This window comes from Pinus tabuliformis, chromosome 5_2 (assembly GCF_031772625.1).
Source record: "Pinus tabuliformis cultivar Carrire ecotype Pingquan chromosome 5_2, CPIR1, whole genome shotgun sequence".
Classification (NCBI taxonomy): Eukaryota; Viridiplantae; Streptophyta; class Pinopsida; order Pinales; family Pinaceae; genus Pinus; species Pinus tabuliformis.
This window is the reverse complement of record NC_142306.1, coordinates 828420672-828490996: the sequence shown is the minus strand read 5'-3', so window position 1 is coordinate 828490996 and position 70325 is coordinate 828420672. Positions and strand designations below refer to the sequence as shown.

General features: G+C 39.9%; 1 protein-coding gene across 1 annotated transcript; it reads left to right on the top strand.

Moving 5' to 3' along the window:
• The first annotated feature begins 28952 nt into the window (after positions 1-28952).
• LOC149161874 (metal-nicotianamine transporter YSL2-like) lies at positions 28953-60042 on the top strand. Its single transcript, XM_089437070.1, has 8 exons — positions 28953-30034; positions 30204-30930; positions 31058-31230; positions 31333-31430; positions 32286-32420; positions 32504-32693; positions 32785-32917; positions 58734-60042. Exons 2-8 carry the CDS (start codon positions 30441-30443, stop codon positions 59675-59677), a joined length of 2163 nt encoding a protein of 720 aa, XP_089293196.1. The 5' UTR covers positions 28953-30034; positions 30204-30440; the 3' UTR covers positions 59678-60042.
• Positions 60043-70325: the final 10283 nt, after the last annotated feature.

Here is a 70325-nt window from a genome sequence, read left to right as displayed (position 1 = left end):
AACCAACTAGTGTGGTTCATCGTCAGGACAAGTTTGTGAGAGATTTTTCAGCGAAAATCACATGGAGTATCATTTGTCGACGCGTTTCGAACCAACTAGTGTGGTTCATCGTCAGGACAACAAGTTGTCCTGACGATGAACCACACTAGTTGGTTCGAAACGCGTCGACAAATGATACTCCATGTGATTTTCGCTGAAAAATCTCTCACAATCTTGATATGGATCACAGAAGCCTGAACTCTATAACATGTGTTTTATTTAAGAGGTTATATGTTCAAATTTAGAAAAGGTAACGGTCAGAAACATGTGTTTTATTGTAAAAGTAGGGTATAGGTCCAAATCCAAAGAGGGTTGTAGTATGCATGCTTCCATATACTTTATCACTCAAATCAATATGCAAAAGTAGGTCTCTTGTTCCATTAACAAGAGGTTTCATTCATTAATCTAATGTCTAGCTTAGTAGTGATTTCAAAAGTAAATTATTATTATTTATTTATAATATTTTTGTGTGTGTATATATATATATATTTCTTTCCAAATAAGTAATTCATCTAGTCTATTAAAGAAAATAGGAGTACAAATACATAAGATTCATGGCTGCTTGAATCTAGCAGACCACAAACAAAGTCTTTCACAAAAATTACAACGAATCTGCTGTTAAAATGTCCGCTAGTTGGAGATAACACTGAGCAGGAATGGACTAAGACTCACAATTAAAAAAAAGCAAAATATTAGATTAGAGTAAAAAACAGGATTGTAAATGACATAAACAGAGTCCCATACAAATGATGGATAAAAATACAGATGAAAATCTAGGGGCTATCGACCATCCGAATCAATTGCAAATCGCAATGAATTTGAAAGGACCCTCTCCTTTTCAACTGAAAGCCATTTCATTCTTCAAAAAAGACCTTGCCTTCCTTCTTTTGAAGACTTTTTTTTGGATAGTAGGTCAACTTGATTGTTCCATTCTCTTAAGATGTGGTGAAAAGGTAAAGGTTGAAAGAGGTCCTTAAGGTGCAAGATATGGTTTAACCAATAGCTTGAGGAAAGTACCCACAAGTGGCCCTTCCGCTACAACCAATCCACCACACACTTAGAGTCTCCAGAGATGTGAAGCCATGGAATTTTCAAAGAAGTTGCCACAAAAAGAATGACCCAAGTAGCTGTCAGTTCAAATTTCGTATTTGAGTCTGCACCCAAGTTTAAATAAATATTTAAAATAAAACAAAAATATTTATTTTAAAAGTAATTACAAATTGTGTTTTCAAAGATTATGTATTGGTTTAACTATTTTATAAATATTAGAGGTTAAGGATTTGTATAATACTTTATAATATCTATAATGGAGTAGTCTATTTTTAATTTTCTTAGTTGAGGTTAATATATATTAAATTTTGATTTTAGAGATTGTGTATTGGTTTAGCTAGAGGTTAAGTATTGATTTAGTTATTTTATAACTATTACAAGTTCAAATCCAAAGAGGGTCAGAGTTTGCATAACTCCATACACTTTAGCAACCAAATAATTGTAGAAGTGGGTTTCTTGTCTCGTTAACAAGAGATTTCATTCACCAATTTAGTGTCTAGCTTTGTCAAGTAACAGTAGAGTGAGTGGTTGAGGTGGGTTGTTATTTGTATTTTTTTTATTAAAGGAATTGACAATTGGACTGGTTTGGACGCTCCTCTAGCACAAGGTCAATTACATCTACCACTATAACCCTAACCCCTAGCTGCCTACATATACCCCTCCACAAACGTGGGTAATTTGGGGGGACCTGAATGGGTAACTTTTTCAGGCAACATTTTAATTTTACATCGTAAGGCATTCCCCTTTGAGAAGAACTCCCTCAATTGTCACTTTGTACTGGTCTGCAACACTTGATCCAATGTTAGACGATTGGAAAATTGTTCACCATTGGATCCCACCACCAACTCTTAATTGAATTATGAACCAACTGATTATGTTCAACCATTATCAACCAACTGCTTGTGTTCAACTGTTATCAACTAACTTCATGCTCGTCTAGCTTTTCAACTTCTTCAACAGTCGGGGTTTACATTTTTTCTTCAACAGGAGGTTCAAGCGTGCTTGGAACCGACTCCTCGGCTTTTCAATTTCGGAATTTGTCTCTTTACACATGAATATATTCTATTTTCCCATATCATCTGTGCCTGAAGAGAAGTTAACAAATGAAATGAATGATTTAAATGATGTGCACAAGGCTGAGCAGCCTAAGGGACCCACAAAATAGCAACCTTAACTCATCTTCATATTCCTTTTGATGTCAGATCTTCTGCTATGAGTCCTGACTAGAAGGCTAGAAATTTGATTGGTCTTATCTTTGTCAAATGGATGGTGCATGTTGTCAACCTTTAGATTGTTTTCATATTCAATGTGAATATCCTTATATGTTGCACACTCCATGACAAAGTGCCATTCTGTCTCCACCACACCTTTATTGCAGAAAATGCAAGTTCTCTCTTCCCAAACCTCCTTGGGGATCTTCCACATGCCAATGTCACGTCTAAGGTGATGTGACCTTGTCCTCAATTGTGCGACTAACACCCTTGCTTTTCCTTTAATCACTGCTCCTAAATATGTTTTCTCACCATGGTCACAAGTTGGATTGAACTCTTTGATGCAGTATGCTTTTTTACGTCCATTGCGATTGGTCCACATGGCAGTCTTAAATTTTTCCATCACGATTTTTTATTTTATTTTTTTCGTTGGTGCTAGGGCATTCATGTTGCTTGATATTCTACATAGTCAACCACCTTTTGTTTTGCTTCATCCAAGTTTTCTTCCTATGATCTAATCTCTCTTCCATAGCTATCTTGGGCCAATACTAGTTATCCATGTTTCTAGTCTTATTTAAATAGTTTATTAACGTGGTTATTGTTGTTGCCTCCAATGGAAAAGTACTTGCTTTAGCCAAAAGGATTTCGTACGAGATTGTGGCTTTAACTTTGAGATTACTAGTAATTAGATGTTTCTGTATTCTTTCTAATTGCCTCTAGCTGCAAGTTGACATGCTACTTCCCCATACTTCACAACCGTAGAGAACAACTAGCGTAACCAACAAACCAAAAAGGGTTTTCTTGGTTTTCCAATCCCAAAGTTCAACTTTTCTGCACCTATTTTGGAGTAAGTATGAGGCTCTCCATCCTCCTTGAATTCTTTTTGTCCTACAAGTCTCCCAACTGAGCTTCTGGTGGAACTTAATCCCAAGATATTTGTATTCTTTCACTATCTCTAGAGGACTACCTTCAAAAAGAAAAGTGTTTGGTTGTCTTTTCTACTTAAAGAGAAAATCATGATTTTGGTCTTGTTAATGTTCACTTGCATCCCAACCTCCGGGCAAAAGTGTTCTAAGGCCTTTAAGTGTTCTCTTAGTCCATGCGATATTTTTGAGATTAGGATGAGATCATTTGCGTATAAAAGTAACTTTACCACATAGCTTGCTAGATGAACCCCTTCTCCATCCTGTTTGCTTAACCAAGCTTCCAACTTATCAATATATAAATCGAACAAAGTGGGGGATAGAGGACATCCTTGTTTAACACCAATATCGCTACCAAAACATTCAAACATTCCTTCACTTGTTATGATTTTAGCTCTAACCTTCTCATAAAGTCTATGAACTACTGCTCTATACTCATTTGGGATACCCAAATCTTCCATCTTGTTCCATAGTTTGTCTCTAGGCACTATGTCAAAGGATTTCTTGAAGTCCACAAAACAACAATAGGTTGTTTCACCTTGCTTGTCCCAAACTTTCTCCATCAAATGTCTAAGGGTGACACAATGGTTAATGGTAAAGTGTCTAGGTCTAAAGACTACTTGTCCTTTTTCCCTTTGTCCATTACTTTCTGCCCAGTTGCTGATTCTCTGCTCTATCATGCTCCCAAAAGCCATGCCCATGAGGACGTTGACCATAATAGTGCAATAGTTAGAGGGGTTATTGATATCTCCACTCTTAAAGAGAGGAATGACCACACTAGTAGTCCACTCTCCTAGAAACCTATCCTGGATGATCCCATTGAAAATTCTTTTTAAATGAGGAACAAGGAGTTCAACGCCCCATTTTAGGAATTCATCTTTAAGCTTGTTTATGTCCTCTGCTTTACCGCTTGCTAATTCTTTATTCCCTGCTTGATATCATCCTTCGTGAATAGTTCCACTGATGTTTTCAGTGTGGGGTGAGTATCTTTCTCGTGCACTTGCTCATAGAAAAGCCTTAAATAATCCTGTTAGCCTTGTTGGAAAATGGCCCAAAAATGGATCCAAATATGCCCCAAAGTCTCCAAATATTGCTTAAGATCATCCAAAGGTCGAAATAAGTGCAAGAGGAGAGCCCTTGGAAGGGCGAAAATACACTATCGGGAGGCTAAAAACACTCCAAAACCATGAAAAACCATGTATTGAAGGCTTAACAATCCAAATGCATAATAGCTGTTAGATCTGGTCGATCAACGACCTAGATCTAAGCGGCAAATCGCAATCGGAGAATCTGATCGGCGGGTAGTGTTAATCGGTGCAAGACACCACCGATCAACGATCTCCGATGATCGGATCGGCGGGTCGCATCGGCAATTACAATATGGTTTTGCGATTGCGATCGGCGATTAAATGTGGACCGTCGATCGCGCGCGCAGATCGATGGCCCACATTGCATCGATGGATCGCAATCGGGGAAACCTTAAGGAGCGGCGTCGATTGCGATAAGTCCCGGACCCGACGACATTATAAGTGTTATTTTATAATATTTCAGGTCCGTGGGTAAGCCTTTTTCAATGTATTTTCGTGTATTTTCGTTATATAACGAAATACAAAGGGAAGTTCGTCAGCGCTGATTGCGATGAGTCCTGGACCTAAAAGGGTTCAGGAATGAAATCTATAATATTTGAGTCCAGAGGGAGGCCAATTTTCATGTATTTTCAGTGTTTTCAAGCGTATTTCAAAATACAAAGGAAGCAACGGACCAGGCCACTTGCGATAGGCGATAGTGACCCAAAGGGTGGACTTGATAGAGGAATAAACCATTTTTTAGGACTTTTGAAGTCCGAAAAGGACAGAGATGGACGGGATTTCTCATTGTTGCAGCATTTTCTATTTAAAACAGAACAATCATTATTTTTGGCAGAAGTCCACAATATGGCAGCGTTTCTCTGTGTTAACAAAAAGCAATCATTGTTAAGAATTTGAAAAAGCCACAGCACACGCAGCTCATCCCAAAGCGACAAATCAGTCATGGAGGAACATAGCACAACATAGCGCGATGCAGCCCGAAACAAACAATCACGGAGCAGACAACGCTCAACCAAAAACAACAGAATCGACTGTGGGGCATCTCTGGCATGAGGGAGCTCCCAAAAAGCGCAACAAACTACCCCAATACGGTTACTCTTTTGTCAGATGAAGAAACCTCCGAGCCCACTCTTGCCTAGTCAGGGCATCAGTCAGTTAACAAGACAAAGAGGATAGATTAAGACTCCGAGCCTTTGAGGGCTCAAGAGCATTGTAAAAGGCCTATAAAAGGCTGGAAACTAAATGTAACAGGGGTTCAACTTCTGGAGACTATTGAGACTTTGCTACTTAAGCTTCTCATCTTCATTCATTAGCAATACAAGCTTCTTTTGTTGTTATATGTTCAATGTCCATTTTCTCTTCTGTTCTAAGCTTGCACTTGCACAGGTTGTTCATGTTTCTTTTGTATCTAATGCCAGATAACTGTCATCTTATCTTTGTGTTGATAAATTAGATTTGCAAGCTTCTTTTACTGCCTGTAGCTAGCCATTCATATGTTTTATATATGCATCTGTCGGTACAGTCAATATTCTCATTTACTGCCTGTAGGTAGCCATTCATATGTGTTTATATATGCATCTGCCAGTATGGTCAATATTCTCCATCTATTCATTGAATGTACAAACTATTGAGCATCAGTGGTCTAAAGCCTTGTAAGCTGAGGGTGTTCATGCATGTCTTGAGTAAATACAGAGTTTAAATGGTTATCTGGCTTGATCCAAACCATCATTCATTCCAATAGTTCAGAGAACAATATTGAAGATTATATGTTACCATGCATTTCCGAGTTGCAACCTAGGAGAGTTTCCTGGAGTGATAACATAATTGGCACCTTGCCGGGGAGAGGAAACTGAAGCTCAACTTCCCTGTGAGACGACATAGATCCAGCTTTGATGATAGACAAAGTCTGGGCACATTTTTGGTTGTAATCATCTATCTAGCGACTCTACTGAAGGACGAACCTCTTGGCGAATCCACTTCATAGTTTTTGCTCAGTTTTTGAGGCATACTCGGAGAAATCCTCAGAAGTCAAAAGCGGACCCAGTAACTGACCCTGAAAAAATCATCAAAGAAAGAAAGGCATTGCAGAAAGGAGCATCAGGTTCAGGTAAACCTAAATAATGTTCTATATCTCTTCAAAAAAATCTTGCAATAGAACAAATACATGCTGAGAGTATAGCATCTAATACTAGCAGTAAAGAAAAACTCTCAGAAATTCATAAAGCTCCTTATTCTTTAGGTTCTCCTTTTGTTGTAAGTCCAAAGGAAACCTCACCTCCTATCCATCATACTCCTTTAGTCTTATCAATCACTCCTTAGCCCTCTATCATTCAGACTGCCAGTACTCTTTTAGCCACCACAACTATGGCAGGTCCACAAGCACCTACCAAAATGAAAAGAATCATAGTTGCTAGGTATGGACCCCTAATACTGCCCACTCCTTTGAATGCCATGCCTATAGGAGAATATCATAAGTATATGCCTAAGTTCACTGGGACTGAAGGTGTTACAACTGAAGAACATCTTGAGTCATTCTATAACTACGCTGATAACCTGGACATTAGTGAAGATGATGTCTGGATGAGGGTCTTTGTTCAAAGCCTAGATGGAGAGGCTAGAAAATGGTTCAGAGAACTAACCCCAAGATCTATAGCAGATATCGAGGCTTTAGATGATGCATTTCTAAAGCATTGGGGGGATAAGAAGGATCTTCTATACTACCACACTGAGTTTGGGAACTTAAAGAGGGAAAATGGTGAGCTGTTGTCTTATTTCAATAAGAGATTTAACCGCATGTACAACAAGATTCCAGCTGAAGTAAAACCCGCCACTACCTCTGCTAGACTCATCTATGCTAGTGCCTTTGATTTTGACTTCTGTTTACTGTTGAGGGAGAGGCGATGTGCTTCTTTGGCTAATATGTAGGATGCATCCTTGGAAGTAGAATCAAACATCATGGCTGCAGAGAAGCTCAAGGGAAATGCTGATAAAAGGAGACAGAAGGCGAGTCTTCATCATCTTCAGACCCCAAGATCGATAAAATGGCCAACATGATAGAGTCATTAGCCTCTGAAATTTCCAAATTAAAGGTTGAGCAACACTTTGGGAAAGGAAGAGTTCCTAACACCTTTGTTTCTAGAAATCCAAATCAATATACAAGAGCTAATGAGCAGTTGCAGATTTTGCAAAGAAGCAAAGATGCCAATGAAGACTAAAGGGTGAAGGCCCCTTTTCAAAATGCAGTCATGGAAGAAGAGCAGTTTGAAGAAGATGATGAGATCCATTGTATGGAAGACAAAGGCAATGCCCCTTTTTCGACCTTAGATGCCTATGAGAAGTCATTATTAAATGACCAGATCAACCAAGAATGGGATGGTGAAGCTGTTCTACAAACTGAAGATCAACACAAATATAATCTGAGGTCGAAGATGAATAATGTCAAGGAAACTCCTGTTCATAAAGTTGTTGTCCCTGCAAAACAACAAGATAATAAGCAAAAACAACCAGCAGTTGATCCTATCATCCTCAAAGCTCCAACCATAGAGATTGAAGAATCTTAGTTGGCCTCCACTCATCTTAAGAAACTAGTTTTCCAGATCACAGAGGAAGAAGGCCCACAGATTTGGGACATGTTCTTTTAAGGAGCTTGCTCTAAGGAAGCTGCAGGACTAGGTGTAGTCCTTGTGTCCCCCACAGAGGAATACATTGATTCATATTTTATATTAACTTTTCAAGTCACAAATGACATAGCAGAGTATGAAGCAGACCTTATCATTCAACAGGTGTACAAAACCTTCCAAGAAAAACATCCAATGTTGAAAGCATATAGAGATGAGGTGAAATATAGACCATCTCTGCCTGATAATGTCAAATGCTGGAAAGTTTTTGAAGTATATGATCAAATTAATAGGCTTTTGCAATTTTTTGATGAATTTGCTGATATGCACATTGACCAAGAAAAAGAAACCTTTAACAGAAAGGCAAAATGGGTCAATTTTCAGTTTGGTGACTGTTTTCTCAAAAGGGATGCATTAAAGGAAAGAGGAGATGTTTTTGATGGCCCAGTCAATGGGAAATTTTTGAAACTTTATTTCAATTAAGGTTTTAGAGCCTTGGTATTGTAAATATGTTTTTTCCAGTTTTTATTTCATTGCAAAATAGACTCCTTGCCCAATGGAACACTAGAAGGAAGATTTGATTTTGGTTTTACGCGAAAGGCATTGTTCTGTAGTTCTTGAAACCTCACAGGGAGGATTTTATCCCTAGAAGGAGCTAGTGTTAGCCTTGTTGGCAAATGGCTCAAAAATGGATCCAAATATGCCCCAAAGTCTCCAAATATTGCTTAAGATCATCCAAAGGTTGAAATAAGCGCAAGAGGAGATCCCTTGGAAGGGCGGAAATACACTATCGGGAGGCTAAAAACACTCCAAAACCATGAAAAACCATGTATTGAAGGTTTAACAGTCCAAACGCACAGCCGCTGTTAGATCTGGCCGATCAATGACCCAAATCTAAGCGGCAAATTGCAATCGGCGGATCTGATCGGCGAGTAGTGGCAATCAGTGCAAGACACTGCCGATCAACGATCTCCGATGATTGGATCAGCGGGTTGCATTAGCGGAAGTATCGACGATTACAGTATGGTTTTGCGATTGCGATCGGTGATTAAACGTGGACCATTGATCGCACGCGCAGATCGACAACCCATATCGCATCAGCGGATCGCAATCGGGGAAACCTTAATGAACGACGTTGATTGTGATAAGTCCCATACCCGACGACATTATAAGTGTTATTTTATAATATTTCAGGTCCGCGGGTAAGCCTTTTTCAATGTATTTTTGTGTACTTTCGTTATATAACGAAATACAAAGGGAAGCTTGTCAGTGCCGATTGCGATGAGTCCCGGACTCAAAAGGGTTCGGGAATGAAATCTATAATATTTGAAGTCCGGAGGGAGGCCAATTTTCATGTATTTTCGGTGTTTTCAAGCGTATTTCAAAATACAAAGGAAGTAAGGGACCAGGGCACTTGCGATAGGCGACAACGACCCAAAGGGTAGACCCGATAGAGGAATAAACCATTTTTGAGGACTTTTGAAGTCCAAAAAGGACATAGATGGGCATGATTTCTCATTGTTGCAGCATTTTTTGTTTAAAACAGAAACAATCATTATTTTTGGCAGAAGTCCACAATATGGCAGCGTTGCTCTGTGTTAACAAAAAGCAATCATTGTTAAGCATTTGAAAGGGCCACAGCACGCGCAGCTCATCCCAAACCAATAAAGTAGTCATGGAGCAGCACAACACGATGCAACCTGTTGGTATCATCCCAAGACCTCTTTTTCCTCCTAAAAACTTATCATTTACCCATTCATTTTCATCATATATCCCTTAGAATCCTTGAAAATTAATTATTAATAGTCTTATAGTTATTAAAATGCATTGAAATTGATTTAGGAATTTTATGTTGAAGAATTAGAAGTTTTTGGTGAAATGGTTACAGGAAGTTCCAACATCCTGTAATTAGCTCATTGTTTGACATGTGGCACAACAACTGGGCTAGAACGAAAGGCATGGATGAAAAGTAGAATGTCCAAGCATGGACAAACACCTATCCTACAGCCGGATCGACCCTCCTACATGCGCGGTCAACTTAGGTCAAAGCATGGCACACTGGAGACAAAGGCAGAAACAACAACTCATTCTATTTTGATTTAGTTTTTGTTCTTTTTGAAATCAGTTAGGATAGAAACATTTTGAAAAGCTCGATGTAATAAAAGCGGCAATAGCCAAATTCCGAATGTACATTCATTATCGAAATGACATGGTTGTGCTAGACATATGTAAATACAGTCCGAGTAATGGATGTAATGGTTAATCGTTGTATCATTCTGAAACAGAGTTTTTAAACTTAATACTAAGAACCCAGTTGCAGTTACGACTTGTGTCTAGTGCATTGATTTGATATTCGGTCGAATATAGTCCAGTGTACCTCTGGAACGCGGACGGGCCCTGCGTTCAACCGGTATACTGTTCTTTTCATTTTATTTGCACTTAGGTTATCGTATGGTTTGCACAGTAGTTACGATTGATTGGATTTCGATTTCAATAGGTATTATATGGTTTGCACAGCAGTTACAATTAATTGGGTTTCGATTTCCATAGCTCTTGATTTCCATCGAATGTATATGGTTTGCGTTTATGGTAATGCTGAACAACCATCACTGAGATTTGGAAGTGCGTCCTGTAAGGGATTCGATCCCTGTGTTGTCTTTTAAAAGCACTGTCATAAACTTTGTTTTCATTTCACAATCCATTTATGATCTCTGTATATTTTGATATTGTATAAATATTAGTGAATGCTGGGTGTTTACTGAACAAGGGTTTTATGTGTAATGTCTTTGTAAGGAGATTGAGATCATTGTTGCAATGATACACAGTGTTTAGTTTCAGTGTGTAATTTGGTAAATGCATTTAATGATAGCATTGTAATCAGGTATATTAGCAGAGTGACCTGAGTGTTTGGATGATAGGTGACATACCCCAGTCTTCCGTAAAGAAGCCCTGTGACCTACATCATAACCACTTAGCCAACAATCCTTTATGTCTATATACTTTAGACGCATGCCTCTAAGCTTACGCATCTTGGTCGATAATTAATATAGTCTAGTCTAGTACCCTAGCTAGAACACTACATTTTGGCGCCGTTGCCGGGGAGGCGTACTTAAAGGATTCAGACAAAAAGAAAAAAATTTCAACACACAAAAATAAACAAAAACACAGTTAGAAATCATGTTCATTTATGCCTAGATTTAGAGACAGTCAAGGGAGATTTGTAAAAACCCCCCACCATCTAAAAACTAACCCATCATCATCAGGAGCAGACTCTCTAGGGAATACAACACCAGCTCAGGAAGTTATCCAAACATTGGCAGAAAAATTCTATTCAGGACAGAAACTTACTCTTATTGAGAGGGAAACTTTATTCACACATAAATCACAGAAGAAGCACTTTCCTAGACCTTCTACACAAGGAGAAAGTAGTACAGTTACCGAACAATCTTCCTTCCTCATTTTTCCACCAAGTGACACTGACACAGAGAGACCAATTAGAATGGCTGAGGAAGGATCTGGATCAGTACCACGCCAAGGAGATGAAGAGGAGTCAACTTTTAAGTTCCCTATACATGAACCACAGGAGGATGAGGAGATCAAAATGAAAAACATACCCCCATCCGTGCTACCAAATTTCTATGGTATGGCTTCGGAGGATCCGGACTCATTCTTGTTCGAGTTTGACATTGTATGTCGAACTTATGGCTATACAGATGATGCCCATAGGCTTAGATTGTTCCCAGCCACATTAAAGGCATCAGTCTTAAAATGGTTCATGGGGCTTGGTGAGCATGCCATAGTTGATTGGGATGGTATGAGGAGAATATTTCTTAGAAAATATCAGCCTTATTGCAGATCCAAAGACTCTAAAGATGACATCTTTAGAATGAGTCAGCAAGAGGATGAAACCTTAGAGGAATATTTAGAGCGGTTTGTCTACAACTTACAAAAATCTAAACACCGAACTATGCCTCCTGATTTGGTCCGCACAATATTCTTGAAAGGTATCCGAGAGGAATACATGGATGATCTCAACTTGATGGGCAAAGGTGACATTTCTGCCTTACCCTTTGAAGAAATCGCTGAGTTGTGCGAAAAGTATTCAAGGAGTAAAGCTAAAATGGGAAAGAGAAGCCTGTTATCAAGGGTCACAAAATCTGCCTTTGCAAGTGTTACAAGGGCCGAAATAGGGAATCTTTTAGAAGAGTTTAAAACAGATCTGTTAAGCACTCTAGGGAACCAAATTGACACCTTAAAAGCCAAGAAGAAACAAGAAGATGAAGATCATATCATGGCTATCTTCTGCCCAAAATGCCGAAAGAAACATGCATTAAAAGATCGCCCTCTAGAGAATATCCAAGTTTATGCTTTCTGTACTGAACATCATGATATGTTTAACTGTCTTAAAGTTAAAGTTTTGCAGAACTGTAATATGGCAGCCAATACAGAGATGGAAAACGTGTATTACATGGGCACAAAGTGACCATGGCAGCCAAGGCCAACAACCCAAGGTATGTTTCCAAATCAAAATCTGCAATTTCCTATGAATGATCAAATGTATGCACAAAACTCATGGAATGTACCCATGCCATGGCAGCACCAAAACCAACCACAACACCAATGGAGACCGTCTCAACAGTACTCCCAATCTTATCATACATATCCTCAATCATACCCACCTTACTCACAACCATATCAACAATACCAACAGCCGTATCCATCACATTCTCAACCATATCAGCAGTATCCTCAGCAAGTTGTCTATCAGCCCCAACCTCCTCAACAAGCTCTGCCTGCTCCTCCACCAATAAATGCACCACAACTCCAATTTCCAGCTAACTCACAGCCTCCCAGACCCACTCAAATTCCTGCTCAAACTGTCCCAAATCCGAATAATAGAGCAGAGAGGCCAGCCTACAATGTAGAAGAAGGAACCTCATATTCCACACTGCCTTTGCAAAACATTAATTTGAGGTCTGGTAGGGTGCTCCACAAGGATTCTCCAATAACAGATAAGCAAGAAGAAAACACCGAAAAGGAAAATGAAATGACAAATCAAACAAAACCAAACAATGATACCAAAGACAAACAGATGCAACCACTGCATCCACCTTTTCCAGACCGATTGGTCCAAGTAAAACCACCACTGTCTACACCACAATTTGATGTCTTAGATGAACTTAAAAATGTCTACATAAAAATCCCACTGCTGCAAGCTATAAAAGACATTCCTATCTATACCAAAGCCATCAAAGACATGTGCCTCAAGAAACCTGCTAGGAAAAGGATTGATCCTCAAACCATTCATGTTTTAGGAAATTTAGCAGGCCTTATGACCAATACCATCTCCATGGAGAAGTATGTTGATCCTGGCATTCCCAAAGTGACCACCATCATTAACAACATACAGATTCCAAACACTTTGATAGATCTTGGAGCCGCAATCAATGTCATGACTCTTGAAACCATGAGAACACTCCAGCTCATGAATTTGCAACATACCACGATTGTTCTTGAACTAGCTGATAGGTCCAAAGTCATTCCTGAAGGGATTTTGGAAGACATCATTGTCTCACTGGACTCTTGGGAGTATCCAGTGAATTTCCTAGTCCTTCAACCCAAATCCAATTTAGGAGGACACCCTATCATCCTAGGTAGACCATGGTTAGCGACTGCTGATGCATTTATAGGATGTCGATCAGGCAACATGATCATTTCAAGGGGGACCGAAAGAAAACAACTCACCCTTTATCCATCGGCACAATCACCAGCAGTAACACATAATTTGTGGCTTGATGATAAATTTAATGATAAAGAAGAAGTACAATCTGTTTTTAGCATTGACCAAATCTATGATTTCCAGGACCAAGACAATAATGATTTGGTAGAATTATTCCTTTCTCAACCTGATATGTCTGAAAATTTGAGAAGTGAACAATATCATGCTGCAGATGTACTTCTGGCCCAAAGCTTTCAGGAAACATGCACCATCCAATCTTTGCAAACTACATTTCACGACATTTTTCCAGTTCAATCCATCACCAATACACAGAGTCAGATCATAGAGATTAGTCCAGGGAAAACTCTGAACATAGGCAATCACCTAGACTCATCTCAACAAGAGAAATTGATTAAACTCTTGGGAAAATACCAAAAAGTCTTTGCTTGGGACTACACCGATATGCATGGGATTCACCCCGACACATGCACTCACCATATCTATATAGATAGCACCATTAAACCAGTGAGGCAACCACAGAGAAGAATGAACCCCATGCTCCAAGATATTGTCAGAGAGGAATTGCAAAAACTTTTGAGAGTTAATTTTATATATCCTATTTCTGACAGTCAGTGGGTATCCCCATTGGTTATAGTGCCCAAGAAAAATGGTAAGGGGCGCATTTGTGTTGATTACACACAACTGAACAAAGCAACGCTCAAAGACTACTTTCCACTGCCATTTATTGACCAAGTGTTAGACACCCTAACTAGCAAATCATCATTTTCTTTTCTTGATGGTTTCAGTGGCTACAACCAGATCAGGATAGCCTCTGAAGACCAGGACAAAACCACATTCACCTGTCCTTGGGGCACCTATGACTACAATGTTTTGCCATTTGGACTTTGTAACGCTCCAGCTACATTTCAGAGAGCTGTCTTAGCTATTTTCGCTGATTTAATTCATGATTGTGTTGAAGTCTACATGGATGATTTTTCAGTATATGGCAATTCATTTGAACATGCATTAGAAAATCTTGAGAGAGTTTTGAAAAGATGTATTGAAGCTAACCTGTCCCTCAGCAATGAAAAGTGCTTTATGATGTTAAACGAAGGGATAGTGTTAGGCCACTATATTTCTTTTCAAGGCATCCAGGTTGACCCAGCCAAGATCCAGATCATAGCTGATTTGCCAATTCCACAGAATCAAAGAGAGGTAAGAAGTTTCCTTGGGTATGCAAGCTATTACCGCAGATTTATTGAAAATTTTAGTAAGATAGCTTTACCTTTGTTTAAACTTCTAACCAAAGATGTACTTTTCAACTGGAATGAGAACTGCCAACAAGCATTCGAACAGCTCAAAAAGAAACTATCTACCGCACCAGTCTTGAGAGGGCCTAATTGGAGCCTACCATTTCATATCTTTACAGATGCATCCGACACTGCAGTAGGTGCATCCTTAGGCCAAAAAGAGGAATCTTGTACTTATGCCATTTATTTCATTAGTAAAAATCTAACCCCTGCAGAGTTAAACTACACAGTTACAGAAAAGGAAACACTTGCCATCATTTATGCTGTGAATAAATTCCGACATTACATAACTGGTTATGAGGTCTTTGTACATACTGATCATTCAGCGATTAGACATTTAATGAATAAACCAATAACTAGTGGCAGAGTTACCAGATGGTTACTATTGTTACAGGAATTTAACATCACAGTGTTAGATAGACCAGGCAAAGAGAACCAGGTGGCAGATTTTCTCTCTAGACTGCAAAATCCAGGTGAGGTTGTTCCAGTTGAAGATTCTTTTCCAGATGAAAACTTATTTGCAATTTCCATAGTAACTCCTTGGTATGCTGATTTGGCCAATTATTTGTCTACAGGAAGGACACCTCCACACTTTACTGCAAAGGAACAGAAGAGACTAGTCAAACAAAGTGCTAGATATTCATGGCTTAATGGCAATTTATTTTACACTGGTTATGATATGATTATTAGGAGATGTGTAAGAAATGATGAGGTAATTGATATTTTAAAATCTTGCCATGATGAACCGTGTGGTGGGCATTTTGCAGCGAAGCGGACAACATTCAAAGTTCTTACTCTTGGATACTACTGGCCATCCATTTTCAAGGATGCCAAGAAGTATGTAAAGAGTTGTGACAGCTGCCAAAGAATGGGCAGGCCCACAGCTACCGATGAGATGCCCCTTCAGCCCCAAGTTCACTTAGAGCCATTTGATAAGTGGGCTCTAGACTTTATAGGACCCATTAACCCAACCTCCAATGGTAAGAAGTACATCTTAGTATGTACTGATTACGTCACAAAGTGGGCTGAAGCAAAAGCACTGGTTAGAGCAACCGAACACACAGTAGTCAATTTCCTTTTTGAGGAGATTTTTGTGAGGTATGGAGTACCAAGGGAAATTGTGACTGATCAAGGTACTCAATTCACCTCAAAGTTAGTGAAGGAAATCACAAACAAATACCAAATCAAGCATAGGAAAAGTACCCCTTACCATCCACAGGCCAATGGGCAGGTGGAATCCACAAACAAAACCTTGGAAGGCATCATTACTAAAACTGTTGCAATGAACAGGAAAAACTGGGAAGGGAAGCTCAAAGATGCACTCTGGGCTTACAGGATTACCTGGAAAGATACTACAGGATTTACACCATATCAGTTGGTGTACGGCAAAGAGGTAATGCTTCCTATTCAGTTCCAAATACATACTTTTAAACTCGCTGCAGATTTACAAATTGATTTGGACCAAGCACAAAAAGAAAGAATTCAGCAGTTGAACCAGCTGGATGAGATGAGGCAGCAAGCAGAGGAAACCACAATCCTCATGCAAAAACAAATGAAGCAGTGGCATGATGCACATATTAAGAAGAAGCAGTTCAAGGAAGGTGACTGGGCGTTACTTTTTTACTCAAAATTCAGAGATCATAAAGCCAAGTTCACCACCCATTGGATGGGCCCCTATGAAATTGTTCAGGCTTATGACAATGGTTCAGTCAAGCTCAAAACTATTGATGGAGAAGGTCACTACTTCACAGTCAATGGTCATCGCCTGAAACTATACACCAAGCCCATCAGCAAGCAAGATTTTCTCCATACACTATCTCAGCAAAGAGAGGTTGAGGTACTGCAGCCCTCAGCTGCAGTATCACTGCCTTAGTTTCATTTCCTTTCAATTTCAGAGTAAAAAAGAAATAAAAAAAAAATATAAAAAAAATTAATATAAAACAAAAACTAAAAAAATAAATATATATAAAAAAAAAATATAAAAAAAATAATGGGTTAGATGTGAAAACCAGTCTCTGGCACACTCTAACCTCGAATTCCTACTTGAAAACCAATTCGTTGGCGGGTATGAATTCTCTTTCTTTTGTTTACTGTTTGATTTATCAGCTGAATCATGACTTGAGGACAAGTCAAAATTTTAGTCGGGGAGAGAGGCATCAACACTTTGTTCTTTTATCTCTCCATTGTAAATTCTTAAAGATTTCTTATCCTATATCTTCACTGTAAATTTCCAAAGCAGCTTGTTCCAGCATTCCAGACTTCAATAAATACGCTGTTTTGTCATTGTTTTATCTTAGAGGGACCTGGTTATAAACATTATGCAGGGGGACCTGTTTTTTCCAGACAACTATGCTACCAACACCAGCAGTAATGGGACCTGTTTAAGACATTCAGAAGGGACCTGTTAAAGAAATTGACACCAAGGGCTACTTCAACAAAGTTTCATCAATTTTTTACAAGGATTTGGGCACCGAGACTCCATCAAATGCCCAAGCTCAGTGAACCTGTATCAATATAAGGAGCTGCATGAACATTTTCAAATTTTTCTCAAGGGACTTGTTACATTCAATCTTTCTCAAGGGACCTGTTACATCTTCAAATTTTTCTCAAAGGACCTGTGCATTCAATCTTCCTTAGAGGACCTGTTACAACAAGCAAAAGAACAGTCAAAAAGGGACTAGCTACTCAGCATGTCAATACAATAACGACCAACAAAAGAGTAATATGTTTCTTGTTCTTAAACATTTAATTTCTTAGATTGATTTTTAATGTAACTTTGATGACTGTAAACTGTTATGATTGATTTCAAGGACACCTACATTTCCTATCATCCCTTATTCCACCGATTCTCATCATTCTCATACATCAACCTCTTCATACTTCTAAACCCATTACCAATACATCAACCTTGTCATACATCCTACAGTCATACCAACATCCTTCATCTGACCAAATACCAACTGAAATAGGACACGTGGCAGATTGTGTTTTTAAATACAAGGGAAAGAGACAAATGTAAAGTGACCTATCTATTTCATTCCACACAGCCAAATCATGACTCCACCACCCAACGTACCCAATGATTCAAGGGACTCCCCGAAACCATACCCAGCATTATATATACATGCTCCCAGCGCTCTTATGGTGACATATATCTAAGCGTACATCACTCCTCTGTTTTAAAATGAATGGATACGTTGTGAAGTGAGTACAGCCGGTTATCCCACCATCATTTCCGCATTCGATTCCCATAACTTTCAAAGTAGAATCAAAAGCAGTGAGCGCCGAAGGAAGTATTATCATTTGGGTTCGATTTACACAGTGAAGATTGGATTCAAGCAGTGAGCGCCGAAAGAGGAAAGTATAACCACTCTGTTTCGATTCCCACCACAGTCATAAGACAATCGACCGACCGAGCATCATATTGAAGATTAAGGGAAGCGATACACCAGGTAACAAATTTGAAATTTCTTTGTTAAAATTGTAAGAACATAAACAGAGAAGGGTTAGAAGAACGACCCTCTGCCACTATGACTAATAGGGTCGAACCGAGTGTGTTCAACAGTTCACAATATCATGAGGATTGCATTGAAATTCTCAGAGAAATACAGTGGTTACCATTTCTAAAGAAATTTCATGGAAGCAATGAGGAGGTTACCAAACAATTTTCTTTCACCTTCAATGGAGGAAAAAGCCCTGATAGGTAACTTCTCATTCAGGGTTTCAGATGATACTATAGCTCAGGCAATAGGGATTAGTCCAGAAGGGGAGAAGTATTTTAAAACCAAGCAATTTAAAGAGAAATCGTGGACACAATTTATGTCTAGATCTAGAGTCTCATCAATGAACTGGAAGAAGGGTGTTCCAAGAAGTTGGTTGATGCATCCCTGGGATGAGATGGTCTACATCCTTCAAAAATTCATAACCTGTGAAGGCCGTTACAGTATTGTCTATCTATACCACATTAAACTACTCCTCCACTTGAAGAAACAATGTGTTATCAATATACCATATTTTCTGTTACAAAGCTTAACCAAGATGTCCAAGACTATCCAGAAGCAGAAGGGGAATGAAGACAAGAGCCTGTATCACTTTGGCTTAATTAAAACTCTTATTGAGCGTGAATTGCAGAGAAGAGGGAAACCATGGAAAGAATTCCTCGCCGTTAATCAAATTAGAGATGAGGAAGATAAAGAAGAAGTGCAAGAGGACTTAGGGTTCATGAAGGACATTGATGAAGAAATCCCAGTATCCAAGGCCAGCAAGGCACCTCTACCTGTGGGCAGCATAAGGACCAGGAACATGAGAAAGGAAGATGCTAAGAGGGCCGAAAAAGATAAAATTTTCACCACTTACTCACGAAGAACAAGGAGGACACCACAAGCCCAGTTACAAGAAGACCAGCTTGAATCCAATGCACCTGCACAAATGGATGTTGAGAGTGGTGACCACTCACTACCAGGACCAGAAGTTGATATAGAGGTAGAAAGCAATAACAAGCAGGAAAAATGTTCACCACCTCCCATTAAGAGACAGAATAAACTGGAAAAACAAATTGAAGAATTAAAGGAAGAACTCATGGAGGCTAATATGCTAAAAAAAGTTATCAAGAGAGAAAATGAAATGCTCCGGGCGCAGAGTAAAGAAACTCAGAAGAAGAATGAAAAGTTAAGGGAAAGAATCAGTGAACTGGAGGCTGAGCAAACTGAGATTTCTAACTGGGCCACTAAGTGGTACAATCAGAAGAAGACCCTCAAAGAAAAATACAAAAGGTTAAAACAGGAGCTCAAGGGTCAGAAAGATAACCAGGTGAAAAAGAATGTGGACACATTGCTCAAGGCAGCAGAGATCCAGGCAGGGACAGAGTTCAAGGGAAGCACTTCGGGGATAGCATGAGGACATGCTAATTCCTTAAGTCGGGGAGAGATGTTGGTATCATCCCAAGACCTCTTTTTCCTCCTAAAAACATATCATTTACCCATTCCTTTTCATCATATATCCCTTAGAATCCTTGAAAATTAATTATTAATAGTCTTATAGTTATTAAAATGCATTGAAATTGATTTAGGAATTTTATGTTGAAGAATTAGAAGTTTTTGGTGAAATGGTTACAGGAAGTTCCAACATCCTGTAATTAGCTCATTGTTTGACATGTGGCACAACAACTGGGCTAGAACGAAAGGCATGGATGAAAAGTAGAATGTCCAAGCATGGACAAACACCTATCCTACAGCCGGATCGACCCTCCTACATGCGCGGTCAACTCAGGTCAAAGCATGGCACACTGGCGACAAAGGCAGAAACAACAGCTCATTCTATTTTGATTTAGTTTTTGTTCTTTTTGAAATCAGTTAGGATAGAAACATTTTGAAAAGCTCGATGTAATAAAAGCGGCAACAGCCAAATTCTGAATGTACATTCATTATCGAAATGACATGGTTGTGCTAGACATATGTAAATACAGTCCGAGTAATGGATGTAATGGTTAATCGTTGTATCATTCTGAAACAGAGTTTTTAAACTTAATACTAAGAACCCAGTTGCAGTTACGACTTGTGTCTAGTGCATTGATTTGATATTCGGTCGAATATAGTCCAGTGTACCTCTGGAACGCGGACGGGCCCTGCGTTCAACCGGTATACTGTTCTTTTCATTTTATTTGCACTTAGGTTATCGTATGGTTTGCACAGTAGTTACGATTGATTGGATTTCGATTTCAATAGGTATTATATGGTTTGCACAGCAGTTACAATTAATTGGGTTTCGATTTCCATAGCTCTTGATTTCCATCGAATGTATATGGTTTGCGTTTATGGTAATGCTGAACAGTCATCACTGAGATCTGGAAGTGCGTCCTGTAAGGGATTCGATCCCTGTGTTGTCTTTTAAAAGCACTGTCATAAACTTTGTTTTCATTTCACAATCCATTTATGATCTCTGTATATTTTGATATTGTATAAATATTAGTGAATGCTGGGTGTTTACTGAACAAGGGTTTTATGTGTAATGTCTTTGTAAGGAGATTGAGATCATTGTTGCAGTGATACACAGTGTTTAGTTTCAGTGTGTAATTTGGTAAATGCATTTAATGATAGCATTGTAATCAGGTATATTAGCAGAGTGACCTGAGTGTTTGGATGATAGGTGACATACCCCAGTCTTCCGTAAAGAAGCCCTGTGACCTACATCATAACCACTTAGCCAACAATCCTTTATGTCTACGCATGCCTCTAAGCTTACGCATCTTGGTCGATAATTAATATAGTCTAGTCTAGTACCCTAGCTAGAACACTACACAACCCGAAACAAAAAATCATGGAGCAGACAACGCTCAACCAAAAACAACAGAACCGATTGTGGGGCATCTCTGGCACGAGGGAGATCCCAGACAACGCAACAAACTACCTAAACCATGTTACTCTTCTGTCAGAAGAAGAAACCTCCGAGCCCACTCTTGCCTAGTTAGGGCATCAGTCAGTTAAAAAAACAGAGAGGATAGATTAAGACTCCGAGCCTTTGAGAGCTCAGGAGCATTGTAAAAGGCCTATAAAAGGCTGGAAACTAAATGTAACAGGGGTTCAACTTCTGGAGACTATTGAGACTTTGCTACTCAAGATTCTCATCTTCATTCATTAGCAATACAAACTTCTTTTGCTGTTATATGTTCAATGTCCATTTGCCCTTCTGTTCTAAGCTTGCACTTGAATAGGTTGTTCATGTTTCTTCTGTATCTAATGCCAGATAACTGTCATCTTATCTATGCGTTTGATAAATTAGATTTGCAAGCTTCTTTTACTGCCTGTGGCTAGCCATTCATATGTTTTATATATGCATCTGCCGGTACAGTCAGTATTCTCATTTATTGCTTGTAGGTAGCCATTCATATGTGTTTATATATGCATTTGTCGGTACGGTCAGTATTCTCCATCTATTCATTGAATCTACAAACTATTGAGCATTAGTGGTCTAAAGCCTTGTAAGTTGAGGGTGTTCATGCATGTCTTGAGTAAATACAGAGTTTAAATAATTATCTGGCTTGATCCAAACCAGCATTCATTCCAATAGTTCAAAGAACAATATTAAAGATTATATGTTACCAGGCATCTCCGAGCTACAACCTAGGAGAGTTTCCTGGAGTGATAACAACTCCAACCATTGGCCACCTATAATATTTTTTTCAGTCTACTTTCTCCTTTGTTATAGCTCTTTCCAAAATCCCTTGGGGTTGTGCTTTCCAAGAGAGATTAACTCCTTTCTTCTTCCATTTACATATATTTTTTTATTGTACTAATTTTTCATATTTCTTCTTGTTTTCTTTGCTCCACTTCATCTCTTTTAGAGATTTCCTGATTGCCTTGCATTCTTCATAATACCATGGATTCTCCATAAAAGTACTTGCAGTTCCCTTCTTGGGGCGGGACCTTTTGAATGCAGTTAAGGCCCTATGAATTGTTGGGATCAACCAACTGTAATGAACGTGGCAACCCGCCTCATTGGTTTTCTTATCTGCCACGCCATGATCTATAGTCCGAAATAGTTGCTTAAGAGAAACGCTGAACCTTTCCCTGTTTTCTTGATTTATGAGGATTTTTCCTTTGTAGAGAGATTTCTTTTGCATTTCACGAGTTTTCCTATTGTGTGGACTACTATGGGAAAAATAAAACTTAACAAATAGAGGGGCATGCTCATATTTCATTTCGATAGGGAAGTCCTTGATATCGAACTTCAACAATGTAGAGATGAAAATTTGAGAGCAAATTACATAATCTACCACACTTTGACCATTACAAGTTTTGCATGTGATACCTCTTGAAGCTGGCCACCTTCTCATTTGGTTATAAATAACCATGCCAAAAAAACTACAAAGCCCTATTAATTCTGCCCCAAAGTGCGTCACACCCCCATTTTCATCTTGCGAATTGTAGAAATTCCTTGTAGATTCAAACTGCTAATTGTAATAATGCTAAAACAATAGACTTAAATCTACTCTACTCATCAGCGAAAATAATTAAGCGATCGCGAAATCACGAAGCATACAAGAGAAAGAATTCAATCAACTTGCATTTTGTTTCTCCTCAGCTTGATGCTTCAGTCTAGAGTTGCTTTCACCTCGTCTAATTCAGTTCACCTCACTCCCTTGCTTGTCCGCCTTCCTTGAACTCGCCTTTGGATGACTTGAACTTTGAATGAATGATTGATCACTTCTCCTCTCCACCACGTCCACTACTTGTGCACTTCGTCAAGGATTCATCATGGGTTGGCCTGGGCAGTCCGACCTCCCAATTCAACCAACCACACCACCACTTCACGTTGGCTCGCCCATGTCGCCGCCCCGCCGGGTCCACATGCCCATCTTTGCACAGTATAAGCTTACCTTCGCAAGTTCGCACACTTAGCCAAATTTACATCCTTTCGGTTTTTCGACTCTTCATTGGCTCCTCGCACTCGTGCCTCGGGTGCCTTTAACCGACTGCCCCAGCTCGTCGCAACACCAACTCGTCCCATCGTCGCAACAAACGTCATAACCAACTCGCTCGCTGACCGACTCATCGCACCCGCTGACTCGTTGCTTGCCCGGTTCGTCACGTTTAACCGAGAGTGCGCCCACCCAACTCGTCGCACGCCGACTATCGACTTGTGGGCTTGACAGGCAAGATGCCACCACCTCACTTGGCTAATATGCAAGGGAAGTGGTAACATGTTTTTTTGATAGATGTTATGCTTGTATTTTGGAGTAATTCTTAGTTTTGAGAATGATGATGAGGAGGAAACCATAAATGCATTGGGCTCAAAAGGATGTGAGTCAGGTAGCTCGTTCATAGTGGAAGCATGCAAGGTGGTGCTTGATTGATATGGAGGATAACATATCTGTCCTAGGTATTGAACTCCAACAAAGTTGTAATTTAGTGCTGACAAACATCTTCATTGGAGGTAGTGTTGAATGTGGGGATCGACAATTGGGATAGTGGATGTGGGTGGGCATTAATGCATAATGTTGGCAACTATGTGTTTAGTATATGTAGTAGCTTGGAGTGAGTTAGTGGGAAGAAAGGAAATCAAGCTTAGCCAGGCAGAGTTCAACAACCTTAAACAGCTGGTATGGCAGAGAATTACAACCTACAAGGGCCTTTATCCTCTGTGAAGGTTGAGAACTTTAATGCGAGTCTTAGAGAGGGTTGGGAGAATGTCAAGCTACCCAACCTCTCATCCTAAGAAGGGACTATTGTCATGGGTCACTGGGTGAAGATATGGGAGCTTTCCAGGAGCAAATCTTTGTAGGAGAGGCAAACTAATAAAGGGATGAGGATGGGGAGGCCTAGAATCGTAGCCTGTAACAATTTTACACTCTTTCTAGGTATTCCTCACGTGAATTTTTGGCTCGTTGTTGTGAACGTTCATGTTACTGATCTCTATAGAATAGCTCGACAAATTTTGGTATCATTTGTTGTTGGGTTGTTTGTATTTGAAAATTCCTTTTTAGAGTGCATTGTTTTATCTTTCTAGGTGGAAACCAGAGTTGTGATGGGGCTCTTATTGGTAACTGGAGAAGTACAAGAGTATGGAGAATGAAGGCGAAGGCTAGTTTTGTCGTGGTTAAACTATTGTCTAGCTCTAAAATCGAGTTAGTGAAATTTGTTGGAAACCATTTCTCTGTGTTGGGAAGAAGTAGGCTCAGGGAGGTGGAGCATATAGGAGGTTGGAAAAATGAAACAATGAGGACCTATTTTGGGTGAGTGAAGAAACATAATCCTACTATGTGTGGCTAGTATTGGAAAAACAAGGTTTCCTGGTGGTTTTTGCTTGCATGGACGGGCGGGTATTCTCCATATTCACAGTGCGACAACAATTACAACACTCCAAACATTGGATATTGGTCTTTCCCAAGGGCTGAAGGACTCCTCACCATGCCACGATAGAGAGGTTGACCTAGGAGAGGTGAAATATACTATGAAGAAAGAGCCCGTCGAGGAACTCACAACTTCATAGCATAGCTTCTAGTTTTGTAGCCAAGTACAATGAACAAATTCCTGTGAATGTACAAGAGGAGCTGTTGAGATCGAAAAGGGAGGCCTCCTCACAAAGAACCTCCCTTTCTAATGCAAAAGTGAGAGCCCAATGGGAAAGTTGGATTCTAAATATAAGGCAAACAAGGAGTAAAGGGAATGAATACATGCAGACAATCAACCTCAGCTGGAAAATGAAATTTCTCCTGGGACGGGCACTCCTGGACAATCATGAAGTGAGGAGGTAGTTATTACAAACGTTGGATCACATGCATGACCACCTCAGACACTATGATTACAAATTGGAAGCAATGGACCAACGACCAATGCAAATTGAAAAACACCTTGGGATTTCACTAGTAATCCTTAAGCCCTTAACAACTCAAGCAGATCCTATCCTTGTAGATGGTTCAGACTCTAATCTAGTTACCTAAGTTGACGATGGTTGTTTATGATGAGTATGTAGTGCCTCCTTTTTATGTTCATGGTGTGGACAGGCCAAAACAATTTCTTTGTGTTTTTAAGTTTAATTTAAGTTATGTTAGATATTGTCGGTCACTTATGGCCCTTCAAAGGGCCTAATTTTGGCTATTGTCCTGTCTCCCTGGCCAGAGACCAAAATGACTAATGAAAATTTTTGATGTAACTTATTGATTTTGTCGTAATGCAATTCACCTTACACATAAAAATATTTGTAAATAAGTCCACTGGACATAGATAAAATGGTGATAAGGCACTTCATGGTATAAGGTCATCGATTTGAAACTACATGGACGAAAAACCAATGATGCTAAGGATTGGTGTGGCCTAGGTTAGGTGGCAGGTGTGATCCCAGTGTGACTTTGATGGCTTAGATAACCTTAGGTTGTGACTACTCAAGCCACACGTGATGTTCCAATCATCTCAGGACTCAAATACCCTAACAAACAAATATATTATTATTCATAGTCAAGCGAGACACCAAATTGGTGTATGAGACCCCCTTTTTTGTGGGACAAGGGACCCACCATCGTGCAATGATTTAACTGCTAAGTCTACGAAGGCATACATACTCTAACCCCTTTGGTTTTGAAGCTGTGATCTCTTAGGAGGAAACATATGCTCTTGACCATTAGGCCCACTCAAGCTATATATATATATATATATATATATATATATATATATATAGTTAACTTATAGACAAAAAAACCTTTTTTACCGGAATACACCAAAATTCAACATACAATTTCAAGAATTTATGTTGTTTAAAATGCATTTTTGAATGCATAAATAGATTTAACACCATGAAATACCCTTGGGGCACTAGAATTACTCTGATTAAACAATTTAAACTCAAGTTTTAAAAAATCTTTCTCAAATTTTGATTAAAATTAACCAGGAAAAATGTAGTGAATATATATTTTAAATAAAAATTAATTATTATAAAGTAATAAATTTATAATGTTAATAATTAGATAATAACTGGATCTGGGCAGCTGGCAAATAGAAGAAGACGAACAAGGCCAAATCAGAAGATCAGATCAGCCCCCATACATTAATCCGTCCTGATATATCTGGCAGGGACTTTTTGTTTGTTTTCTCGGATTATCAAAATATTGTGTATATAAAATCTCAAAACAAACAGAAACGACAATGCGGTTTTTCTAAAACTTTTCAGCTATGGGTTGTTTTCCTCAATCATGAGGAGACCCGGTTTTGACAGTTTTCTTAAAAGCAGGTTAGATTCATAGTCTTTCTGTGCACAAAAGAAACACAGGACAGCTCAATCAGGGATAGCTACAGCTCCCAAAGGGAACTCTTTCAGGCTTAAGGCAAAATATTTTTGTAAACCATACTTGACAGAACTCAGAATGAACAGTGATGCTCAGCATATGCAATGTAAACTTTTTATATCCTTAATAAAAAGTTTGGTTTTTTTCCTTTGGAAAAAAAATAATTAGATAATAACTACTACACAACTCAAAATATTAAATAACATATGGAGTCGTGCTAAATAAGTTTGAATATTGAATATAAATGTATGCTAACTTTGACATAGAGTAATAACAAATGTGTTATGAAAACTAAAATGACAATTTACCTATCTTAAAATATAAGATGATGCAGGAAGAAAATAGTGATGAAATAATTTCAAATAATCTCAATTTCTAAATCTAATTAAATCTCCCGTTATAATCATATAGTTCCAAAGTAAAGAGATTTTAATGCCATTTCATTAAAAAAGAGGTTCCAACTAATGTTTTTTTTACAAATTTTAATGGGATTTCATTAAAAAATAGTAATGAATTAATTCATAGTCTAACTAATAGATGTGCTGCTTTTTATTGAGGCATTTTTTTTAAGTGAATTTTCCCTGAAATCTCATAGAAATCTTTAAGATTCACAAGTTTAAGTTGTTTAATTTGTCAGGTTGCTCAATCCAGTTATGCATTCAAAAGTGCATTTTAAACGACAAGAAATCACAATCTTACTAAAAAATGTATTGCCTCGTCAAAAAAACCATTTCGTCTATTAATTAGACTATTCTATTAACTAATAACAACTATTAACAAACAATACAATCATAATAATTATCATAAATAATAATATTAATTGTTAATTAACAACCAAAAATATCTAATAACAACTATTCAATGACCATAAAATTATAATAATTATCACAAATAATAATATTAATTATTAATTAACAACAAAAAAATTTATCTAGAAATCACAAGAGGAATATTGAAATGATATTTAGAAATCACAAATGGATATTGAAATGAAAAAGTTCTTCAGTACTTTTAATACACATGGCATGATATTTTGAGAACATTACAATAAGACTCATAATTTATTCAAATCAAATTTTAAAGATACAAATTGTTTAATATATTAAAAAATCTAAATATACTTAAACATTAAATATAATAATAATAGTAATAATAATTTAATTTTACAAATGACAGTGAGAGAGACACCAAATTGGTATATAAGACATCATTGTTTGTAGAACAAATACCTATGTCCATGAAAGTATATATACTCTATCCGACACCTTTGACCTAGAAAAACAAATTGATTGTTGTAGTCATGCTTTGACAAAGGATTAAGACATTGTAATTTAATGAGACCATTATTTTTGTTGCCTTCAACACAATTTAAATTCAATAATTAAAAATACATTTTCCCAATTTTTATCAAATTTTAATAAAATATATTCTTAAACTAATGGAGGCAGGACGACCAAAAATGGCCGGAATCTAACATTTTTTTTTTTGTTTCAAAAAATCTTTTAGCAAGAGTGTTTGAATCGTGTTTTTGATGGTGGAAATGGTTTCAACACCATCAAAAACCCTTTGGGCACCCAAAATCTTGAAGTTTGACAACCATATCTTGATTCACAAAAATTACTACCAAATTTGATCAAAATCTTACGGGAATTCCATGATTTTTCTAGCAAATTTGAAAACTAGTTAGACTACCACTTCTTAGACTCAAGAAAAATAACATTCATTTAAAATAATAGATGTAATTTCTTTCTCAAAGAAAATTAGCACGTTCGCTTACCCCTAGTTGTTGCCCTCTAATGGAGTAGTCTACGCAGGTGGAGGAATTGCCAGAGGGTAAAAAGTGGTTGGAATCCGGGCAAAAAAATTTCAATTTTTTTTATAGAGGCAGTGTTTTAATCATGTTTTTTATGGTGGAAATGGATTCAACACCGTCAAAAACTTTTAGTGGTGGAAATGGATTCAACACCGTCAAAAACTTTTAGTGGTGGAAATAGATTCAGCGACATCAAAAACCTCTAAAACACCTAAAATTTTGAAATTTAACAATTATAACTTGTATTTACAAAAATTCTGACCAGATTTTTTTCAAGATAGAGGGGGAATTTCCATAGGCAAAAAAAACAATCACTTTAAACTACGACTCTACTTAGTACTATGCCTTCTAGGGGCTTGCTGTCCCAATCTCTCTGCTGAAAAGTATGAGAATCTTACATCAAATGCAGAGTTATGTGGCATTCAGTGCACTCAATTCTTCGTCTCTGAGCCCACACCACATCGTGGCTATTGAGAAAATACAGAGTGACACATCTCATCCATACAAATTTGGGTCTGAAATAATGAGAATATTGAAACTTGAATTTGGGAAATTGCAATTTGCACAAGAGAAGACTTCCACAGGATGCGGTATGGCCAGCAGAAAACCTAGTACAACTGGGTAGTACAAGTCTTCTCTGGACAACAGTGTGTACTGCATTCATTCTTAAATCTTTTGGTGTACTGCATTCAATTCCTCTTCTTAAATTTGTACTGCCTTTCAGCATCACAGAACAAGATCGCCTTCACCAAATCCTATTTCTATGTTTAATAATTCAACAGCAACTCTCACAATTCAACCATGAAAAAGGGACCAGCCTAAATTTAGGAGGACACATTCAAATTAAATATGATGATTTATACCAACGAGGACTGCACGACATAAATTCCTGGTAAATGATTCGTTCAAGTTTCAACGCACTTTTTCTGGCTGCCTGATATCTTGTTAGGTGTGCTAACCTGACCATTGGCAATGATTACACCTGTAAATTGACAGGTCTCCATGTGGTGCAGCTCCCCCCAAATGACGCTGGGGTTTGTCGGGCCCTTTTATTTTTATTCTCAGGCTGCTTTTTTTGGTTGGGGCTGACTAATTAATTTTTGTTTTAAGTGGCCTTAAATTTGACAGTGATATAGAAATTTCAAATAAAATCAGAATCGGTCAGGTTTTATGCTGTGTGAATAGTGAAACAGTGACCCAAAATTTTTACTCCACCGAATTTGCCTGTGGAATTATCATTTAAGAAATCACTAACGATTTTATTCAACTTTAAATAATAAAAAAATGGATTACAATTTCAGAGCTACCAAAACTTTGATTTCTGTTAACCAAATTCCGACAACTGGAAGCAGAATTTGCAATGGACCCGACGATTCTCAGGTACAGCCCCTAAGCTTACAATCGAATTTGGACGAACTGTGCTAAATTTCCACTTGTCTGCAGAACAACCAACAAAGGGGTTGGCAAAGAAATACTCGAGCATCTCAGGTACATAAGACAATCTTCTTACAAAATTGTCCCAATTTTTTATTATTTCCAATAGTCATTGGAGTGCAGTTGTCGAATTTCAGAAAGGTATTTTCATACCAAGATTATAATATGTGCTTTCAGAAAGTTTTGGATACGATTGAGAGATGTTTGGTGGGCTTCTGTTCAGGAACCCCAGTGGGCCGGAGGCCTAAGGTACACAAGTTTGACTCAATAACAGGTTTGGGTAGAGACAAATCACACTTCCTCAAATGGGATATTTACACACCACCACACATCAGGAATCTAATCGTTCGGCGGAAGTCAGATCAATTCGACAGTCGCAAGGAGTCTCTGAACATGGAGATTTTGCTTGTTCAATGAGTGATTTGATCCAGGCTTTTGTGTGTATTCAGAGCATATAGAGATGGATTCTGATCATCGTGAGATAGATGAGGAGAGGGGGCTTCTCAAGCGGTATTTACACGGTGATAATAATAAATTTTCTTTGGGAAGCAGGAATCTGAAAACTGACGGGGATGCAGAAGTGGGGGAGATTAATGGGGAGAAAGATCGAACTGCGGAGGCTTTGAGGAAAGATGGGGAAGTTGGGTTAAGTATAGAAGAATTATTTGACAGCAAGAAGGTGCCTCCATGGTGGGAGCAGATTACCGTCCGAGGGATCTTCGTGAGCTTCCTGGTGGGAACCATGTTCAGTATCATAATGATGAAGCTCACTCTCACCACTGGACTGGCTACTACCATGAATATCTCTGCTGGACTGTTGGGTTTTGTTTTCATGAGAAGTTGGAGCAAAGTATTGGACAAGGCTGGGTTATTGAATGCTCCATTCACAAGGCAGGAGAACACTGTTATACAGACCTGCGTTGTGGCCTGTTATAGCACTGCCTATGGAGGTATGCCATTGGGCTCACCACACTTAAGACTATATTTTTGTTGAGTACATGTAGTTTTAAGTAATTTGAGATACTAGGGAAAGCATTTTTGAGGTTCATGATAATCTCTGTTGATTGATGCTCTCAGGTGGTTTTGGATCCTATTTGCTGGGAATGAATAAGAAGACATATGAACAAGCAGGAATTGATGTTGAAGGGAATACTCCAAATACAATAAAGCAGCCCAGCATTGGCTGGATGATTGGGTTCCTTTTCCTTGTCACTTTCGGTGGCCTTTTAGTTTTGGTACCTCTCAGAAAGGTGATTAATACTAGCCATGGACTTAGTTTTCATAACATATTAATGTTGGTTATGATAGCCATTGCCAGATTGCTTGAATTTAGCGGATTGTAAAGGTTTCAGGTACTGATTATTAACAAAAAGCTAACTTATCCAAGCGGTACTGCAACGGCTGTGCTCATCAACGGTTTCCACACACCTCAGGGAGACAAATTAGCGAAGTAAGGTTTATATAAGTTTTATCATTGCTTCTCTAAAGGTTTATATAAGTTTTATCATTGCTTCTCTAAAGGTAGTAGTAGTTTCACTCATACACCCACTCATGAAGCTTAGATAAGAAGGCTAGGGAAGGAGAAGTCGAGTGTGCTAACGCACCCTATCAGTGGTGATAAATTCTATGAAGCGAGGTTACGAGCTTGCTCTATTTTACTACTATTTCTCTTGGGTTTCACTTATTGTCGTTTTATTATATGATATTACGCTTTATAGCTTCACTTACCCTGTTAAGCTATAGTTCAAATACTTCAATAAGCACGACAAAATGGCCATATTTAGGACTTGTGAGGCCCCATGAAGTTTCAGTCTTGAAAAGCAAGTCCTATTACCAATTTTGGCTTTTGGAGTTTTGGTGTTTGAAATGGATTGGCAAGTAGTCTCACTCATGTTTAAATCTCTGGAGGCATCACATGCCTCCATGTTGCCTAGTATAGGAGGATACCAGCAATATGAAAGCAAGTCCCATCACCAACTTCCGTCTCTGGAGTTTTGGTGTAGTCCCACCTGTGTTGCGAGTTGTTTTGGTGTTTGTAATCGATTTGCAAATAGTCTCACCTGTGTTGTGAGTTTTGGTGTTTATAATCGATTTGATTTTGGAATCTATTTACAAGTAGTCCAACCCATTTTGCTTAATAGATTTAGAGTTAAGATGTTGTTCACAGTGATTAATAAATTCAAGTTAAGAAGTAGCATGTGTTTATGAGATTGAAATCTAGTTCAATTCCTTTGTCTGATGCAAGTCTTTCACTCACGGGATTAAGCATGTGATAAAATTTATGCCACTGTTGATCTATATGCAGGAAACAAATCAGATGCTTTGCCAAATTCTTCACATTCAGTTTCTTCTGGGGATTTTTCCAGTGGTTCTTCACTGGTGGTGATGATTGCGGCTTCGTAAATTTCCCTACCTTTGGTCTGAAAGCTTGGAAACAGAGGTGAATTTTCTGATTACAAAGCTGATAAAAATGTTTTTCGAATTGGGCTTTATGCAATATCTGATATATGTTACCCATCGCAGTTTTTACTTCGATTTTAGCACGACATACGTGGGAGCAGGGATGATCTGCCCACATATTGTCAATATATCACTGCTTATTGGAGCGGTGGCTTCGTGGGGTCTCATGTGGCCTTTGATTAACAATAAAAAAGGCAAATGGTTCCCAGAAGACCTTCCAGAAAGCAACATGAAGAGCCTAAATGGCTACAAGGTATTACGTATGATACTGGCATTGAAGTGTATATTTCTCCAGTGATTAATTCCTCATTCGTTTTGGTTACTCAGGGAAGGCTCTGTGACAGGTTTTTGTGTGCATAGCCCTCATTCTAGGAGATGGTCTGTATAACTTTGTGAAAATTATATACGTCACTCTCAAGACCATGTATGTACAGCGGAGGCAGAGGATGCAGGAAATCCCAATCACTGAAATTAATGGTGAGTTTTTAGGATTTATCGAGTATGGAGAGAGATTTTAAAAATCCCGAGTGCAAATTTCTTGTTATTTAAATGATCTGGGTTAAGATAAATGGTTTAAAAGATTTGAACTAAAGCCAATTGTTTAAAATTTACAATGAAGATGAATTTATGTTAAAAAGTTTACAATGAAGATGATGAATTTATATTAGGGTATTTTTTGTTTTTTTTTCATTTATGCATCCACTATCGCCTATGACATACCAGACCGTAAAAGACAACTCATTCATCTGGCTGTAACAAATTGTTACCATTCTTTCAAAATGTTTTTTTTTTTTTTTTTACAGAAACGGTTATGGGACTTTCATTAATTGTCTGGCAAAATACCATGAGTTTGGTTACAAAAGCTGAAACTGGTTTCTTGGAGTCTCTCCAACCAGCTGAGCATGTCACAAATACTTTTGAATCGCCTTTTTTTACAATTTTTGACATGGTCTTTTCCTGCTATCTTTCCTAGCTTATGGATACAAACAAACTGTTTTAGCAAAAGATGGAAGAACATAGAAATTGTTAGGGGATTGGGTCCCAGGAGAGTTCATTATCTCTAAGGATAGATCCAGCATCTAGCTGGGCTGCTCTATTTGCTTCTACATCTGCTTCCTTGTTATTTGTTCTCAAAATATGGAAAAATGTCAGATTCATGTGATTTGTCATGCTTTTGATTCTTGAAATTGTCCTTGCCAATCGTAGATCTGCTAGGTTTGCATTGTTCACCATTACATTTATAATGATTTGGGAATCTCCCAGCACAGTTGCTTCTGCAAGTCCCATATCCCTTAGTGTTTTGATACCTTGGAACAGCGCCATGACTTCTGCCTGAATGCTTGTGGCGAGGCCTAGACCCCAAGCAAATCTGTGAGTGAAAGACTCTTTTGGATTTATGATTATGCCTTCTGCTCCAGCCCTTCCTGGATTTCCTTTGGCTGCTCCATCAAAGAACAAGTAGGGAAGAGTTTGATTATTCAACCAAGCTTGGAATTCTTCTCCGTTTTTCCTTATTTGCCAGTCTTTAAGGCATAGAGGGGATATTGTAGCCTTTTGAAATTTTAGATTGAGAGCTGCTCCGAATTCCATGTCATGCTGGTTTAAGTTTGAGTCGTCCTCTTTATCACTCAGCCACTCATTTAGCTGTCCTTTAACTGTGTGTGCAACTACTTAATAGTTCTGTTCCTTGTCCCTGAAAATCCTCCTATTCCTCTCCAACCAGGTTTCCCAGCTAATAAATTTGGGCAGGGCAGTCCAAGCAAATTTGATAATCTTGTTTTTTGGGCTTGGTCCTGGATATCTAGCCAACCACCCAGCAAACAACTCCGGAACTGCGTGGGGGAGGTTGGGCATCAGATTCTGCGTTCCAAGGAGTTCCTGCCAGATCTGAACTGTAAATTTGCAATCCAGAGAAATATGGACAACAGATTCAGAATTTTCTTTACATAGAACGCATCTTGAAGGGCCAAGAAATCCCCTTTTCAGCAGTCTATCCTCTGTTAGGATTTTTTGATGGCATAACAGCCAGCAGAAAAAATCAATCTTTGGGATAGTAGGAAAATTCCAGATACCTTTCCAAGGCGCCGGATTGGGGGGGACGTGGGGTCTCTCCGAGATTTTGGCATAGCCCTGAGACACTGAATAACCTGTCTGATGCGTTCCCCAACCCCTCGAATCTTACCTTCTCGCGTGGATAGGGGCAGCTCCATGAACCATCTGAAGAAGCGTTGCATAATCTGGTAACCACGCAGCTGGAACGTTGGGCGTTTTCCAGCCTGCCCAACAGTCTCCATGCCAGGCAGATATATCCCATAGCGTATTTAGATTCGCTTCTTCCATCCACGCCTTCAGTTCTTTCTTTAGACTCGAGTTTGCAATCGGAGGTCTATTCATAATGCTATCCTCCCAGATTATGATCTGCTTACCATTTCCGGGAATCCAATAATCTTTATCTCTGATAAGAGGCCCAACTTTGAATACTAGCTTGCTGAGGGGGGATCTGATTTGTTCTTTCGGTTGCTCCAGATAGCGTAGTCGCTGCCCTCTGAAATATTTTCGCGACAACACCAATTGGACCCATCCAGGCTTTGGTGCTATGATCTTCCAGATCAATTTAGCACCCAATGCTAGGTTCTGAATGTTTAAATTTTTAAAATTTAATCCTCCTTGTAGCGGCCTGGCAACTATATCCCAGTTTACTAATGAGAGTTTCTTTTCATTGTTCTTGCCTCCCTTCCAAAGGAATTTTCTGATTTAATTCCTCCATGTTTTTTATGACTCCCATTGGTGCCAACAGCACATAAAATTTAAACAGAGGTAAGCTGCTTATTACTGATTTTATTAACACTGATTTCCCTGCCAAATTGAGCCAATGTGACCCCCAGGCCTGCATCTTGTTTTTGAATTTTTCTATCTGTGGAGACCAGTCCTTACTTGTAGTTCTCTTGTGGAAGATTGGCAGCCCGAGGTACTTGAAGGAGGTCCAAGAAGCTGATGCTGCAAAACCCAGGCATCTGGAAATGGTGCTTGCAGCAGCCACTGATACATTCCAGCAATATACGTGACACTTACCCTTGTTTAGTTCGCTGCCCGATGCTTGGCAGTATTCTTCCAGCACCTCTTTGAATTTCCTTGCCGATAAATGAGAAGCAGCCCCAAGAAGCAACGTGTCATCTGCGAAGAGTGCATGATTGATGCATTTGATCCCTCTTGCTATGCTCAATCCAACTATTTCTTGTTCTTGTTGTTTCTTATTTAAGTGGAAATTGAGGACAGAGGCCTGCAAAACAAAAAGGAGAGGCGACAGGGGGCACCCCTGCCTCAGCCCTCTAGTTGCTTTAAAGAAATCGGCAGCCCTGCCATTCACTAGAGGAGCGATCCATGGCTCGGAGATACAAGCTCTGATCCATTTTATGAAATTTTGTCCAAAACCTAGCTTGTGCATTACATCAAACAGAAATTTATGCCTTACGCGATCAAAAGCATTTGCTAGGTCGAGTTTAATAACCATACCTTTTTCTTTCCGTCGGAGGCTTGAGTGGATCGCCTCTTGGACCAAGATGAAATTGTCTACCAACTGTCTGCCTTGAATGAATCCACCTTGATTCTCCGGGATGACTTTAGGGAGGATTTTCTTCAATCTGTTTGCTATGACTTTGGTGATCACTTTGTATCCGATGTTGCATAGGGATATTGGGCGGAATCTATTGAAGGAGTTTGCACCTTTTTCTTTAGGAATGAGAGCCAGGAACGCTGAGTTTGTGCTGCCCCCAATTTTTTGACACTCTTGGGATTTTTGTATCATTTTCATAAGATCCTTCTCGACTATTTGCCAGTAAGTTTGGAGAAACCTGGGCGTGAAGCCATCCGGACCCGGGGCTTTGTCGGGTTCCATTTCAAACAGAGCATCTTTAACTTCGTTGGCTGAGATCTTACTTTCCAGAATCTGGTTCATTTTTGCAGTTATGAGTTTGGGGACATCGTCTATCAGTTTGGCGGTCTGGCTGATCCCCATATCTTCAGAGTACATTTTTCCAAAATGATTTGATGCTGCCTTCTTGATGCTGTCAAAATCTTTGATGATGTTGTTCTCATTTTTTATTTCTGATATATTATTTCGGCATTTTCTAGCTTGGGCCTGTTTGTGGAAGAAGGAGGAATTGCGGTCTCCAGCTTTTAGCCATAGACTTCTTGACTTGAGTCTCCAAAACTCTTCTTCTGCCAGGCACGCTCTATGGAATTTGTATTGCAGCTGGTTTTCCTTATCTAATTCCTCTTTGGTGATTTCAGCAGCTTCCAGGTGTAGGTGATGGAGTTCCAATTCGTTTTGATTTTTTTTTTTTTTTTGCTGTTCTGTCCTCTGCAGGATTTGGCAATGTCTTTGCCCAACCTTTCAGCGTTTTTTTGATCCTACGAAGTTTTTCCTCCCATACAAAGAAGGGGGACCCCTTGACCGGCTCTTTCCAGCTCTCTCTAATCTTATGCAGGAAGTCAGGCTCTTTGATCCATAAGGAGCTAAACCTGAAGGGTATCGGTCCTAAATCCTTTGAGGGGGTCAGCTCAAGACTGATAGGCTTGTGATCAGAGGCACTGGTTTGAAGAATGCGCATTCTAGCCTCCAACCCCAGGAGAAGGAAGGAGCTTTGAACAAGAAAGCGGTCAAGTCTTGCTGCTATGTGTCCCGGCCCCACTCTCTTGTTTGACCAAGTGAAAGTGCCTGAGACTGGTTTTATATCTAGCAGATCCCAGTCTTGCATGAGATCTTCTGCCCATTCTCTTGCCGGATCCCTGACTATGCTACCTCCTCTTTTTTCTGATGTTTGGAGTGTGAGGTTTAAATCTCCAGCTATAATGATATTTTCCAAGTTTTCTATATCTGCTAGGCCTTTGATGGAGTCCCAACAATCTTTTTTCTCACCTGCATTACTAGGAACATACACATTGAATAGACATATAATCTCTTTTGAATCTAAGTGTTGCATTTTTAAAAAGATCCAATGAGTATTGAGGGACTCAGAAATTAGAGAAAGCTTATTTGAGTTCCAGAGCACCCCTAGCCCTCCCGATGCTCCACGGGCGGATACTGCATGCGCTCCATTTTTTTTCCAAAACTTTTTGCTTGCTTAGAGGAAACTGGTGGGCTCCAGTATTGTAGCAATAATGCTACAACTCCTGGAGCTTCATTCTCTAATTTTATCAACCCGGTAGTTCGTAACAAACTTGGAAGCGACGGTGCTGTATGCACAAGTACTAGCTCTTGTCGCAGCTGGCACAAGTCCGCTAGGGCTCAAGCCAACTTCTATGAGCTCTCAGAAGAAGCTTTTTAACCGATGCACGAAAGCTATCTCAAAGGAAATTAACCTACTGTAGGAAGGAACTGAAAGCCAACAAGAATCACAAACCCTAGCAAACCCTAATTCTACCAACTAGTCCTACTGATGCAAAGGTGGGAATGCAAACTACTGAAAGAGATGCCATTACTTCTAGGAAGGTGAGATGCATGTGTCTAGACTACTTTGATCTAAAGAAAACATATTTTTGTATTTTTGTTCAAGTTTTTGGAATTATTATGCGTGTGCTTCTAACTGGGTCTTGACTGTGCAGGGATAGATCAAGGGGAGGAATGCTTGGAAGAGGTCAGGAAAGCTCAGAGAGGGTTTAAGGAGTCCCTGACATCCTTTCAGAGAAGTTCACAAAGTTTAGATGCCTAGCAACCGTGTTCATGAGCTTCTACAGGAAGTCTGCAGGGGTTCTACAGGATGTTCAGGATTTCTACAGGAAGTTCAGTAATTCCTACAGGATGTTCTACAATCAGATTTTTGGGTGATGGATGAGTGGAAGAGGCTGCATGGATGGATAGGGAGGTAGGAGAGGGGTTTGTAGTGACTTAGGGACAGAGAGATGAGATGAAGAGGGGGTGTGCAAAGCTGGTTGGTCTAAAGGAGGGTAGAGGGAATGGAAGGCCGAAAAGGTAGAATAACGTGGGTAATAGAAGAGTTGGGAGGCAAGTGGTCTAACTGGGAGATGAGTAGATGGCCTAGGCACGACTTAGAAGGATAAGGGAGTGAGGGAGTAGTACTGCATAGTGTAAACGAAACAAATCATCCACGTCCTGCACATAACCGAAATTTCGTCAACCTATTCTAACTGTTTTAATAAAACCAAAGAATAACAACGTTATTTCTAAGGAAAATCATGCATGGTACTGAAGCAAAGAATCATTCCACAAGATCTGAGCGCATGGACACCTCTACAAACGAAAATACTGCATCAAAGATTGCATGAACATGTAAAACAATGTTTTTGGTGGGTGGCACTGTCTGCAATTCCAGTCCCTAAACAGAGGTGAAAGTGAGTGTGTAGTCAACCCTTTTTGGAACTCTTATTAACTCCAATCTCCTTACTCTATTCTAAACTACTGAAGCAACTCTGTTCATAAAACTAACCTACTTAACCACACCAAGAATTTCAACTCAGCAAACTGCGTTTCCAAATGCATGTAAAGGAAAAGAAATACAATGCTGAAAGAAAGATAACAATACAAAGGAAGGAGGCCTTAGGCTCTCAGGTTGGACCCAACCCCGAGAGCTATGGCTCCTTTAAGAACTCAGAACTGAACTCAAATCTGCCTGCTTTTCATTAAAAGATAACAATCATAAGTCAAATAACATGCCACTAATGGCTTACAAAAGAGCAAAACAGAGCTATCATCTCGTAGTTCAGAATATGCAACAAGGTTCCAAAAGTCCTCTTCGAAGGCTACAGCCCTATCATTTATACATCTTGAGGCCCCAAGCTGGCCTCCTAAATCAGTGGGGCTTGGCTGACCAAACTAAGAGTGATCTGCTGCTTCCTCAAAATCCGTTTGGCTGCCTTCTAACTCGATGGTGGTGACTGTTGGAGCTCGGAGTTGGGGGTGAAGATCACGAGGAAGGCCATTCAATGCTGTGGACAACCTTCTTACAAAATCTCAATCCCATCTTGGCTGTCTCCTAGCCCTCATCTGCGTGGTTTTGCTCCATTAAATGTCAAAAAATCTGAAATAAGCACGTGTTAGCCACCTAGGAATAGTGACTGCCCTCATTCGTACAAATGACATAAATATACTAAAAAATGATGCATAAGTTATGAAAAATGAAGGGTTGAGCAAGGGTAGTTAGGCCAAATGAGCCCAAAATGTTACCAAATTTGGGGCTCATCATCACCCCCAGCTAAAATGATTGCTCATCCTTGAGCAACTAATCCAGCTCCTCGTCCTTCATTGCCTTCACTGCCACCCTCACATCCCATGCTTCTGCAGTAGTGTCCTCCTTACTGACATGGAACCCAGCTTTTCTTTCCACCTCTTCCCACTGTTCATGCTCATCTTTCTCTGTGCTGCCTTCCATCAGTCCTAACAGTAGAGGTGGGCTTAGCTTGAGGCCAATCCAGCTGGCCTGGAGGTTCTGCACGGATTTCTTATAGAGGGGCACCCGTACTAGAGCTTCCCTCATTCGAGTTGGAGTGTGATATTCCCTGATTTTTAGACTGTGGGCCAATGTGTTCCATTGGCGGGTGCAAGCTTGAGTACAGTTGTCCCCTAACAGTCTCTCCATATCCTCGAAATGCGCTATGGCCTGGGCCTGCTGATCCATATATTTCAATAAAGCTTGAGGGTCGATGGATAAGTGTTGGTGTGCCGATATTAATGCAGTTGGATCCCCCGGTTCTGCTCTAATTAGTAGTGGCTCATGCAGCTCTCGGTTCATGACCTCCTTGACTTCTGCTGCTCTCTTGTCTTCATGGTTCAACCATGAGGCAAATGCCATCAACTGCATATCCCCTAAGACTGTGTTTGGATCCCATGAAGTCACATTAGGAAGGGCCAAATTATAGAGATAGAACTCCGATAGTTTGGCCTTATCCTCTGAAGAACTGGTATTTCATAATTCTATGAATTGTTGCGGGTCTTGGAGTTGGGAGATACCCCTTTGCGCTAATGCATTGATTTGAAATTGCAGCCACTGGTCTCTCAGGTACAGGCCATAGGATTTGGCCGGCTGTCTGCATTGTATAGCATCCATGGCCCAACTGGCCATGCAGGCCAATTGTGCCTCTTTCTGCTGCAACTGCTGTTTGAGAGCTTGTATCTCAATTTGTGCTTGCAGTTCTTTTTCCTGTAGATGCGAGGTTGGCTCCCCAAGACCGACTTGCAGTCCTTCTCTGCCTTGCTGTTCTGCTGTGATGTCCCCTGAGGATGTGCCCGTTCCTCTCCTCAGCTCCTGTAGCTGCAGTCTAAGTTTTTCGTTCTCTTCCTGTAGGAACACCCGCTGACAGTTTGCCACGTGTTTAGCCATAGCTAACTCCTTTCTTGCCTCCTTGATTTGTTCCTCCAAGGGGCCTATGTCTGACACACCTTTTGATTTGGCTATTTTCATCCACGTGTGGGTTCGTACTCTCTCCTCCTCCAATGCAAAGAAAAGTGGCACAGTGAATTTCTGTGTTATAATTTTTCCAGCTTCTAAGAAGTTATAATATGAGCTCAGACTTGGCTGAGGACTAGGCTCCGGAATATGCTCTTTCTCTTCTTCTCTTGGTGGCTCTACTTCATCTTCCCTCGGTGGTGATGAGGGTGCTTCTCCCTCCATCCTCTCTGTCTCCTTGAGCTGCACTAAGGTTTCTTGTAGAGCGGCCTCAGCATCCTGTAGCCGGGCTTCTGAAGCCAACCTGTCCATTCTTTCTTTCCACGTGGTTGTCTTCGGGCTCCCCCTCTCATAGGTGACTGATATCTTTGAGGGGGACCTCTCCCTGGGCGAAGTAGGGGCATCCTCTATAGTAATTGGGCTGCTGGATGGAGGCTGTGGCTTGCCCGTTTTGATTTTCACACTTCTCCTGGCTTTAAAATATAGAGCGGCCTCCCTCTTTCTCTTTTCCTTTGGCTTAGGAGGTGTACTGAGGGCGGCCAGCACGGCTGCTGCCTCCCTTGCAAGAATGTCGACTCTCTTTTCCTTGGGTTTCCCTTTCTCAGGGCTTCCTGTAGAAGGCCCTTTATCAGCTGATTTCTGGCTTCCTGTAGAAGCCGGTTTTGGTTTTCCTGTAGAAACAGGTGGCACCGTTTTAGTTTGTTTTGCTGAGTGTGTTTTGCTTTTTGACTTGGTCGAGGCTGCTGTCGAGGTGCCTTTACTGACGTGAACCTGCTCAGTCTTGTCCACCCTACTTTGTAACCTTTTCTCTCTAGGCGTCAACATGGGTGTGTCATCCTTCTCTTTGGCAACCTTTTTCTCTTGTTTCTCCTTTTGCTCTTTCTTCGGTGCTTTGGCCGTGGGTCTTTGGTCTTTTTCTTTCTTCTCTGTGGGTACTGACTCCTCCTCCTCGCTGTTGGAGGAACCAAGCTCTTCGGTCAACATTTTTATATCGCCATCCTTAGTCAGATTTCGGAAGGCTTCCCACGAGAGAGGGACTTTGTATGTGTGAAGTGCATCCTCCACGAGGAGCTTAATGAGCCCATGGTGGGCTACCTGGTCTAGCGTGCCTTCTTTTAACTTGGTGGCACATTCTGTCATAGACTGCAGTAGAAAGCAGGGAATACTTAGTTTGTTTTCTGCAGGTAGGTCCATCTGATGCCTTAATTCTGTGAGTAGCCGGAAATGGTACCCATACACAATGCTGAACCGTCCTTCGCATGTGATGTATTTCATAATTTGGAGGCTGACTTCGCTCCAAAGTGGCAGTAAGCTAGTGCTGCGAACCCCGTTCTTATCCTCTGAGAATTGCTCCTCGGGTGGGAAGAACTCCTTTTTAGCCTTGTGGCCTAATTTCCTCTCCTCCTTGTCCCACGGTACCCCCATTGGGAGCTCAGTGACTCGGCTGATGAACTGTGGGGTGAGTCTAAGACTCAAACCCCTGAAATTGACGGTGGCCAGCATTTTTGATTTTGGCTTCGGAGCTCGCAAGAACTCCTCTGCCACCTTATCATCATATCCTTGCAATTTGTCGCAGAACGAAATCCATTGCGCACGAGTGAACAACTCTACCACCTCAGGGTTCTCCCTTAGTTTCTTTGAGTCGGTCGGTTCCTTTCTGATGAATCCACCCGGCATGGTGAAAACCCGCTACGTTAGCTGGAGGTGGCGGGTGCGTATTCAAAAACTAGCCTTTTGGGACAGAGCGTAGAATTACGCCTCTGCCACGCACACAATTCGCGAAGACTATCTACAGATGAGCCTTAAAAACCACCTTCTGTAGAAAACCTTACATACACTTCGACGACAATTCATGCAAACGGAAGACAATACTTGCAATTTTTATGATCAGACTGTAGAACGTAGACTCCGCCACCCTCGAAACCAATTGCATGGGAGGCACAAGTCAGGCTTACCTTCTCAAATTCGCCACCTTTGACGTGAAGAGCCCAATTTTCCTCGTGGCAGTGAGCTTCCTGTAGCGTAGCTTTCCTGTAGAAGCAACGCACGGGTTCTGGAGAGCACTGCAGTGGTTCTGCGCCTTCTGTGCCGCTACCAGACGTTCGAACAGGCCGAAGACTTGGAGTAACGAGCTTCAGAGGAATTCGGACGCTCACTCGACTTCTAAACGGCTGATGATAAATGCGTGGGGTGGCGATCTAGCCGATAGATTTGAATCCGGCGGAATTCATGGCGCGGGGGTGAGCTGTCCCTGCCGGACCGTTGGACGACGTCATCTACTCATTCCACTGCAAGTTCCCTGACTGTTGCATCATTCTCCGCAGATCCGCCGCCGTCATTTCTGTTAAAACGCGCTTCTCCCCGACTGGACGGTTCTCACGTGTCCACTACCCGTTCTTCTTGCCACGACCACCATTTTACACATCCGACTAGACCATCTGACTGGTCGTCGTGGCCAGTTGAATGGCCATACGACTGCTCAACCCGTTCATTTCATACTTGCAAACATTTCAAAGTATTATTCATGTAATTCGACGAAAGAAAGGGCGAGGCACTTACCTGTGCGGCCGCGACATGATTTTCCAGGTTTCAGGACGATGATGATTAGATTTGCTTGTTGCTGCTATTTGCACAGGCCCGGAGGTCCTTCCTTTTCGCAGGCTGCTGATGGTTACGATGCTTATTACCTGGCTGCGGGTGGTGCATGTGCCTGCTCTATTATTGCATGTTGCAGGCGATTTAATGGTGTACACTCTAGCTGGATGAACTGCTACGGGATTCCTGTAGGATGTCCTGTAGCAGTTTTTCCTCCTCGGGTGCATGCTGAACAGTGGAGACGGTGGCATCTCAGCCATGAACGCAGGGCCCTCGGACGGCTTTGATAAGTATTGCATGGTATCTCTGCATCTTTTTCATTTGAGAAGCGCTTCCTCTGATAATTCAATGATCTGTTTTGATTGTGCAGGTATTTTCATTGCATGGCAACTGGGGTGGTAGAAGGAGGTGACAGCAGTGTGTGATGGAGAAAATAGTAGCTTGCATGCCTCCATGCGGAACCTCGGTCGTTAGATCTCTCCACACAATTAGTTCTGGGCCGTCCAAAACTTCTACAGGAAGTTTCCTGTAGAAATACAGAACTTCATGTAGAAAGTCTGTAGCTTCCTGTAGAAGACTAAACTGTGATCAAATCGTGCCCATACCTTGGAGAAGATGAGTGTTTCTGGAGGGGGTGCTGGTGAGGTCGCCTGGTAGCATAATAAGGACCCTTGTCTTTGAGTTGAGGGACCTCTTTTCCTTCATAGAATACCTGCAACCTGCATGCATTGCCACATTGTGAACTTGCTGTCCCTGTTTTTTGTTTATTGGTTTTTTTTTTTTTGAAAGACAGCAGGGGCGCCTCAATGAGGTTTTCACCCTTGCCATCTGCCTTAAGCGCCTCAGAGAGGTTTTCACTCAAGGGTCTTTTTCAAATCTCTCTCTTTTTTTTTGAAAGACAGCAGGGGCGCCTTAATGAGGTTTTCACCCCTACCATCTGCCTTGGGAGCCTCAGAAAGGTTTTCACCCAAGGATCTTTATTTTTATTTTTAATAAAATCTTCAGGGTGTACCCAAAGCAGAGGCAGAACCCTTCTCTATGACCAACACTGATTTCTCCACAGTTTTGATGAATTCTTGTCTTGAGAGAGGTTTCCTGTAGATCTTCAGTCGATGCCCATTGACAAGCATGGGGATGGCCTCCTCATCAATGGTCCGAATAAGAACAGATCCATTGTCATGACATTTTTCCACTGCATATGGTCCCAGCCATCTGGTTCTCAGCTTCCCCTTGAAATCTTTATGCCTGGAATCATACAACAGCGCCCAATCTCCCGGCTGAAATTGCTTGTCATTGAGGTGTTGGTCATGCCACACCTTCCTCTGAAGTTGAACCACTTCTGAGTGAAGAAGGGCCTGCATTCGGTGCTCGTCCAATCCATTCAGCTGTAATAACCTTTCTTGTTGGGCATGGCTGAGATCTAGGTCCAGCTGAGCTGCCATCCTCAAAGTGTTGTATTCGAATTCAATTGACAGCAAGGCTCTCTTCCCATGGACCAGCTTATAAGGTGTAAGCCGGTTGTGGTCTTCCAAGTGGTGTTGTAAGCCCATGTGGCCTCAACCAGGCGATCTGCCCAATCTTTCCTGCTGCTGCTCACCACCTTAGTCAAGATCCCTTCCAATGCTCTATTGGTGACTTCCACCTGCCCATTTGCTTGAGGATAATAGGGGGTGGAAGTCCTATGTTTGATTTTGTGATGAGCTAATAGGTCTTCAATTAAGTTGGAGGTGAACTGGCTTTCTTGATCAGTGACTAGCTCTCTTGGGTAGCCAAATTTGTAGAAGATGTTTTCTCTTAAGAACTCAGCCACCTTTTCTTCTGTTGCTACTTTGATTGCCTTGGTTTCTGCCCACTTTGTCAGGTAGTCTGTGCACACAATGATGTAAGACCTTTGCCTCGAAGGAGGGTTGATTGGACCCCAAAATCCATACCCCACTTCTCAAATGGCTCCAGAGTCACTTGAGGTTGGAGAGGCATCTCATCTCTTTGAGTCGGTTTCCCCATCCTTTGGCATCAGTCACACTGGCTGATATACCTTCTGACATCTTGATGAAGCGTGGGCCAATAGTAGCCTGCCTGTAGGATTTTGAAGGCAGTCCTCTTTGCTGCAAAATGTCCTCCACAAGGCCCATCATGACAGGTGAGGAGGATATCAAAGACTTCCTCCTCCCTTACACAACGCCTTAAGATCTTATCAGGGCCAAGCTTGAACAGGTTGCCCCCGATCCAAGTGAATGAGGCACTTTTTCTGACGATTCTGCTCTTCTCTCTTGAGGATAGGTGCGGAGGGAACTGTGTTGAAACAAGGTAGTTTGCTATATCAGCAAACCATGGAGAGAGTACTGAAATAGCAAACAGATGTTCATCGGGCATCTGGTCATCCACTGTTCCATCCTCATCTGCAGATAAATCCAATCTAGACAAAATGTCAGCAACAACATTTTCTTTACCTGGTTTGTCAACGATAGTCAAATCAAACTGCTGCAACAAAAGTAACCATCTAATAATACGAGCATTCACATCTGGTTTATTCATTAAATATCTAATTGCAGCATGATCAGTATGTACAAATGTTTGATAGCCAGTGATATAATGTCGGAACTTGTTCAGTGCATGGACCACGGCCAAGAATTCTTTCTCAGTTACAGTGTAGTTCAGTTCTGCCTTGGATAAGTTTTTGCTAACAAAGTAAATGGCATATGGAAGTTTTTGTTCAACTTGTCCTAAGGCTGCCCCTATGGCTTTGTTCGAGGCATCAGTGTGGATGTGGAAAGGTAGGGCCCAGTTTGGACCTCTCAAGATTGGGGCAAACACCAACTTGTCCTTTAATTCATTCAGAGCCCTTTGACAATCGTCAGTCCATTTAAACTCCACATCTTTTGCCAAGAGGCCAAACAATGGCGAGGCTAGCTTGCTGAAGTCTTTAATGAATTTCCTGTAATACCCTGCTAATCCTAAGAAACTCCGAACATCTTTTACCTTTTGAGGAGGTGGAACCTTCTTGATGAGAGCAATTTTGTTGGGATCCACCTGCAACCCTTGGCAAGAAATGGTATGGCCTAGCACGGTCCCTTCAATCATCAAGAATTCACACTTTTCAGGACTAAGGGACAGGTTCATCTCAATGCACTTGGTTAGGACTTTTCCCAGATTGGACAATGCTTCCTGGAAGTTGGACCCATAAGGAGTGAAGTCATCCATATAGATTTCCACCGCATCATGGACCAGCTCAGAAAAGATGCTCAAGACGACTCTCTGGAAGGTGGCAGGAGCATTGCATAGTCCAAAGGGAAGAACTCGGTAGGCAAAGGTACCCCAAGGACAAGTGAAGGTGGTCTTATCTTGGTCTTCCGGGCTGATTTGGATCTGGTTGTACCCGCTAAACCCATCCAGGAAAGAGAAAAACTTCTTTCCTGCCAGCCCATCCAACACTTGATCTATGAAAGGTAGAGGAAAATGGTCTTTCTTGGTAGCTTTGTTCAGTTCTCGGTAGTCCACACAGATTCTCCACTTCCCATTTTTCTTGGGAACCAACACCAGAGGGGACACCCGCTCGCTATCCGAGATGGGGTAAATGAACCCGGCATCCAACAGTTTTTGCAATTCTTCCTTGACGATGTCCTTAAGGGCTGGATTCATTCTCCTCTGGGGTTGCCTAACCAGTTTGCAATCCTCTTTGATGTAGATGTGATGGGTACAGACCGAAGGATGGACTCCTTTCATCTCCTTATAGCTCCAAGCAAAAGCATCTAGATGACTGGCCAACAGACTACACAGCTCCTTTTCCTGGGAAGGAGATAGGGAGGAGCTGATCTTTAACGTTCTCTCAGGGCCGAACTCCACATTTTTTACTCTGGGAGTGACAGGGTTGGTCGCGCACAGGTCCACTAAGGTGCTGGCTTGGGCATCCTCCACCAATTCCTCTAAGGACAGTGCACTGGGAGGTGGATTCTGGATCAAGGTCTCAATCAAATCATCCTCGGTTGGGGGATCTCCCCTAGTGGTGTCTAGGGTGCACAAAGGTGCTGAGTACACCTCATCCTCTTCTCCTTCCTCCAACCAAAGTGGTAAGTCATGCTCTAATGAGGGTTGGGCAGGAGGGTATAGGACTAGCTGCTTGGACATAGGACCATTTTTGATGGTCATGTTTCCTGCACAGCAGCTTATGTAAGCATCTGCAGTGGCTAACCAAGGCCTTCCCAAAATAAGAGGGTATCCAGTAAGCTTTGCCTTTGGCTGCAGAACCAAGAAATCTGCAGGGTATTCCCAAGAGTCAACAGAGACCAAGACATCCTCTACAATCCCGTCGGGAGTCACGGTGGAGCGATCTGCTAGTTGTAGGACCGTCGAGGTCTTTCTCAAGGAACCCTGAAGGTTGAGTTTGAGCATGGTATCTCTGGTCAGCACATTAATCGCAACCCCCGGATCAATCGAGGTGTGAGGTATGACGGTGCCATTGATGTGGACATCTACTACAGGACTCCCAGGATCTAGATACTTTGGGCAGATGACTTGTCCCAACATAAGATCAGACAGTTGTCCTATGACATTGATGGTTGAAGCATCTCTCTTTCGCCTGTCTGGGTGTCTGAAACACTTTTCCTTAACCAGTTTGTTGTATATCGGTACATCTTTGATGGCTTGGAGAAGTGGTATTTTCACACACAACTGTTTGAGCTCTCCCAGAAAATCATCCTCCTCTGGGTTGGGTTGTGTGGTGGCCGTTAGTCTCTCAGGAAAGGGTGGAATGGCCTTTGGTTCACTTTCTTGTTTATCTTCCTCGTCCTCTGGGGAAGGAAATTGGCGATCCGGAAGAGTCTTTCCAGATCGCAGATTGATCTCCTGGATCTCCACAGCATAGGTAGGGCATGATGTTTCCCTAGTATATACCTGCTGGGCCTGTCTGTTGTTGGGGTTCGGGTTCGGCTGAGCAGGCATTTGAGGTTGCCTTGGAGGAGCAGGAGGTAAAGGTTGTGGTTGAGCTGGTGGTGGAGGAAAAATGGCGGGAGGAGTATTGTACTGGGGCCTCCACCCCGATTGAGGTGCATTCCACTGAGGCTGTGGCTAGGCATGTGAGTGATACGAATGAGTAGTGGGTTGAGTATGGTACTGAGGTGGGTAAGACCATGGAGGAGGCATAGACTAGGAAGGATGAGCAGAACGACCCCAGGAAGGCATAGGAGTAGATTGGTTGGGGCTGTAATAAGCTTGGGGTGTCCCTTGCATCCCTTGCTGGTAAGGTCTAGGTCCTTGTGGCCTCCTTTGGTTGAGGAAATAGAGAGGTTTAGTGAGGGCTTCTGTCCCTTGATACATGTCCTTAAGCCCAGGTAAGGTTGGACATTGGTTTGTGGGGTGGTCCTCCTCACAAACAAAACATACTTCAACTGAATGTAATGGGCATTCGTTCTTCGGATGTTTCCTTGTACACCTAGGGCAGAAGATAGCCAAGGCCCTCTCAACTTCTTCTTTCTTCTGCTGGATTCGGAATGTATCAAGTTGCATGGCGATGGTCTGTCTCACCTCACTCTTGAGATCTTCTAATTGATTTGCAAACTCATGTTTGGAGAAAGAAATACCAGCTGAGAGGAGGTTTCCTCTACCTCTTTTCCGGGCAGCCCTAGAGTGGTTTCTAAACAGTCTTTATGTCCTCATAAGACAATTGGTAAATATCTCCTCCAGCTAGCATGTGAAGGGTATCTAAGATGTCTTCAGGGACTCCTCGGAGCAGAACCAACTTGAGGGATTCAGGGTCAAGTGTGCATCTGGCTCGTTTATAGCTAAGTTGGAACCTTTCCTCGTAATCCTCTAAGGACTCATCATTTCCCATGGTCATCCGAAAGATTTCCCCCTTGGTTTCCTTGGACCTACAGTAGTCCCGGTATTTGGTATTGAAAGCTTGCTGCATCTGAGCCCAAGTGGTGATACTGTTCCCAGGTAAGCCCATGAACCAGCGTAATGCTACATCCTTAAGGGTTGAGGGGAAGAGTTTCAGCTTCTGCTTATCTTCAGTATAATCATAGGTTCGACAAAGGACAACAAACTCAAACAGGAAGGTATCAGGATCTTCAGTAGTTAGTCCATGGAAGTGAGGTAAAACAGAAGGGCTTATGTTCTTCATTTTCATGTCTCCATTGGTCTCTCGGATGGGGAAGGCACCTTCTATTCTCTCATCTTCTCCCCTATTGTCAGCCATAGCTTCAGATGGAATGGTCTCTAACTCTTCTTCTGCTATAGGATCTTCGTATATGTCAGGAGGTTCGCCTATAGGTTCTTCTGGATCACTGTCACCAAAGAAGAGAGAAGGGTGACTCAGTGATGTGGTGGGGGTGTTGGGTAAGAATTTGCCTGTTTTATCTCGATTCCTACGAGGCATGAAATGGAAAGACTTTTGATTGCTTTTGTTTTTTTTTCTCTGGTACCTGCAAAAACTGAAACAGATTGATCTACAGCTAACTATCTTGCTGAAATGAAAATGCAGAATTGAAATGAAAGCAGGAAAGAACTAATCTACTTTGCTCAAATGAAATTGCAGGAATTGAAATGCTAGTCTACGCTTGCAGAATTGAAATGCTAATCTACGCTTGCAAAAATGAAATTGCGGAATTGAAATGTTAATCTATGAAAGCAGGAAAGGTCTATGCTACTTTTGCAGAAAGGAAATTGCAGAATGGAAATGAAATAAACTACTTAGTAGAAGGCGAGAGTAGGAAAAGTAGAAGAAAAGCAACAATCACTAATACTCTGACGCTTCCCCGGCAACGGCGCCAAAAAGATGGTGGGCTCCAGTATTGTAGCAATAATGCTACAACTCCTGGAGCTTCCTTCTCTAATTTTATCAACCCGGTAGTTCGTAACAAACTTGGAAGCGACGGTGCTGTATGCACAAGTACTAGCTCTTGTCGCAGCTGTCACTTGGTCAGCTGGCACAAGTCCGCTAGGGCTCAAGCCAACTTCTATGAGCTCTCAGAAGAAGCTTTTTAACCGATGAACGAAAGCTATCTCAAAGGAAATTAACCTACTGTAGGAAGGAACTGAAAGCCAACAAGAATCACAAACCCTAGCAAACCCTAATTCTACCAGCTAGTCCTACTGATGCAAAGGTGGGAATGCAAACTACTGAAAGAGATGCCATTACTTCTAGGAAGGTGAGATGCATGTGTCTAGACTACTTTGATCTAAAGAAAACATATTTTTGTATTTTTGTTCAAGTCGTTGGAATAATTATGCATGTGCTTCTAACTGGGTCTTGACTGTGCAGGGATAGATCAAGGGGAGGAATGCTTGGAAGAGGTCAGGAAGGCTCAGAGAGGGTCTAAGGAGTCCCTAACATCCTTTTAGAGAAGTTCACAAAGTTTAGATGCCTAGCAACCCTGTTCATGAGCTTCTACAAGAAGTCTGCAGGGGTTCTACAGGATGTTCAGGATTTCTACAGGAAGTTCAGTAATTCCTACAGGATGTTCTACAATCGGATTTTTGGGTGATGGATGAGTGGAAGAGGCTGCATGGATGGATAAGGAGGTAGGAGAGGGGTTTGTAGTGACTTAGGGACAGAGAGATGAGATGAAGAGGGGGTGTGCAAAGCTGGTTGGTCTAAAGGAGGGTAGAGGGAATGGAAGGCCGAAAAGGTAGAATAACGTGGGTAATAGAAGAGTTGGGAGGCAAGTGGTCTAACTGGGAGATGAGTAGATGGCCTAGGCACGGCTTAGAAGGATAAGGGAGTGAGGGAGTAGTACTGCACAGTGTAAACGAAACAAATCATCCACGTCCTGCACATAACCGAAATTTCATCAACCTATTCTAACTGTTTTAATAAAACCAAAGAACAACAACGTTATTTCTAAGGAAAATCATGCATGGTACTGAAGCAAAGAATCATTCCACAAGATCTGAGCGCATGGACACCTCTACAAACGAAAATACTGCATCAAAGATTGCATGAACATGTAAAACAATGTTTTTGGTGGGTGGCACTGTCTGCAATTCCAGTCCCTAAACAGAGGTGAAAGTGAGTGTGTAGTCAACCCTTTTTGGAACTCTTATTAACTCCAATCTCCTTACTCTATTCTAAACTACTGAAGCAACTCTGTTCATAAAACTAACCTACTTAACCACACCAAGAAATTCAACTCAGCAAACTGCGTTTCCAAATGCATGTAAAGGAAAAGAAATACAATGCTGAAAGAAAGATAACAATACAAAGGAAGGAGGCCTTAGGCTCTCAGGTTGGGCCCAACCCCGAGAGCTATGGCTCCTTTAAGAACTCAGAACTGAACTCAAATCTGCCTGCTTTTCATTAAAAGATAACAATCATAAGTCAAATAACATGCCACTAATGGCTTACAAAAGAGCAAACCAGAGCTATCAGCTCGTAGTTCAGAATATGCAACAAGGTTCCAAAAGTCCTCTTCGAAGGCTACAGCCCTATCATTTATACATCTTGAGGCCCCAAGCTGGCCTCCTAAATCAGTGGGGCTTGGCTGACCAAACTAAGAGTGATCTGCTGCTTCCTCAAAATCCGTTTGGCTGCCTTCTAACTCGGTGGTGGTGACTGTTGGAGCTCGGAGTTGGGGGTGAAGATCACGAGGAAGGCCATTCAATGCTGTGGACAACCTTCCTACAAAATCTCAATCCCATCTTGGCTGTCTCCTAGCCCTCATCTGCGTGGTTTTGCTCCATTAAATGTCAAAAAACCTGAAATAAGCACGTGTTAGCCACCTAGGAATAGTGACTGCCCTCATTCGTACAAATGACATAAATATACTAAAAAATGATGCATAAGTTATGAAAAATGAAGGGTTGAGCAAGGGTAGTTAGGCCAAATGAGCCCAAAATGTTACCAAATTTGGGGCTCATCAGAAAGCTGAGTCCTCCAATTTAGTCTCCTGGATGAGGAGGATGTCTGAGGATTCTAATCGTGTTAGGCTGTGCATTGCTTCTTCCTTAGCTGAGGTACCCATCCCCCTACAGTTCCAGGAGATTATTTTCATCATTTATTTCTGCCTTGGGGGGATCCCTTAGAGCCCTGAGTTTGAATCCTTGTCACCTTCGGGGTTTTGGCTAGAAGCTTCTCTAGTGTTGGCTGGCTGCCCTGGAGCTTGTCCTTATAGGTTTCCTGTTCTCTTTTCTCTTTTGCAGATTTGCGCCCTCGAGTAGATCTTCTGGGAGAAGACTGGGATTCCCCGATTTCCCCTTCTTCCTCTGATTCTTCAGACTCTTGGGTTTCATCCTCTTCTTCAATAGCCTTTTCTTTGGAGGGTTTTGGGCTTTTGATGGAGGGAGAGGCTTTGGGGGGAGAGGTCTCCTTTGGCACTTCTGTCTCATGTGTGTTCATGATCTCGGATCCGAGGATTTCGAATTTATTCCCTTGATTTTCCCTGACTGATTTTTGTGCTATTCCCTCTTGGTGGGTTTTGGCACCCCCATTTGTATTCTTCTTGTGAGAGGTTTTGGATCGCTTTGCCTGGTTCCATCCCTCATCCTTTCCTTTTTCTTCCACTCCTTTAGTCGGGCAGTCCCTGGGAAAGTGCCCGTAGACATGGCACTTCCGGCATTTGAATGGCAGCTGCTCATAGTCCAGTTTCTGAATGTGGATCCAGGGACCTACCACTATTTTGACGGCTTTCGGCAGTCCGACTTCCAGATCTACCTCCACACAGATTCTGGCACAGTCATACTGGTCCTTACTGTTGGCCTTGTCTATGAATTTTCCCAGAGTATTTCCGATATGCTTCAAAGAGTCCCAATTCTAGCAGTGGACAGGGAGATTTGGGAGCCTCACCCACACCGGGACTGCTGTGGGCACATCCATCGCCGGATCGAAATCTGGGGTCCATTTGTTTAAGTACAGCCCTTGGGGGCCCATGAAATAGGGGCCGTTCCTGAAAATTAAATCTTTGTCTTCTTTTGCAGAGAATTCAAACAAGAAGTAGCCTCTCCCGAGGAAGTAAGAGGTTACCTTGTTTTGGATCAGAGGTGCCCAGTTCCTGGCAACCCAGCTCTCGGTCGTCTTCGGTGAAGGCCAGAGTCCTGTAAACTGTCCTACCAGAGCCCGATCTGCCAGCGAGAGGGCTACTTGAATTGGTCCTTCCGGCGGAAGAGCGATCTCTGGAATATCTTCCAGTCTTTTCACAAACTTCGCTGATTCCATGCTTTTCTTCTTCGGCAGGGAGGCTAGGAGGGTTTTAAAGGCCTCAGCTGCAGAGATTGGTGGCTCCTCCATGGCGGTCCAATTCTAGCCAGGGCGGCCGCAGCCTGGAGCCAGGCTCTCGGCGGACCCCCACACGCGCAGAATTCGGGTCTAGCAGACTTCCACGCAGGCTCCCGATAAGGTCTTCAGTGGCACCCACGCAGGCTCAGAGAGCGTGAGGTGCTAGCGCGCACGCAGGTTCGGCTCCCGCGAAGTGCGGACTTCGCAGGTCACTGCAAAACCCTAGTAGAGCTCCTTCTTCTTGAAACATTACCATTCAGGAGATCATATTTACATAGATAAAGGAGATGCTAGACAATCTTTATAGGAGGGAGGAATCTTCATTACATCGTGAGGCCTAAAAAAAATAGAAACCCCATTAAAAATACAGAGGTTTGTACACACTCGTGCTTTTTATAAGTGATTAAAAAATTTACAATGAAGATGATGAATTTATATTACGGTATTTTTTTTTTCATTTATCCATCCACTATCGCCTATGACATACCAGACCGTAAAAGGCAACTCATTCATCTGGCTGCAACAAATAGTTACCATTCTTTCAAAATGTTAGGAGAACATATTTACACAGTAAAAGGAGATGCTAGACAACCCTTATAGGAGGGAGGAATCTTCATTACCTCATGAGGCCTAAAAACAATAGAAACCCCATTAAAAATACAGAGGTTTGTACAGAGTGGTGCTTTTTATAAGTGATCCCCAGTTATGCTAGTTAAATAAAAACATCTGAGACATATATTTTTGGTCTTGGTATCAACCATATCAGAGATTGATATATTTCCCCGATTTCCAATTTAACTATGTTGGTATTAAATTCATGTAAGTTTAATTACATTCAGAGTGTTAAGCTATTAATATGTTATAAAGAATTGAATTTGGGTGAAGAGGATAATAATCATTCTTGCCCAAACATCTGAAATAAATCTAATTAACTCCAATATATTCCAACTAAATCTAATTGACTCCAATATATTCAAACTTTTATGTTAACAAACTCAAACTCAATTCTGGAGTTTCAAATCGGTTGCCCCAGTAAAATTAACCAGTATTTAAAACCTCCCTGGCCCGTTAATATGAATTTGTGATATATTCACATTAGGATTCTGGAGTTTCAAATCTGTTTTCCCAATAAAATTAACAAGGCTTTAAAACCTCCCGGATCAGCTAATATGGATTTGTGATATATATACACATTACTATAGATTCATAGTAGTTCAAATTTAATTTGGTGTTCCCATTAAAATTAACAAGGATTTAAAACCTCCCTCGTTAGTTAATACGAATCTGTGATATCTTCAGACTAGGATAGATGCTTATTAGTACAAATAGAAGCTTCAAATCTGTGCAGATACCAATATCAATTCTGGAGTTTCAAATCTGTTCTCCGAATCAAAATTAACAAGCATTTAAAACCTCTCTAATTAGTTAATATGGATCTGCCATATTCACTCTAGGATCTGCATTAATCCAGATCTAATCTGGATATTTAATATTTCCAGCGGTTAAAAACTTATCCAGATACCAATCTTAGTATGGAGTTTCAAATCTGTTGTCCCCATTAAAATTAACATTAACCAGGATTCAAAACCTTCCAACTTTATTAACATGGGTATGTGATATAAGAGTATGCAAGATGGACACATTAATTTATATGAAGTGGAAACATTAAATTTGTTGCACTCTCAAATATTATTCAATAAGCATTGACATCTGCATTTTGGGATTTGTATTTCTTTTTAACTTATTATTCAATAAACATTGACATCTGCATTTTGGGTTTTCTATTTCTCTTTAAATCAATTAATGTATTAAGAATGGATATATTACATTTTAAAAGTTGGTTTCCACATGGGCAAGTACTCGTTGATTAACCTGGAAATTAGAGTATGCAACATGTAGAACTTTATTTTCTATATAAAGTTAAGAGTATGCGACATGTAAACTTCAGTTTTTAAATAAGTTAGAGTATCGACATGGACACTAATTTATTTATTTATTATTAGTATGCAATATGTATACAATATATTTATTTATTATGAGTATGTAACAATGGTTAGTTTAAAATATTATTAATTTTTTAGATTAATTTAATATTAAAATACATTTAATATATTTTAAAATTTCAATTTTTAATAAAAATAAGTTAATTAATAAGTATTATACAAATTGTTTTATATTAAAAAAAAGAAAAATTTGACTTTCTATTATTATAAGGATTGAGTTGGATTTGAGATGTTTTATTTAGGATATTTACACAATTGTTATGGATAATTAAAAAAAAATATTGTTATAAAAAATAAAATCAAAACAGAGTGAAATTGGGAGGTGGGTTCGAAAATTGACTTTTTATTATTATAAGTATTGAGTTGGATTTGAGATGTTTTATTTAAGATATTCACACAATTGTTATGAGTAATTAAAAAAATGTTATTGTGAAATAGAGATTAAAAAAAATCAAAACAGAGTGAAATGGATAAGATCTAAATACTTCTTGAATAAGAAATTTGTATTATTTGAATAAGAAATGTGATACTGAATATATATTATTCAAACAGAAAGTACGATAGAGTATGCACATTAATTTATATGAAGTGGAAACATTAAATTTGTTGCACTCTCCAATATTATTCAATAAACATAGTTTGAAAGTACGATAGAGTATGCACATTAATTTATATGAAGTGGAAACATTAAATTTGTTGCACTCTCCAATATTATTCAATAAACATTGACATCTGCATTTTGGGTTTTGTATTTCTTTTTAATTTATTATTCAATAAACATTGACATCTGCATTTTGGGTTTTGTATTTTTTTTTAACTTATTATTCAATGAACATTGGCATCTGCATTTTGGGTTTTGTATTTCTTTTTAAATCAATTAATGTATTAAGAATGGATGTATTACATTTTAAAAGTTGGTTTCCACATGGGCAAGTACTCATTGATTAACCTGGAAATTAGAGTATTCAATATGGAGAACTTTATTTTCTATATAAAGTTAAGAGTATGCGACATGTAAACTTCAATTTTTATATAAAGTTAAGAGTATGCGACATGTAAACTTCAATTTTTAAAGAAGTTAGAGTATCAACATGAACACTTATTTATTATTAGTATGTAATATGTATACAATCAATTTATTTATTTATTATGAGTATGCAACAATTGTTAATTTAAAATATTATTAATTTTTTATTAAAATATATTTAATATATTTTAAAATTTCAATTTTCAACAAAAATAAGTTAACTGATAAGTATTATACAAATTGAAATTTTGACTTTCTATTATTATAAGGATTGAGTTGGATTTGAGATATTTTATTTATCACACAATTGTTATGGATAATTAAAAAAATATTATTATAAAAAATAAAATCAAAATAGAGTGAAAGTGGGAGGTGGGTATTAAAATTGACTTTTTATTATTATAAGTATTGAGTTGGATTTCAGATGTTTTATTTAAAATATTTACACAATTGTTATGAGTAATTAAAAAACGTGTTATTATGAAATAGAGATTAACAAAAATCAAAACCGAGTGAAATAGATAAGATTTAAATACTTCTTGAATAAGAAATTTGTATTATTTTAAAAAATAAAAATGAAAAATAGTTATTTAAATGGCACATTCTACACAAATATATTAGATATCATTTTCAAAATATATATATATATATATATATATATATATATATATATATATATAAAATATATTAATTCATAAAAAATAAGTTCAATAATTTTATTTATAAAATATTTAAATAAAATAATTATTTTAAAATTACTTTTAATTTTTCTTATTAATATAATTTTTCCTTTCTAAAATATATATCCAACCTTTTTCCACCTCAATTTTTTTTCCCATAAATTATATTAATCTTAATATATCAAATATATTATTTTAAAACCATTTTTATCAATAATATATGTAAGTGTAATTGTGATATTTTAAACTATAATTTTAAAATAATTGATATTTATTTTAAAATATTTATAAATAAATAATAAATTAAAAATAAAATTAATTTTAAAAATATTTATAAATAAATAATAAACTAAAAATAAATTAATTTTAAAAATATTTATAAATAAAAAATAAGAGTATGTTTCATGTAAGAATTTAGGGAATATTTTAAAATTTAAAATTTGATGGGGTCAATCAATTTTTTGATTTTATTTTTTCCATCAAATTTTAGAATATTTTTTAAATTTTCAATTACGAAAACAGTTAACCAATATTAAAATGTATAGTATTATTATTTTTTTAATTGAAAAAATAGTAATTGGAATACCTGCTCTCGTCGTGCCCGTAATTTTGATCACAAAACTTGTGGGAATCAAACATCCACTTTTAAAAGTTAGACCACAACCTCTTAATATTTTTTTTTTTAAATTCATTTAATTAACCAATATTAAAAATACACAATGTTATTCAAACTCTCAGTTAAAAAAACAAAAACTTTAATTAGTTTACTTGACCAATATTAAAATGTATATAATGTTCTTAGCCAAACTCTTGGTAAAGGAAAACACTGTTATTAGTTCACATAACAACGTACTTTGATCTCTTTACCTCTCACTTGTCCCTCAGTTCTGGGTTGATAGCTTTACCTCTCTCTTGTCACTCAGTTTTGGCTGTTTTAGATTACAGTTTACCACAATGGCTTTGTCACTCAGTTTTGGCTGTTTTAGATTACAGTTTACCACAATGGCTTTACCTCTCAGTTCTAAGCTGATGGCTTTACCTGTCACTTATCCCTTTGTTTTGGCTCTTTTACATAACAGTTTACCTCAATGGCCTTACCTCTCACTTGCCACTCAGCCCTAGCTCATAAGACTGGACTTTTCCTTCAACTAAAATTTGAACAACATCATGCACTTTGCCTCTCAATTTTGACCCATAAATTGGAATTTTTCATTATGAAGTTTCTCCAATTTAAATTCTAACCCAGGAAACTTAAATTATCCTTTACCCAGAGTTTGAGCAACAACACTCAACTTCCCCATTAACACATCCCTCCCCTGTCTGCGATACTTCCATTTCTCGATGTAAAAATATATAATAACAATTTTTCTCTTGGGCAGGGACTGAAACGCCTCTAGATGAGACTACAACATACGACGAGAGACGACGCAACGAGGTATTCATGAAGGACAGCATACCAGTCTGGATCGCAGTATCTGGGTACACAATCCTAGCTGCCATATCCAGTGTGGCAATACCCTACATTTTTCCTCACACAATGAGATGGTACTACGTCCTAACTGCTTATGTGTTTGCCCCAATTCTGGCATTCTGCAACGCGTATGGCACAGGCCTAACAGATCAGAACTTGGCCTACAATTACTCCAAGGCAGCGTTGTTCGTGTTCGCAGCGTGGGCAGGGAAGGACAACGGAGGAGTCCTGGTGGGCCTCGTTGCCTGCGGAGTCATGAAATCCATCCTGGCCAGCGCCTCAGACCTGATGCACGATTTCAAAACAGGGTACCTCACGCTTTCATCTCCGAGGTCCATGTTCGTGAGCCAGGTGATCGGGGCTGCCATGGGCTGCATCGTGGCTCCTCTAACTTTCTGGCTTTTCTACATCTCCTTCGATGTGGGAAACCCCAATGGCCAATATAAGGCGCCCTATGCTCTGGTTTACAGAAACATGGCCATTCTGGGCGTGGAGGGCTTCGGTGCTCTGCCAGCCCATTGCTTGCAGATCTGCTACGGTGCTTTTGCTTTTGCTTTCCTGATCAACGGGGTCAGAGACGGGGTGCCCAAGCATGTTTCTCAGTACATTCCCCTGCCCATGGCCATGGCTATTCCATTCCCTGTGGGAGCCTACTTTGCCATCGATATGTGTGTGGGGACTGCCATTGTGTTTGTGTGGCAGCAACTCAACCGTAGAAGCGCAGACATGTTTGTTCCTTCAGTGGCCTCTGGATTGATGTGTGGAGATGGCATTTGGATCCTTCCAGCTTCTGTCCTTGCTCTCACCAAAGTGAAGCCTCCCATGTGCATGAAATTTCTCTCAAGCACATGACTTGCAGATCTCTTGAATTCTCTGAAAAAGAATGTAGCAGCCAAGCAATTTCACTGTCACATGGCTGGAACTCTTTGAAAGAGAATGGAACTGGTGGGCAATTTCACTGTTACAGATGGATGGTCCTTTTAACCAAATGACCAAATCAGGGCTCCATGCTATGATTAAAATAATCTCTTAACTTCGATCCATCATACCTGCAGAGTGATGAAAGTGCTCTTTCAAAAAGTTGTTTCACTCTCATGTTAAGGATCGAGTTAAGATTCGGCATGGTGATTAATTAAAAGAAATAAAGGAGATACAACCTTTTTGGTCTAAACTATGTTGATATTGAAAATTAAATTAAATAAATGAGTTGTTTGTTATGATCGGTTTTTGTATTTGTTGTTATATATATATTTTAAAGTAAACAACTTTTTCAATTTTACTTGAATTATGCTTTTATAGTTTACAAGGATATAAGCAAATATGATGTAACTGGTTAGGAACATGTGTTATATGGTAAGAGGTTAGAAACATCTGTTTTATTTAAGAGGTTATATGTTCAAATTTAGAAAAGGTAAAGGTCAGAAACATGTGTTTTATTGTAGAAGAAGGGTATAGGTCCAAATCCAAAGAGGGTTGTAGTATGCATGCTTTCATATACTTTATTACTCAAATTAATATGCAAAAGTAGGTCTCTTGTTCCATTAACAAGAGGTTTCATTCATTAATCTAATGTCTAGCTTAGTACTGATTTCAAAAGTAAATTATTATTATTTATTTATAATATTTGTGTGTGTATATATATATATATATATTTCTTTCCAAATAAGTAATTCATCTAGTTTATTAAAGAAAATAGGAGTACAAATACATAAGAATCATGGTTGCTTGAATCTAGCAAAGCACAAACAAAGTCTTTCACAAAAATTACAACCAATCTGCTCTTAAAATGTCCGCTAGTTGGAGATAACACTGAGCAGGAGTGGACTAAGGCTCACAATTTAAAAAAAGCAAAATATCATATTAGAGTAAAAAACAGGATTGTAAATGACATAAACAGAGTCCCATACAAATGATGGATAAAAATACAGATGAAAATCTAGGGGCTATCGACCATCCGAATCAACTGCAAATCGCAATGAATTTGAAAGGACCCTCTCCTTTTCAACTGGAAGCCATTTCATTCTTCAAAAAAGACCTTGCCTTCCTTCTTTTGAAGAGTTTTTTGTAGGTCAACTTGATTGTTCCATTCTCTTAAGATGTGGTGAAAAGGTAAAGGTTGAAAGAGGTCCTTAAGGTGCAAGATATGGTTTAACCAATAGCTTGAGGAAAGTACCCACAAGTGGCCCTTCCGCTACAACCAATCCACCACACACTTAGAGTCCCCAGAGATGTGAAGCCATGGAATTTTCAAAGAAGTTGCCACAAAAAGAATGACCCAAGTAGCTGTCAGTTCAACTTTCGTATTTGAGTTTGCACCCAAGCTTAAATAAATATTTAAAATAAAATAAAAATATTTATTTTTAAAGTAATTACAAATTGTGTTTTCAAAGATTATGTATTGGTTTAACTATTTTATAAATATTGGAGGTTAAGGATTTGTATAATACTTTATAATATCTATAATGAAGTAATTTATTTTTAATTTTCTTAGTTGAGGTTAATATATATTTAATTTTGATTTTAGAGATTGTGTATTGGTTTAGCTAGAGGTTAAGTATTGATTTAATTATTTTATATATATTACAAGTTCAAATCCAAAGAGGGTCGGAGTTTGCATAACTCCATACACTTTAGCAACCAAATAACTGTAGAAGTGGGTTCCTTGTCCCATTAACAAGAGATTTCATTCACCAATTTAGTGTCTAGCTTTGTCAAGTAACGGTAGAGTGAGTGGTTGAGGTGGGTTGTTATTTGTAATTTTTTTATTAAAGGAATTGACAACTGGACTGGTTTGGACGCTCCTCTAGCAAAAGGTCAATTACATCTACCACTATAACCCTAACCCCTAGCTGCCTACATATACCCCTCCACAAACGTGGGTAATTTGGGGGGACCTGAATGGGTAACTTTTTCAGGCAACATTTTAATTTTACATCGTAAGGCATTCCCCTTTGAGAAGAACTCCCTCAGCTGTCACTTTGTACTGGCCTGCAACACTGGATCCAACGTTAGACGATTGAAAAATTGTTCGTCGTTGGATCCTACCACCAATTCTTAATTGAATTATGAACCAACTGATTATGTTCAACCATTATCAACCAACTGCTTTTGTTCAACTGTTATCAACTGACTTCATGCTCGTCTAGCTTTTCAACTTCTTCAACAGCCGGGGTTTCCATTTTCTCTTCAATAGGAGGTTCAAGCATGCTTGGAACCGACTCCTCGACTTTTCAATTTCGGAATTTGTCACTTTACACATGAATATATTCTATTTTCCCATATCATCTGTGCCTGAAGAGAAGTTAACAAATGAAATGAATGATTTGAATGACGTCCACAAGGCTGAGCAGCCTAAGGGACCCACAAAACAACAACCCTAACTCATCTTCATATTCCTTTTGATGTCAGATCTTCTGCTATGAGTCCTGACTAGAAGGCTAGAAATTTGATTAGTATTATCTTTGTCAAATGGATGGTGCATGTTGTCAACCTTTAGATTGTTTTCATATTCAATGCGAATATCCTTATATGCTGCACACTCCATGACAAAGTGCCATTATGTCTCCACCACACCTTTATTGCAGAAAATGCAAGTTCTCTCTTCCTAAACCTCCTTGGGGATCTTCCACATGCCAATGACACGTCTAAGGTGATGTGACCCTGTCCTCAATTGTGCGACTAACACCCTTGCTTTTCCTTTAATCATTGCTCCTAAATATGTTTTCTCACCATGGTCACAAGTTGGATTGAACTCTTTGATGCAGTATGCTTTTTTACGTCCATTGCGATTGGTCCACATGGCAGTCTTAAATTTTTCCATCACAATTTTTTATTTTATTTTTTTCGTTGGTGCTAGGGCATTCATGTTGCTTGATATTCTACATAGTCAACCACCTTTTGTTTTGCTTCATCCAAGTTTTCTTCCTACGATCTAATCTCTCTTCCATAGCTATCTTGGGCCAATACTAGTTATCCATGTTTCTAGTTTTATTTAAATAGTTTATTAACCTGGTTATTGTTGTTGCCGCCAATGGAAAAGTACCTGCTTCAGCCAAAAGGATTTCGTACGAGATTGTGGCTTTAACTTTGAGATTTCTAGTAATTAGACATTTCTGTATTCTTTCTAATTGCCTCTAGCTGCAAGTTGACATGCTACTTCCCCATACTTCACAACCGTAGAGAACAACTAGCGTAACCAACAAACCAAAAAGGGTTTTCTTGGTTTTCCAATACCAAAGTTCAACTTTTATGCATCTATTTTGGAGTAAGTATGAGGCTCTCCATCCTCCTTGAATTCTTTTTTTCCTGCAAGTGTCCCAACTGAGCTTCTGGTGGAACTTAATCCCAATATATTTGTATTCTTTCACTATCTCTAGAGGACTACCTTCAAAAAGAAAAGTGTTTGGTTGTCTTTTCTACTTAAAGAGAAAATCATGATTTTGGTCTTGTTAATGTTCACTTGAATCCCAACCTCCGGGCAAAAGTGTTCTAAGGCCTTTAAGTGTTTTCTTAGTCCATGCGATATTTTTGAGGTTAGGATAAAGATCATTTGCGTATAAAAGCAACTTTACCACATAGCTTGCTAGATGAACCCCTTCTCCATCCTCTTTGTTAACCAAGCTTCCAACTTATCAATATATAAATCGAACAAAGTGGGGGATAGAGGACGTCCTTGTTTAACACCAATATCGCTACCAAAACATTCAAACATTCCTTCACTTGTTATGATTTTAGCTCTAACCTTCTCATAAAGTCTATGAACTACTGCTCTATATTCATCTCGGATACCCAAATCTTCCATCTTGTTCCATAGTTTGTCTCTAGGCACTATGTCAAAGGATTTCTTGAAGTCCACAAAACAACAATAGGTTGTTTCACCTTGCTTGTCCCAAACTCTCTCCATCAAATGTCTAAGGGTGACACAATGGTTAATGGTAAAGCGTCTAGGTCTAAAGCCTACTTGTCATTTTTCCCTTTGTCCCTTACTTTCTGCCCAATTGCTGATTCTCTGCTCTATCATGCTCCCAAAAAGCATGCCCATGAGGACGTTGACCATAATAGTGCAATAGTTAGAGGGGTTATTGCCACTCTTAAAGAGAGGAATGACCACACTAGTAGTCCACTCTCCTAGAAACCTATCCTAGATGATCCCATTGAAAATTCTTTTTAAATGAGGAACAAGGAGTTCAGCGCCCCATTTTAGGAATTCATATTTAGGCTTGTCTATGTCCTCTGCTTTACCGCTTGCTAAATTCTTTATTCCCTGCTTGATATCATCCTTCGTGAATAGTTCCACTGATGTTTTCACTGTGGGGTGAGTATCTTTCTCGTGCACTTGCTCATAGAAAAGCCTTAAATACTCATGTTAGCCTTGTTGGAAAATGGCCAAAAAATGGATCCAAATATGCCCCAAAGTCTCCAAATATTGCTTAAGATCATCCAAAGGTCGAAATAAGTGCAAGAGGAGAGCCCTTGGAAGGGCGGAAATACACTATCGGGAGGCTAAAAACACTCCAAAACCATGAAAAACCATGTATTGAAGGCTTAACAATCTAAATGCATAGTAGCTGTTAGATCTGGCCGATCAATGACCTAGATCTAAGCGGCAAATCACAATCAGCGGGCTGTGGCAATCGGTGCAAGACACCACCGATCAGCGATCTCTGATGATCGGATCAGCGGGTTGCATCGGCAATTACAATATGGTTTTGCGATTGCGATCGACGATTAAATGTGGACCGTCGATCGTGCGCGCAGATCGATGGCCCACATTGCGTCGACGGATCGCAATCGGGGAAACCTTAAGGAGCGGCATCGATTGCGATAAGTCCCGGACCCGACGACAATATAAGTGTTATTTTATAATATTTCAGGTCCATGGGCAAGCCTTTTTCAATGTATTTTCGTGTATTTTCGTTATATAACAAAATACAAAGAGAAGCTCGTCAGCGCTGATTTCGATGAGTCCTGGACCTGAAAGGGTTCGGGAATGAAATCTGTAATATTTGAGTTCGGAGGGAGGCCAATTTTCATGTATTTTCAGTGTTTTCAAGCGTATCTCAAAATACAAAGGAAGCAACGGACCAGGCCACTTGCAATAGGCGATAGTGACCCAAAGGGCGGACTTGATAGATGAATAAACCATTTTTTAGGACTTTTGAAGTCCGAAAAGGACAGAGATGGATGAGATTTCTCATTGTTGCAGCATTTTCTGTTTAAAACAGAAACAATCATTATTTTTGGCAGAAGTCCACAATATGGCAGCGTTGCTCTGTGTTAACAGAAAGCAATCATTGTTAAGAATTTGAAAGGGCCACAGCACACGCAGCTCATCCCAAACCGACAAAGCAGTCATGGAGGAACATAGCACAACACAACACAATGCAGCCCAAAACAAACAATCATGGAGCAGACAACGCTCAACCAAAAACAACAGAATCGATTGTGGGGCATCTCTGGCACGAGGGAGCTCCCAAAAAGCGCAACAAACTACCCCAATACGGTTACTCTTTTGTCAGAAGAAGAAACCTCCGAGCCCACTCTTGCCTAGTCAGGGCATCAGTCAATTAACAAGACAAAGAGGATAGATTAAGACTCCGAGCCTTTGAGAGCTCAAGAGCATTGTAAAAGGCCTATAAAAGGCTGGAAACTAAATGTAATAGGGGTTCAACTTCTGGAGGCTATTGAGACTTTGCTACTTAAGCTTCTCATCTTCATTCATTAGCAATACAAGCTTCTTTTGCTGTTATATGTTCAATGTCCATTTTCTCTTCTATTTTAAGCTTGCGCTTGCACATGTTGTTCATGTTTCTTCTTATCTAATGCCAGATAACTGTCATCTTATCTCTGCTTTGATAAATTAGATTTGCAAGCTTCTTTTACTACCTGTAGCTATCCATTCATATGTTTTATATATGCATCTGCCGGTACAGTTAATATTCTCATTTAATGCCTGTAGGTAGTCACTCATATGTGTTTATATATGCATCTGCCGGTATGGTTAGTATTGTCCATCTATTCATTGAATCTACAAACTATTGAGCATCAGTGGTCCAAAGCCTTGTAAGCTGAGGGTGTTCATGCATGTCTTGAGTAAATACAGAGTTTAAATGGTTATCTGGCTTGATCCAAACCATCATTCATTCCAATAGTTCAGAGAACAATATTGAAGATTATATGTTACCAGGCATCTCCGAGTTGCAACTTAGGAGAGTTTCCTGGAGTGATAACATAATTGGCACCGTTGCCGGGGAGAGGAAACTGAAGCTCAGCTTCCCTATGAGATGACATAGATCCAACTTTGATGATAGACAAAGTCTGGGCACATTTTTGGTTGTAATGATCTTTCTGGCGACTCTACTGAAGGACGAACCTCTTGGCAACTCCACTTCATAGTTTTTGCTCAGTTTCTAAAGCATACTCGGAGAAATCCTCGAAAGTCACAAGCTGACCCAGTAACTGACCCTGAAAAAATCATCAAAGAAAGAAAGGCATTGCAGAAAGGAGCATCAGGTTCAGGTAAACCTAAACAATTTTCTATATCTCGTCAAAAAAATCTTGCAATAGAACAAATACATGTTGAGAGTATAGCATCTAATACTAGCAGTAAAGAAAAACTCTCAGAAATTCATAAAGCTCCTTATTCTTGAAGTTCTCCTTTTGTTGTAAGTCCAAAGGAAACCTCACCTCCTATCCATCATACTCCTTTAGTCTTATCAGTCACTCCTTAGCCCTCTATCATTCAGACTGCCAGTACTCTTTTAGCCACCACAGCTATGGCAGGTCCACAAGCACCTACCAAAATGGAAAGAATCATAGTTTCTAGGTATGGACCCCTAATACTGCCCACTCCTTTGAATGCCATGCCTATTGGAGAATATCAGAAGTATATGCCTATGTTCACTGGGACTGAAGGTGTTACAACTGAAAAACATCTTGAGTCATTCTATAACTATGCTGATAACTTGGACATTAGTGAAGATGATATCTGGATGAGGGTCTTTGTTCAAAGCCTAGATGGAGAGGCTAGAAAATGGTTCAGAGAACTAACCCCAAGATCTATAACAGATATCGAGGCTTTAGATGATGCATTTCTAAAGCATTGGGGGGATAAGAAGGATCTTGTCTACTACCACACTGAGTTTGGGAACTTAAAGAGGGAAAATGGTGAGTTGTTGTCTAATTATTTAATAAGAGATTTAACCGCATGTACAACAAGATTTCAGCTGAAGTAAAACCCACCACTACCTCTGCTAGACCCATCTATGCTAGTGCCTTTGATTCTAACTTATGTTTACTGTTGAGGGAGAGGTGATGTGCTTCTTTGGCTAATATGCAGGATGCAGCCTTGGAAGTAGAATCAAACATCATGGCTGCAGAGAAGCTCAAGGGAAATGTTGATAAAAGGAGACAGAGGGGCGAGTCTTCATCATCTTCAGACCCCAAGATCGATAAAATGGCCAACATGATAGAGTCATTAGCCTCTGAAATTTCCCAATTAAAGGTTGAGCAACACTCTGGGAAAGGAAGAGTTCCTAACACCTTTGTTCCTAGAAATCCAAATCAATATACAAGAGCTAATGAGCAGTTGCAGATTTTGCAAAGAAGAAAAGATGCCAATGAAGACTAAAGGGTGAAGGCCCCTTTTCAAAATGCAGTCATGGAAGAATAGCAATTTGAAGAAGATGATGAGATCCATTGTATGGAAGACAAAGCAATGCCCCTTTTTTGACCTTAGATGCCTATGAGAAGTCATTATTAAATGACTAGATCAGCCAAGAATGGGATGGTGAAGCTGTTCTACAAACTGAAGATTAGCACAAATATAATCTAAGGTCGAAGATGAATAATGTCAAGGAAACTCATGTTCATAAAGTTGTTGTCCCTGCAAAAGAACAAGATAATAAGCAAAAGCATCCAGCAGTTGATCCTATCATCCTCAAAGCTCCAACCATAGAGATTGAAGAATCTTAGTTGGCCTCCACTCATCTTAAGAAACTAGTTTTCCATATCACAGAGGAAAAGGCCCACAGATTTGGGACATGTTCTTTGAATTAGCTTGCTCTAAGGAAGCTGCAGGACTAGGTGTAGTCCTTGTGTTCCCCACAAAGGAATACTTTGATTCATATTTTATATTAACTTTTCAAGTCACAAATGACATAGTAGAGTATGAAGCGGAACTTATCATTCAACAGGTGTACAAAACCTTCCAAGCAAAACATCCAATGTTGAAAGCATACAGAGATGAGGTGAAATATAGACCATCTCTGCCTGATAATGTCAAATGCTGGAAAGTTTTTGAAGTAGATGATCAAATTAATAGGCTTTTGCAAGTTTTTTATGAATTCGCTGATATGCACATTGACCAAGAAAAGAAACCTTTAACGGAAAGGAAAAATGGGTCAATTTTCAATTTGGTGACTGTTTTCTCAAAAGGGATGCATTAATGGAAGGAGGAGATGTTTTTGATGGCCCAATCAATGGGCAATTTTTGAAACTTTATTTCATTTAAGGTTTTAGAGCCTTGGTATTGCAAATATGTTTTTTCCAGTTTTTATTTCATTGCAAAATAGACTCCTTGCCCAATGGAACACTAGAAGGATGATTTGATTTTGGTTTTACGCGAAAGGCATTGTTCTGTAGTTCTTGAAACCTCACAGGGAGGATTTCATCCCTAGAAGGAGCTAGTGTTAGCCTTGTTGGCAAATGGCTCAAAAATGGATCCAAATATGCCCCAAAGTCTCCAAATATTGCTTAAGGTCATCCAAAGGTCGAAATAAGCGCAAGAGGAGAGCCCTTGGAAGGGCGTAAATACACTATCGGGAGGCTAAAAACACTCCAAAACCATGAAAAACCATGTATTGAAGGCTTAACAGTCCAAATGCACAGCAGCGGTTAGATCTGGCCGATCAACGACCCAAATCTAAGCGGCAAATTGCAATCGGCGGATCTGATCGGCGAGCAGTGGCAATCGGTGCAAGACACCGCCGATCAACGATCTCCGATGATTGGATCGGCGGGTCGCATCAGCGGAAGTATCGACGATTACAGTATGGTTTTGCGATTGCGATCGGTGATTAAACGTGGACCGTTGATCGCGCGCGCAGATCGACTGCCCACATCGCATCAGCGGATCGCAATCGGGGAAACCTAATGAGCGACGTCGATTGTGATAAGTCCCATACCCGACGACATTATAAGTGTTATTTTATAATATTTCAGGTCCGCGGGTAAGCCTTTTTCAATATATTTTCATGTACTTTCGTTATATAACAAAATACAAAGGGAAGCTTGTCAGTGCCGATTGCGATGAGTCCCGGACTTGAAAGGGATCGGGAATGAAATCTATAATATTTGAAGTCCGGAGGGAGGCCAATTTCCATGTATTTTTGGTGATTTCAAGCATATTTCAAAATACAAAGGAAGCAAGGGACCAGGCCACTTGCGATAGGCGACAGCGACCCAAAGGGTGGACCCGATAGAGGAATAAACCATTTTTGAGGACTTTTGAAGTCCAAAAAGGACATAGATGGGCATGCTTTCTCATTGTTGTAGCATTTTCTGTTTAAAACAGAAACAATCATTATTTTTGGCAGAAGTCCACAATATGGTAGCGTTGCTCTGTGTTAACAGAAAGCAATCATTGTTAAGCATTTCAAAGGGCCACAACACGCGCAGCTCATCCCAAACCAATAAAGTAGTCATGGAGCAGCACAACACGATGCAACCCGAAACAAACAATCATGGAGTAGACAACGCTCAACCAAAAACAACAGAACCGACTGTGGGGCATCTCTGGCACGAGGGAGCTCCCAGACAGTGAAACAAACTAGCTAAACCCTGTTACTCTTCTGCCAGAAGAAGAAACCTCCTAGCCCACTCTTACCTAGTTAGGGCATTAGTCAGTTAACAAAACAGAGAGGATAGATTAAGACTCTGAGCCTTTGAGAGCTCAGGAGCATTGTAAAAGGCCTATAAAAGGCTGGAAACTAAATGTAACAGGGGTTCAACTTCTGGAGACTATTGAGACTTTGCTACTCAAGATTCTCATCTTCATTCATTAGCAATACAAACTTCTTTTGCTGTTATATGTTCAATGTCCATTTTCTCTTCTGTTCTAAGCTTGCACTTGAACAGGTTGTTCATGTTTCTTCTGTATCTAATGCCAGATAACTGTCATCTTATCTCTGCGTTGATAAATTAGATTTGCAAGCTTCTTTTACTGCCTGTGGCTAGCCATTCATATGTTTTATATATGCATCTGTCGGTACAGTCAGTATTCTCATTTACTGCTTGTAGGTAGCCATTCATATGTGTTTATATATGCATTTGTCGGTATGGTCAGTATTCTCCATCTATTCATTGAATCTACAAACTATTGAGCATTAGTGGTCTAAAGCCTTGTAAGCTGAGGGTGTTCATGCATGTCTTGAGTAAATACAGAGTTTAAATAATTATCAGGCTTGATCCAAACCATCATTCATTCCAATAGTTCAGAGAA

What these genes read in the sequence shown, in the direction of transcription:
- LOC149161874 (XM_089437070.1), top strand. Translation starts at nt 30,441, where the DNA reads ATGGATTCTGATCATCGTGAGATAGATGAGGAGAGGGGGCTTCTCAAG. An exon ending in TTTTGGTACCTCTCAGAAAG is followed by an intron (nt 31,231 to 31,332) that starts GTGATTAATACT and finishes TAAAGGTTTCAG; the next exon opens with GTACTGATTATTAACAAAAA. An exon ending in CAGGGAGACAAATTAGCGAA is followed by an intron (nt 31,431 to 32,285) that starts GTAAGGTTTATA and finishes ATCTATATGCAG; the next exon opens with GAAACAAATCAGATGCTTTG.